Source organism: Amblyraja radiata, chromosome 6 (genome assembly GCF_010909765.2).
Source record: "Amblyraja radiata isolate CabotCenter1 chromosome 6, sAmbRad1.1.pri, whole genome shotgun sequence".
NCBI lineage: Eukaryota > Metazoa > Chordata > Chondrichthyes > Rajiformes > Rajidae > Amblyraja > Amblyraja radiata.
Window position 1 is genome coordinate 96,549,534 of NC_045961.1, and position 58,849 is coordinate 96,608,382.

General features: G+C 43.6%; 2 protein-coding genes across 3 annotated transcripts; both read right to left on the reverse strand.

Annotated features, from left to right (window-relative positions):
• Positions 1–315: 315 nt before the first annotated feature.
• LOC116974607 lies at positions 316–41,153 on the reverse strand. 2 transcript variants are annotated; one of them, XM_033023267.1, is made up of 9 exons: positions 41,013–41,153; positions 29,109–29,480; positions 26,865–27,140; positions 22,597–23,016; positions 20,821–20,851; positions 20,606–20,646; positions 19,635–19,697; positions 16,062–16,120; positions 316–758 (listed from the first exon to the last, which is right to left on the reverse strand). In XM_033023267.1, exons 1-9 carry the CDS (start codon positions 41,053–41,055, stop codon positions 678–680), a joined length of 1,386 nt encoding a protein of 461 aa, XP_032879158.1. In that variant the 5' UTR covers positions 41,056–41,153; the 3' UTR covers positions 316–677. The 2 variants fall into 2 exon arrangements, with proteins under 2 accessions (XP_032879158.1, XP_032879157.1); XM_033023266.1 differs by having other exon boundaries at positions 22,597–23,031; positions 41,013–41,150.
• A 6,956-nt stretch (positions 41,154–48,109) lies between these two features.
• mpeg1 (macrophage expressed 1) lies at positions 48,110–50,541 on the reverse strand. Its single transcript, XM_033023269.1, has one exon. The coding sequence runs from the start codon at positions 50,339–50,341 to the stop codon at positions 48,155–48,157; it is 2,187 nt and encodes a 728-aa protein (XP_032879160.1). The 5' UTR covers positions 50,342–50,541; the 3' UTR covers positions 48,110–48,154.
• Between the last annotated feature and the right edge of the window lie 8,308 nt (positions 50,542–58,849).

The window sequence follows — 58,849 nt, forward strand, 5'->3', positions numbered from 1 at the left end:
TGTCTCTCTCTCTGCCTCTGCCCCTTCTCTCTCTGCCCTCACTCTCTACCCCTGCCCCCCCCCCCCCTCTCTAGATGTGACTGCAAGTTGGGGGCTATGCGTCAGTAGATAGGGTGGTTATCGGGTAAAAGGAGCAAATTAATAATATTAATATAATATCAAGGGGGTAATTAGAATGAGTGCGGGGGGGGGGGAATAGTTAGTGTGTGTGACGCTGCGTGCCGCCTCCCCCCCCCCCACAGCCGCACGTTGGGGGAACAGACCCAACGGGTCTGCACTTGGTCTAGTAAGAAATAAAATCCAAAGCTTTTCTAATCTTGGGCCAAAAAAAAGTTTATTATAAGGAAGCATGAATAAAGAATTTCTAATATTGCATCACATTCAAACAAGCAAGGAACAAATAATCAAGTCAAGTTGTTATCTGTAGTATTGTAAAATACTGATAGTTTTATTGGTCCTGTTCCTATGCAACTAAAATTCTTCAAGGAGCCAATAGATTTCATTGAAAGTTAGAATGGTTAAAGATTACAGAAAGTACAGTATACATTTAGTTAACATGGTCTCAGGAATGACGTTCATTTCTATGTCAGCAAGCAAAGCACTGGCACTGAATTAACACAGACTGCTATTGTGTAAACTGGGAAACAATTAATTTGTGCCTTCGACAGATCATTCATTTATTGCTGTTCCTCCTCTTCCGACTTTTCGATTTCTGATTTTTTTGCCTGGTTAGGGTCTTCCACATCAACTTCTTTAATCTGATGATGACAAGAGAATTTGAATATTAATATAATTTGCATTCCATGCAAAGGCAGACTTTACATCCAACCTTTAAACTCATAATAGATCTCAGCATTCTGTGCAGGAACTTGAGCAGGTTTGGGGGTGAAAATGATTATGCAATTCAGTCTCGACCACTGTGTCTAGTTGAGTGAACACTGCAATTAAAAGAGATGGAATTATTTGTCCATTGTTCCCATGGAAGCTGCCAAACTAGAGATTTGGAGGTTTTGCTTGAATCGCTGGCTTCCTATCAGTAGGTTATGCCAGTATTTTTTGTAGGCATATCCAACAATATGCCTTTAACTATGCCAATCCTCAAGTTTCCCGTGTTGTAAAGACAAATAATTGCTGCCAAGGAACCGACTGACCTTCTCACTTCCAATTTCTTAGCTGACCATTAATATCAAAGTCAGAGTACAACCATGGTTGTTGAAAGAATACAATTGTTTTGAAATAGAATCTTGAGCAAAATACAAAGTGCTGGAGTAAGTGGCCTGTCCCACTTAGGCAATTTTTTCAGCGACTGCCAGTGACTGTCATAGTCATAGCAGGTCGCTGAAAATACAGCAACTGGACCCCCCTACAACACTGTCTATGACGATGTCTACAACAATCTACCACCTAGTCGACGTCAAGCTACGGCAAGCTACCGACAACCGGCGACCATTAGGACGTCCACCTACGACCACACCTACGACAACCTAAGTCCACCCGAGACAAGCTACGACAAGGTAATAATAATTATAATGGATGGGATTTATATAGCGCCTTTCTAATACTCAAAGCGCTTTACATCGCATTATTCATTCACTCCTCAGTCACACTCGGTGGTGGTAAGCTACTTCTGTAGCCACAGCTGCCCTGGGGCAGACTGACGGAAGCGTGGCTGCCAATCTGCGCCTACGGCCCCTCCGACCACCACCAATCACTCACACACATTCACACACATTCACACACAGGCAAAGGTGGGTGAAGTGTCTTGCCCAAGGACACAACGACAGTATGCACTCCAAGCGGGATTCGAACCAGCTACCTTCCGGTTGCCAGCCGAACACTTAGCCCATTGTGCCATCTGTCGTCAAGGTAAGACAATCCAGTCGCCGGTACCTGTCGCCGGTTGACGTAGGTAGTCGCCAATGGAATTCACCGAAGTCAGCACCGGCGACAACCTACATCATCCTGGCGACAACCTACGTCAGGCTACGATCGTTGTCGTCAAGCACACAGGCGCCGACTGTCGCTGAAAAGTTTTGAACATTTCAAAATCCAGCAGCGACCAGAAAAATGGTACGACACTTTGGGCGACTGAGGAGACCATACAGGCGACACCCCGGCGACCATGTGGCGACAGCCTAGTCGCCTGTAGTCACCTAAAAAATCGCCTAAGTGGGACAGGGGTATTACTAAGTGAGTCAGGCAGCACCTGTGGAGGGAATGGATAGGCAACGTTTTGGGTCTGAAGAAGGGTCCCGACCGTAATCTCACCCTAATTATTCCATCCACAAATGCCGCCTGACCAGTGCGTTACTCCAGCACTTAGCGTTTTCATCAAGATTCCAGCATCTCTACCCCAGCAGCATAGGAAAGAGGCTTCAATATAATGCTGACGGCGGCATATTCTGCATGGTGGAGGTTCCGCTCCGTTGAGTACTGCACGTCAGTCCATTGGATTTTGCAGGAGTGGCCTATTTCTACGATATTTGGTCCTGACCTCCGTCAAAGTTTTTTTAAACATTTAAATATCTTTTTGGTTTTGGAAAATTCCCACCCAAATCAGTGGGGGTATCTAATCCCTGTGTTGAAAAATCTTCATGAGACTTCCCGAGCTTACCGCGTTTCCCGAGTACCTGCCGTTAGCGTTACGCGCTGCTAAGAGACGTCCCGAGCTCCGACGTATCATCTACGTACATTCTACGTGCTTACCACGAGTTTGATTTTTTTTAAACTCGGGAGAGCTCTTGAATTAGCTCGTACAGTGGGACAGCCCCTTTACATATTCATTCCAATATCAAGACTGTTCCAGAGATAGAAATAAGGGCCTGTCCCACGGGTGATTTATTTATTTATTTAGTTATTTCCGGCGACTGTCACAGTCGTAGCAGGTCGCTGAAAAAGCGGCGACTGGACCCCCCCACGACAATGTCTACGACATGCTACGACAATAGGCAATATGTGCAGGAGTAGGCCATTCGGCCCTTCGCGTCAGCACCGCCATTCAATCTGATTATGGCTGATCATCCCCAATCTACCCCGTTCCTGCCTTCTCCCCATATCCCCTGACTCTGTTATCTTTAAGAGCCCCATCTAGCTCTCTCTTGAAAGTATCCAGAGAACCAGCCTCCACCACCCTCTGAGGCAGAGAATTCCACAGACTCACAACTCTCTGTGAGAAAAAGTTTTTCCTCGTCTCCGTTTTAAATGGCTTACCTCTTATTCCTAAGCTGTGGCCCCTGGTTCTGGACTCCCCCAACATTGGGAACATGTTTCCTGCCTCTACTGTGTCCAAACCCTTAATAATCCTATATGTTTCAATAAGATACCCTCTCATCCTTCTAAGCTCCAGAGTATACAAGCCTAGCCGCTCCATTCTCTCAGCATATGACAATCCTGCCACCCCGGGAATTAATCTTGTAAACCTACGCTGCACTCCCTCAATAGCAAGAATGTCCCTCCTCAAATTAGGGGACCAAGACAACCTACCACATAGTCGACGTCAAGCTACGGCAAGCTACCGACAACCGGCGACCATTAGGACGTCCACCTACGACCACACCTACGACAACCTAAGTCCACCCGAGACAAGCTACGACAAGGTAATAATAATAATAATGGATGGGATTTATATAGCGCCTTTCTAATACTCAAGGCGCTTTACATCGCATTATTCATTCACTCCTCAGTCACACTCGGTGGTGGTAAGCTACTTCTGTAGCCACAGCTGCCCTGGGGCAGACTGACGGAAGCGTGGCTGCCAATCTGCGCCTACGGCCCCTCCGACCACCACCAATCACTCACACACATTCACACACATTCACACACAGGCAAAGGTGGGTGAAGTGTCTTGCCCAAGGACACAACGACAGTATGCACTCCAAGCGGGATTCGAACCAGCTACCTTCCGGTTGCCAGCCGAACACTTAGCCCATTGTGCCATCTGTCGTCAAGGTAAGACAATCCAGTCGCCGGTACCTGTCGCCGGTTGACGTAGGTAGTCGCCAATGGAATTCACCGAAGTCAGCACCGGCGACAACCTACATCATCCTGGCGACAACCTACGTCAGGCTACGATCATTGTCGTCAAGCACACAGGCGCCGACTGTCGCTGAAAAGTTTTGAACATTTCAAAATCCAGCAGCGACCAGAAAAATGGTACGACTCTTTGGGCGACTGAGAAGACCATACAGGCGACACCCCGGCGACCATGTGGCGACAGCCTAGTCGCCTGTAGTCACCTAAAGAATCGCCTAAGTGGGACAGGGATATTACTAAGTGAGTCAGGCAGCACCTGTGGAGGGAATGGATAGGCAACGTTTTGGGTCTGAAGAAGGGTCCCGACCGTAATCTCACCCTAATTATTCCATCCACAAATGCCGCCTGACCAGTGCGTTACTCCAGCACTTAGCGTTTTCATCAAGATTCCAGCATCTCTACCCCAGCAGCATAGGAAAGAGGCTTCAATATAATGCTGACGGCGGCATATTCTGCATATTGAGTGGCAAATCTGCACCTGCCATCCCTGCAGACGAATAAGTCCGTTCTCTTTTAACTCTCCAATACATAAGCGATCCATATTATCTCTGCACTTGTTTATATCTGGAACCAGGTATTGGAGGCAAGGTACTAGCATGGATAGAAGATTGGCCGACTGGCAGAGGGCAAAGGGTGGGAATAAAGGGGACCTTTTGTGGTTGGTTGCCGGTGACGACTGGTGTTCAGCAGGGGGTCGGTGTTGGGTCCACAACTTTTCACATTGTATGTTAATGATCCGGATGATGGAATTGATGGCTTTGTGGCCAACTTTGCAGATGATACGAAGTTAGGTGGAGGGGCAGGCAGTGTAGACGAAACAGGGAGTCTGCAGAAGGACGTGGACAGGTTGGGAGGGTGAGTAAAGAGTGTGTCAAAAGTGTGCGATGATCATGCACTTTGGTAGTAGGAATAAAGGCAAAGACTATTTTCAAAATGGGCAGAGAATTCAGAAATAGGAGGTGCAAAGGAACTTGGAAGTGCTGGCGCAGGATTCCCAAAACTTTAATTTGTAAGTTGAGTCGGCAGTAAGGAAGGCAAATGCAATGTTAGCATTCATTTCGCGAGGAATCTATATTACTAAAAGTCTGATCTTGACCACTTCCTGTTGTTCTGTATATTGATTTTAGAAAAAACGCTGCCACTTACGGCTGTGATTTTTGGCTATCTTACTCAGAGTCCCTCACCGCTGCGCAGGACAAGAGGATTTTTCCCATCGATGAAAAATAAAAGAGTTATTAGTGTTTAAAAAATGTTGAGATTCTCTCTCTCCTGAAGGCCACGCCCCTTCCAGAGGGACTATAAAACCCAGAAGTGTTGAGTGCCTCAGTCAGTCTCTGCAAGATGGGGGAGCAAGAGGGTCACGCCTCTCAGTCTGAGCTGTGAATAACACTGAACACATGTCAACTAAACTGTGAGTGGTTTTACTGACCTGTCAATGTCCTTAATGTGGTTTGAAAATATAGTTTGGAAATGCTAAAGCTGTGTTGCCTAATTAAAGTTGCCTTGCCTAATTAAAGGTACACAAACTTGCTGGAGGAACTCAGCGGGTGCAGCAGCATCTATGGAGCGAAGGAAATAGGCGACGTTTCGGGCCGAAACCCTTCTTAAACCCACTGACTCACATGGCTATCTGGACTACACGTCTTCCCACCCTGCCCCCTGTAAAGACTCCATCCCCTACTCCCAATTCCTCCGCCTACGCCGCATCTGTTCCCAGGATGAGACATTTCATACCAGGGCATCGGAAATGTCCTCGTTCTTCAGGGAACGGGGATTCCCCTCCGCCACCATAGATGAGGCTCACACCAGGGTCTCATCCATACCCCGCAACACTGCTCTCTCTCCCCATCCCCGCACACGCAACAAGGGCAGAGTCCCTCTGGTCCTCACCTTTCACCCCACCAGCCGGCAAAAAAAAAAAAAAAAAAAAAAAGAACACTTTGCCTAATTAAAGTTGCCTTGCCTAATTAAAATTGCCTTGCCTAATTAAAATTGTCTTGCCTAATTAAAGTTGCCTTGCCTAATTAAAGTTGCCTTGCCTTCTATATAATTAACAGTCTAATCTTGACCACTTCCTGTTTGCGCTTTATATTGATTTTAGAAATAACGCTACCATGTACGGCTGTGATTTTAGGCCGTCTTACTCAGAGTCCCCCTCCGCTCATCAGGTGCTGAGGATTTTTCCCATCGATGAAAAATAAAAGTCATTAGTGTTTAAAAATTGTTGAGATTCTCTCTCCTGTCAATCATACCATGAACGCCATGCCCCTTCTGGTAGGAGGGGGAGGAACTATAAAACCCAGAAGTGTGGGCGTGGCTCAGTCTCTGCAAGATGGAGGAGTGAGAGGTCACGACTCGCTGTCTTTAGTGGCCTTGCACCCTGCTTGAAATGGGATGCTGTGTGATGCTGGGACCCAACGGGTACCACTTAGTCTCGTAGAATATAAAAGCAAGGATGTAATGCTTAGGTTTCAAAATGCACTGGTCTGACCACATTTGGATATTCTGCGCAGTTTTGGGCTCCATATTATAGGAAGGATGTGCTGGTGTTCGAGAGGGTCCAGAGGAGGTTTACGGAAATGATCCCAGGGATGATTGTGTTGATATATGAGGAGCATTTGATGACTCTGGACCTGATTGGATGGTTATTGGAGTTTAGAAGGATGAGGGGGTGGTTCATTGCAACCTACCAAATAATGAAAAGCCTAGATAGATAGTGTGGATGTGGAGCGGATGTATTGCCAGTAGTGGGAAAGTCGAGGACCTGAGGATACAACCTCAGATTAAAAGGATGTATCTTTAGGATGAGGAGGTATTTCTTTAGCCAGAGGGTGGTAAATCTGTGGTATTCATTGTCACAGGTAGCTGTTGAGCCGAGGCCTTTGGGTGTAAAGCAGAGATTGATGGAATCTTGATTAGTAAGAGTGTCAAAGATTATGGAGCGAAAGCAGGAGAATGGGTTGATTGGGAAAAATAGATCAGCCATGATCAAATGGTGGAGCAGACTCCATGGTCTGAATGGGCTAAATCTGCTCCTCTGTCTTATGATCTTAGGAAAAACTCAACAACCTAACCACATCCCACATGGAGATAAGTAGGGTCAAAGTTTCAGGTCAAAGACTCTTCACCAGAATGAAAAATGGTATTTGTGTAATAAATTATTATGGAATAGAGTATCTCAGATTCAGATTCAACTTTAATTGTCATTGTCCGTGTACAGTACAGAGACAACAAAATGCATTTAGCATCTCCCTGGAAGAGCGACATAGCATATGATTTGAATAAATATTTACATTAGCATATATACAGACATAGTGTTTTTCCTGTGGGAGGAGTGTCCGGGGGGGGGGGGGTGATTGGCAGTCACCGAGGTACATTGTTGAGTAGAGTGACAGCCGCCGGGAAGAAGCTGTTCCTGGACCTGCTGGTCCGGCAACGGAGAGACCTGTAGCGCCTCCCGGATGGTAGGAGGGTAAACAGTCCATGGTTGGGGTGAGAGCAGTCCTTGGCGATGCTGAGCGCCCTCCGCAGACAACGCTTGCTTTGGAAAGACTCAATGGAGGGGAGCGAGGAACCGGTGATGCGTTGGGCAATTTTCACCACCCTCTGCAATGCCTTCCGGTCGGAGACAGAGCAGTTGCCATACCATACTGTGATACAGTTGGTAAGGATGCTCTCGATGGTGCAGCGGTAGAAGTTCACCAGGATCTGAGGAGACAGATGGACCTTCTTCAGTCTCCTCAGGAAGAAGAGACGCTGGTGAGCCTTCTTGATCAGAGTTGAGGTATTGTGGGTCCAAGAGAGGTCATCGGAGATGTTAACACCCAGGAACCTGAAGCTAGAAACACGTTCCACCTCCGTCCCGTTAATGTGGATGGGGGTGTGCGTGCCGCCCCTGGGCTTCCTGAAGTCTACAATGAGCTCCTTGGTCTTCTTGGAGTTAAGGGCCAGGTTGTTGTCAGCGCACCATGCTGCTAAGTGCTGGACCTCCTCCCTGTAGGCCGACTCATCGTTGTTGCTGATGAGGCCAATCACCGTTGTATCATCTGCATACTTGATGATGGTGTTAGTACAGGTGCACAACCTTTTATCCGAAAGCCTTGGGACCAGACACTTTTCGTAATTCAGAATTTGTCGGTCTTCGGAATGGAAATTTTTTAGCGTAGATTTTAATGGCTGGCTCAGTGGTAGAATGCTCGGCTCATATCCGCAAGGTCGCGAGTTTGCGCCTTGATCCCGGCAGTTACTCGGTCGCGAGTTTGAGTCTTCAATGTAGTTTTTTCTTGCAGAATAAATGTTTGTATGAAATGCAGTGTAGGAGAGGTGTACTGACTGTGTGGGCAGAACTTTGGAAGTGATTGCCCACCAGTCTAAAAAGCCGCTGTGTCTCCCTGTCCCTGGGATAGCAGGGGGCGATCAAACAGCACAATACCCCCTCCAACTCCAGAGGAATCCACTCCCCGATGGGCCGCTACGGCGACAAGTGGCAGTTCGCCCACAGCCCAAGCTGCGCCCCCTCATCCGTCACCCCAAGAACAAGACGTACCTTGCACACCATCAGCTTCTGCCCCTACGTGTTCCTCTGGAGTTGGAGCGGGGCTGGGCTGGAGTTGCTGCTGGCTGTGGGTCTCTGGGATCTCCATGCTTGCAGTGGGCCTGGGGGTCGGTGTCCCGTTGGTCCTGACGTTTCCGGCCACCCCCCCTGGACTGGAGCTGAGACTGGGAACTGTACCGCCCTTGCCCCCTTCCTCTGCAACTGCAAACAACCCCACTCTCCTGCAAGGGCGGTACAGTTCCCGGAGGATGGCAGGTGGCCGGAGACGTCAGGATCAACAGGAACCCGCTCCCCGATGGGCCCCTACGACGCTCCGAGCTGCGCCCCGTCATCCGCAACCCAGGTTCCTCTGTAGTTGGAGCGGGGCTGGGCTGGGCTGCTGTTGGCTGTGGGTCTCTGGGATCTCCGTGCTTGCAGTGGGCCTGGGGGTCGGTGTACCGATGAGGGGGCGCAGCTCGGGCCAGTTTGCAGTTTTCCTCTGGAGTTGGAACGGGGCTGGGCTGCTGCTGGCTGTGGGTCTCTGGGATCTCCGTGCTTGCAGTGGGCCTGGTGGTCGATGTCCAATTGGTCCTGACGTCTCCGGTGACTGGCACGGTCCTGCTAGCATCGCCGACGTGAAGACAGTGCAAAGCCCCCGCGCCGGTGCAATGGGCGGGGAGCTGGAGAGTGGAGGGAAGGGGTCACACACATGGCCAAGAAGCAGAGGGGTGTAGGTGGGGTGAAACTGACTCACGATACACTGTGTATCGTGACCGTGGGAACTTTTTAACTCAGCGGGCAGGCAGCAGCATATTGTCAATTATTAACCCTCCCGCGCTATATACCCTCACCTTCTCTTTTATGAATGGGGATTTAGTTCCCCTTTCTTCGAGGACCGACCGGAGGTTCCGCTGTCACCTCTGCAGGCCGCCCTCGGTGAACGTTTTCAAGGACCTTTCTTCAAGGACCGAAAAAATGGCCGCTATTCGGAGGTTTTCGTTATTTGGATGTTCGGATAAAAGGTTGTGCACCTGTACCATGTACAGGTGTGCAGTCATAGGTGAAGGTGAAGAGGGAGTAGAGGAGGGGGCTCAGCACACAGCCCTGTGGAATGCCGGTGTTCAGGGTGAGGGTTGAAGAGGTGTGCTTGTCTAACCTAACAGACTATGGCATTTCTAAGAATCATAAATCTGTTCCTTATAAATAAATTTATCAGGATTGGGTAAAAAGCAGTGGCATATATTTGTAATTATGATGGAAAGGAATACAGATCAATTATTTATGATGAAGAAATACTATGGAGCAGTAGTAATAGAAATTTGTGTTGAAAATAGCGGGGGTACATTTTCCAACGAATTAAGACCATCAGGGTGCTCAAGGTTAATGACATCACTCCATCCAAACAGGTACATTATTTATAGTACAGCTTAAGTCATGACATTTAACTCTAGTATACTATTATTAGGTTACATAGAACTGTTGTAGACTACCTGCTGTTTTTAGTATTTTAATTTTAACCATGTTATCTCACTGAAGACTATTTCACACTCATGTTTGTTCTCCTTTATTCCATTTCAAGCAACCCTGAGTCTTTCATTATGTTTCTGCACGGAATTGCTGTCGTTATATTTGGGTGCATAATAGCGTACAAGAAAAGAACGCAAAGTTGCTTTCCCTCTCTCTCCATCCCTCCCCCTTCCCAGTTCACCGACCAGTCTGACTGTCCCACTGATTACATTTTATCTCTGTTTGCTTGTTGTCACCTTCTCCGAGCTAGCAATGTAGGTATGTTACAAAACTTACCTTCAGCGGCGCTGCAGTTCTGCCACTGGCTGTGTGCGCGACTTTGGAGCCTTTGAGAGGGGGGCGGGATTAAAATGCCGTTTTCTCCTGCCTGTCGGAGTCGATCTTTCTCAGGCTGGTCAGCTGCTGCAGAGAAATCGCTCCGACATCCGTTCTATGAAGTTTTTTAAAAACATTGCTGGATAATTTAATTGCTGGAGTAAAATAAAAGTCGACTTCTAATGCTGTCAACGCCGACAACGGGACGGATCTCCCGTACGGGACAAATAAAGGTAAGCCGTTTATTTTACATATAAACTTGCTTCTTAGGATTACTTTAATCCAAATTTTACTTTGCGAAAAGGTGATTTTGGCCCCATACGAACCGGCAGTGTTTTTCCTGCCGATATGTGGTTCAAATTCACCGCAAACCGCAAATTTCCAAACGATCGTGTTCCACAAAATCTCATTCGCAAGATGATTTAAATGGCCATTAATTTACGGGAATTAAACACTAAATTCCTTCCATTTGGCCTATAAATTCATGACAACGAGATTTTAAAATCATGTTATATTGTGAATTCTTGTGTGAATGTTATTTGGACACTTAGGCTATTTAAAAATGTTAACCTTTTCTTAAGAAATGGATAGATGTTTAGATCAAGTAATTGAATTTTGTAATTAGCTACAATTAGGTAACTAACTAATTATATGCTTTAAATTCATCATCTAAGTAAGATTGTTTCATATTTGTTTCAGAATGCTTCAATCTATAATAACTGAAAATTTCATTCAGTTCTCTTAATTTTAATAAAGTTATGGGCTTTTGACTGTCCTCGATCACAGCTTTTGAGTTAACTCAATGGAAAAGCAATAGGGAACAAGATGCTAATTTCAGAGTATGAAAATTGCCATAACCTTTTTAATACTGAAGATATGAAAGTGAATTAGGTGTCAAATTAAACTTCTTTTTATGCTTTATCTGATGGGATAAATTGCAGACTTGATTTTTTAAATGTTGTAACATTGCTAAACATTGGTCAATTCTACATTTTCCTTGATCATCTCTCTTGATGTCTTGTTTTCACACCTTACCCTTCCTTATCTCTGTGTCTCCCTCTCCCAGTCTATCTTTAGTGATTGAATGGATTGTGCTCTGAATTACAAGACTCTGGTTTTCAAGAATTTTAGAACCTCACTTGGTCACCATTTTAACTGCAGGACATTGACAGATCCAATGTCAGATACACAAGAGACAGCAAATGTTGTAATCTGGAGCAACAATAGATCTGCTGGTGGAACTTAGCCGGTTAGGCAGCATCTGAGGAGGGATAGTCGATGTTTCATGTCCAGACCCTTCATCTGGATCCAATCTCAATGCAGCCTTGTGTCATAGAAACATAAAAACATAGAAAATAGGTGCAGGAGTAGGACATTCGGCCCCTCGAGCCTGCACCGCCATTCAATATGATCATGGCTGATCATCAGTATCCTGTACCTGCCTTCTCTCCATACCCCCTGATCCCTTTAGCCACAAGGGCCACATCTAACTCCCTCTTAAATATAGCCAATGAACTGGCCTCAACTACCTTCTGTGGCAGAGAATTCCACAGATTCACCACTCTCTGTGTGAAAAATGTTTTTCTCATCTCGGTCCTAAAAGACTTCCCCCTTATCCTTAAACTGTGACCCCTTGTTCTGGACTTCCCCAACATCGGGAACAATCTTCCTGCATCTAGCCTGTCCAACCCCTTAAGAATTTTGTAAGTTTCTATAAGATCCCCCCTCAATCTTCTAAATTTTAGGGAGTACAAGCCGAGTCTATCCAGTCTTTCTTCATATGAAAGTCCTGACATCTCAGGAATCAGTCTGGTGAACCTTCTCTGTACTCCCTCTATGGCAAGAATGGCTTTCCTCAGATTAGGAGACCAAAACTGTACGCTTCGAGGGATATGGATCAAACATGGGCAAATGGAGTGAGCTTAGGTTGGCAATGAGAATCATAGTCATACAGCATGGAATTAGGCCCTTTGGCCCAATTCATCCATGCTGACCAATTTGCCTCATCTAGGCTAGTCCTATTTGTTCATGTTTGGCTCTGATCAGCCATGATCACAGTGAATGGTGGTGCTGGCTCGAAGGGCTGAATGGCCTACTCCTGCACCTATTGTCTATTGTCTATTGGCCCATGTCTTCCTAAACCTTTCCATCCATAAACAAGGTTAGCATGGACAAGTTGGACCAAAGTGTCTGTTTCAATGCTGTACAACTCCATGACTCCAGTGCAAGAGACTATACTTAAAAAATCAAGCAGATCTTGACAAAATTTCAACATTTGCTCTCATAACTGCCACCACTTTCCAGTGTAGCAGTGCTCAAACTTGAGCCTTAAGCATTGATGGCAAAATCAGAGTTTCATAGCATTTTATCAGGATGCATCACAACTTGGTTTGGGAACAGCTCCATCCAAGACCGCAAGAAATTGCAGCGAATTGTGGACGCAGCCCAGACCATCGCACAAACCAACTTCCCTTCTATTTATTCCATTTATATCTCACACTGCCTTGGCAAGGCCAGCAGCATAATCAAGGATGGGTCGCCCTGTGGCAACAGTTTCTTCCCAGCTGTTATCAGGCAACTGAATCATCCTACCACAACCAGAGACCAGTGCTGAACTACTATCTACCTCATTGGTGACCCTCAGACTATCCTTGACAGACTTTGCTGGCTTAATCTTGAACTAAACGTGATGGCACGATTGTAATCATGTATTGTCTTTCTGCTGACTTGATAGCATGCAACAAAAGCTTTTCACTGTACCTCTGTACACGTGACAATAAACTACACTGAAACTGAACTGGTCTCAGGGAAGGCAGACGACAATGGTGAAATTAACAATCACTTTCAGTGCACTAACACTGTCTTTGGCTGCCCGAGGAAAAGTAATTGAATATCAAGACTTCAAAGCCGACATCTTCAAGCTTATTTCCTAAAGGGAACAGTGATCCTCATCTTTTTGTTATTGGAGACATAGATGTAACCTACCACAGGAACCTCATAGCATTAAGGAGCTGCTTACTTTCACTGTATCCATTATCTATTGCCAGGATGAGCAATCCAATATTAGCATTCTCTCCCAGGCCAACATGAAGACTCTGGTTGGTATTTGTTTATATTGTCACATGTACCAAGGTACGAGTCATTCGGCATAGAAGCAGGCCCTTCGACCCAACCAGCCCATGCTGATCAAGATACCCCATCTACGCTAGTCCCACCTGCCTGAGCTTGGCCATATCCCTCCAAACCTTTCCTATACATGGACCTTTCCAAATGTCTTGTAAATGGAGTTAAAGTACCAAATCAGTGATTAACTCCGTTTTGTGGGCTATCCAGGTGAATTATACATGTGTACAATCAAAAGCAGCAGCTTCCACAGAATATATGGTTATGAAAAATGTTTTTCTCATCTCGGTCCTAAAATTCCTGACATGCCATTCCTTCTTCTTAGCAGGGTTTAAATCCTGGTTCTTCTTTCCCAAAAGCTGAGGAAAAACTTTCACAAGAAGCAAAGCAACAGGTTAAAAACACTGCTTACTACCACCGTATTAAAGACTATTAGGGATGAAGAATTAGGGATGAAGCTGGCCATACGAGGAATACTTGGATTCCAAAACATAGTCATAGAGTGATACAGTTTGGAAACAGGCTCTTTGACTCAACTTGATCACCCCTGGCCAACATGTCCCAGCAAAACTAGTCCCACCTGCCTGCGTTTGTCCCACATCCCTCCAAACCTGTCCTATCCATGTACCTGTCTAACTGTTTCTTACATGTTGAGTTATGCCCCTGTCCCACTTAGGAAACCTGAACAGAAACCTCTGGAGACTTTGCGCCCCACCCAAGGTTTCCATGCGGTTCCCGGAGGTTGCAGGTGGTTGCCGGATGTTGCAGGTAGTGGAAGCAGGTAGGGAGACTGACAAAAACCTCCGGGAACCTCCGGGAACCGCACGAAAACCTTGGGTGGGGCGCAGTCTCCAGAGGTTTCAGTTCAGGTTTCCTAAGTGGGACAGGGGCATTAGTACCTGCATCAACTACCTCCTCTGGCAACTCGTTCCATACACCCACCACCCTTTGTGTGAAAAAGTTACTCCTCAGATTCCTATTAAATCTTTTCCCCTTCACTTTAAACCTATGTCCTCTGGTCCTAGACTCTCCTACTCTGGGCAAAACTCTTTCCTCTCATTATGCAAAATGCAAAAATCAAATGAATTCTCAAAAAAAATCCACTTGTACAGTGACAAAAAAATCTTTCCTGATTTTATTCTTACACAGCTTGAAGTTTAAGAGAGTTTTCTCCTTCTTTTGGATCATTTTGCTAAATTATTCCTCACGCTTATAAGGTCAATATCTCAGCATCCTGTCCTCACAGTCTTAACTATTTGTTCCCATATCTTTGTGCTGTGCTAATGCCAATTTCTATAATTTCTAAGTGGTTCTGTATGGTGCTCAAATGCCACTGCATTCCAGTTGAGGTCGGACATAAATTCAGTACAACTGAAGCTTAACTTCACGGAAAAAAACAAAATTCCACTTATCTCTTTGACCACCGTTGTATCTGTGTAGTACTTGATTTGCACATTCAGACATCTAAATTGCTACACTCTTGCACAAACTCTCGTCATTTTTAAATTCATTCAGGCTGGGTAGTTTTTAATCCAAAGTCCATGAGCTCACACTTCCCCACTTTGAAATCCTCTGCCATTTTGCCTCCGAACTTAATAGACGAATATGCAACTAATCTATTACGGTACCTGCTAAATATGCCATTTAAAATGTAAAATTTACATCTCACTGTCCCTTCATCCGTGTTTTTAATGAGTGAAAATCTGAAGCTCACATGCAGATTACTGAGGAAAAAATATTTCTTATTGATAAGGGACAGTATAAAGATTGGGGGAATTAGCTCATGTTTCACAAATGAGTAGCTGTTACCAAAGTTATTTCCACTTATTCGCATTCTAATATTATATTGTCAAATGCCTTATCAGAACCCATGTTGATAATTTCCACAGAAAAACATAACCACTATGTTATTACTCTCAAAAAATCGACTGATATGAAAAACCCATAAGAAATCAATATTGACACTCTTCAATCTGTACTGTTTAGTCATATACGATTATTGCACACTTCACACAGGTGAATATAATCGCATTTATAGCAATTGAAATCCCAGATGGAACAGCAACATGGATACTTATACTAAAACAAAATAAATGTGTCTGTCCTCAGGGCGCTTATATAAAATCATTTACTTTAGACTTTAGGGAAACAATGTGGAAATTAGTCTTTCGGCTCGGCGCAAACCAGCGATCACCCCGTACACTAGCACTATCCTACACACTGAGGCCAATTTACAATTTGTAGAAGCCAATTAACCTACAAAGCTGTTCTTCTTTGGCGTATGGGAGTAAACCGGAGCACCCGGAGAAAACCCACACAGTCACGGAGAAAGTACAATCTCCGTACAGACAGCACCCGTAGTCAGGATCGAACCTGGGTCTATGGCGCTGTAAGGCAGCAACTCTACTGCTGTGCCACTGTGCCACCCTAAACAATATAACAATGAGAATATTATTAATTGTAAAAGCCCTCATGGTTATCTGCTGATTTACAACTGGATTATCACACTCTATAGCCCAAAATATCTGACCTCTTTTTCACTTGTATTTTCATCTTCATCTTCATTCTTGTTGGGTTCCTGCATTTCCCCTGTAATCCAGAATTAATAAAATAGATTAATTCATCAAATAGAATTTCCCACAACATTAGCAATCAGTTAGTTTATTTTCTGATGTAAATTATGTATTTATTTTTGTTAGCATTTTCAAAGCAAACTGTGAAAAGTCCCTATAATTATGATTGAAAAACAATGACAAGATGATAGGAAATTATTATTATCCCGCATGCTGATTGAGAAGAGTTATTTGAGCTAGGAGCTGTCTACATTGCTGGCTCGACTTGCCAAGTTGGTGAAAATATCGTTTTTTTCAATATTGTCCGAAAGGCTCCCAAATAGTCAACGTGAATTAGGCAAACTAAGCCAGGAGATTGCAGACAGCTGCAAATCTGATACGGTTGTTTTAGTAGAAGATTTTAACTTTCCCAGTATAGATGTGGTGGCATTTGTCAAGTCTGTTCAGGAAAGTTTCCTCAGGCAATATGTAAAGGCCCCACAAGAGAAAGGGCAAAGCCTAACCTACTCTTAGGGAATTAGACAAGACAAGTGACTGAAGTATCAGCCTTTGGGACCAGCGACCACAGGTCTATTAGCTTTAAAATAGTTACAGATAAGGAGAGGGCTGCTACACAACTTAAAGATCAATGTGTAAATTGAGGCAAGGCCAAATTTGATGGTATAAACGTGAATTTGCATCAGTTGAATGGAGTTATTTTTGTAGGCAAAAGAATGTCCATAAAGTAGGATGCTTTTAAAAGGGCCATGGTGAGAGTTCAAGGTATGCATGTTCCTAGTTAGAATGAAGGGCAAAGCAGGTAGGAGTAAGGTTGATGAGAGAAATTGAGGCACTGGTCAGGTATAGGCAACTGGGATCAATATATCCATGGAGGAGTGTAGGGGATTGAGGAGCATAGTGAAGAAGGAAGTCAGGAGGGGGCATGAACTAGCTCGAGCAGATTAGAATGAAGAGAACCCAAAAGGGTTTTGTTGTATATTTAAGGGGAAAGGGTAATTAAAGGGAGAAAAGGGGACTTCAGAAACCAAAGTGGCCATCTATGCATGGAGTCACAGGAGATGGGCAAGGAATGAACCAATGAATACCCTCAATTAATATTTCTCTGTTTTTGCACGGAGAAAGATATAAAGACAAGGGAACTTTGAAAAGTTCAAGGTTTCAAGGGCAGTTTATTGTCACATGCACCAATTAAGGTACAGTGAAACTCGATTACCATACAGCCATAGTAAAAAAAACAACAAGACACACAACATCCACCACAGCGGATTCACCACATTCCTCACTGTGATGGAAGGTGATAAAGTTCAATCTTCCTCTTCTTTATTTTCCCGCGGTCGGGGAAGTCGAACCATCCACGGTCGGAGCGATCAAAGCTCCTGTGGCTTGGAGCTCCCAAAGTCAGTCTCTAACCAGGGACCGCGAGCTCCACGATGTTAAAGTCCGCAGGCTCCCGGGGTTGGAGCTCCAAGTCGATCCCCAACAGGATCGTGGGCTCCACGATGGTAATTCCGCAGGCTCCCGAGGTTGGATCTCCCGAAGTCGGTCTCCAACAAAGGCCGCCAGTTCCTCGATGTTAGGTCGCAGTGCGGACGGAGGTATGGTACGGAAAAAAATCACATCTCCGTCGAGGTAAGAGATTAAAAATAGTTTCCCCACCCCCCCCCACATAAAACAAGCTAAAGAACACTAAAACATACTTTTAACAACATACTATCAAACAACAAAGAAGGAAAGGACAGACAGCAATGTTGGTGGGGCAGCCATTGCTGATGCTACCCGGTGAGTTAATAGAGAAGTCTTGCGGACAGTCCTTATTACAGTCGCGGAGGTAATGGACATTCTTAGACGTATGAGGGTAGATAAATCTCCTAGGCCTGATCTAAGAACACTGTGGTAAGCTGGAGTAGAAATTGCAGGAGTCCTGGCTGAGGTATATGAATCATCATTGGATAGACTCGGCTTGTACTCGCTAGAATTTAGAAGATTGAGGGGGGATCTTATAGAAACTTACAAAATTCTTAAGGGGTTGGACAGGCTAGATGCAGGAAGATTGTTCCCGATGTTGGGGAAGTCCAGAACAAGGGGTCACAGTTTAAGGATAAGGGGGAAATCTTTTAGGACCGAGATGAGAAAAATATTTTTTACACAGAGAGTGGTGAATCTGTGGAATTCTCTGCCACAGAAGGTAGTTGAGGCCAGTTCATTGGCTATATTTAAGAGGGAGTTAGATGTGGCCCTTGTGGCTAAAGGGGTCAGGGAGTATGGAGAGAAGGCAGGTACAGGATACTGAGTTGGATGATCAGCCATGATCATATTGAATGGCGGTGCAGGCTCGAAGGGCCGAATGACCTACTCCTGCACCTATTTTCTATGTTTCTATGTTTCTATGTTTCTATCATTGGACATGGGTGAAGTGCAGAAGATTGGAGGGTGGCTGATGTTGAGCCTCTATATAAGACGGACTGCAAAGAGAAAACTGGGAACTATAAACCAATGTGCCAAACATCTGTGGTATTAAGTTATGCGAGAGGATTTTTGAGAAACATTGATTTGGAAAGACAGGGGTTACTTCGAGATTGTCAGCATGGTTTTGTGTGTGGGAGGTCATGTCTCATGAACTTGATTACGTTTTTTTGTATAAGTAGCTAAGAAAGTTGATGAGAGCTGTTGATGTAGTCAATATGGACTTCAGGGACCCCGTTTATAAGATTCCGCAGAGTAGTCTGCTCTCTGGAAGGCTTGATTGCATGCTTTATTTTCTTACTCTATCAAGGAAAGATGTGGTTACGGTAGGACATGAATCATTCTCTCTGCTCTTTTATTCATCCCTGTTTTTTTTAATAAGACCCTATCCCTTGAATGTAATAGGCTTTTTGACTATCAAGCCAAATCATTGGATATTAGTACAGAGGAAATACGATGTAAGATGAAGGAATGATATTACAATAGTTTGTACTCCCACTCTTTATATCCAACACCATAATTAATTTTCGTAACATTCAGCACATTTTGGAGAATTAAACTGTTTTCTATAAGTCTGCAAGGTGGCCCAAATAAATATTATTGAATATGACTATCACCTTACATCAGGGGTTCCCAACTTTTTTCGTCCCGTTTACCCCGGGCAACTTTAATAGCACATAACAATGTTATTTCACTTATTTATGAACAACTAATGATGAACAGATACCAGAACCAAACACAGTCAGTCAAAGAGAAAAAATATGTACAAATCCAAAATCAACAAATTTACTCCCTGGGTAGGCAAAATTTACCCCCTGGGGGTCATTTTACCCCAGGTCAGTACATGGTCTATTTCACACACAGGCAGATTATTACAGGAAATTATTGGTGTAACATTTTGGCACCATCATTGGGATGGTATAGGGAGACCTAAATAAAGCCGGAAGTATCAACTTGAAAATAGATGCCAAGGGTTACATTACATTGGAGGCCACCACATAAGTTTTGGTGAGAAAGTCACTAATAAGTCACATAATTTTCTTAATAAGACTACTAATCAATAGTACCATCTGCAGATTCCTTCGCACCATCATCATTCTCTGACTGCATCAGAATAGCGTCTTGGGTTTCTTTAGGGAGGGAAAAACACAAACAAATTACAACCTGTAAAAAAACACACTGAATAAAGTAGTAGGCAGGCTATTTATTGTGCGTACACATTGAAGTGCGGCACAGCAAGGTTGTAAAAACTGGAATGTAGATTTGGAGAATGTCGCTTTCATCCATAAATGTTATGCAGGTTGGCCTTCAAGTAATTTTCCTACTTACAAAATAAAATCAACGCCCCAACACCAACAATAAATATGTGGATTTCAAATGTCCGAAATGCTACACCTGGAAGATATGAGATTCCTTCTAGCAGGCAAACCAGACCATTTCCAAAAGATTTGGTCTCCATTTATCGACTTACTATGTATAAGGTGCAACAGAATTCTGAAAATAAATGGTTTCAGGACCTGGTGAGGGGGGAGGAAAAATATACGAAGTTGGTATATCCCTTTTATCTCTTTTTTTTACTTTTAATATATCTTCTGTTTTCTTTTTCTCTTTTTCTTTTTCTATGGCTTACTTCTTAACTTTTTTTCGATTTTTTTGTGTCTAAGGGTCTTTTTTTGATCACTCTTTCACACACTTGCTATCCTATCTCACTTTCTTTACTTTTCTTCTTTTTTAAGTTTAAAATATGAAGTGGTACAGGAAATGTATTATGTTATTTTTGGCTTATATTATTGTAATGTACACTACTTCTAATAAATAAAATTGTAAACAAAAAAATAAAAAATAAATAAAACAAAATCGCAATTGGTGTCATGTTGCCTGATTTTGAAGAAGTGTGTGGCGAGTTATAAGTATAATAACACATATGTTAAATTGAGTTCCAGCTGACAAGGAGGTTCATGGAAGGAGAATATGAAAAGTATTTATAGAAGCAAGTCAATCTTAAGCATAGAAGAAACACATTTTTTATTTTCCTTACCAGGTACATCTGAACTTGGGGTATCAGCATTATTTGGATTACTGCAACAATAAATTGCAAAGATGAGAATTTTGTCAAATACAATGCAGCATAAAAATCACAGAAGTATAGTTCCTTTCAGCTAGCATTTAACCAGCAATTAATTTTCAGTCCGCAATTCCTTGCACCAATTGTGAATATAGATGAATATGAGAAAAATCTATATAAGTTTATACCTTGCATTATGTTCCACATCATGGGTTCCAACTGTTTAAAAATAGAAATGAAACATTAAATATCAATCATTTCTTTTATACTCTTCTGTGTTACAAAATAATTGATGTGTCATAGAAGGCAATTATGGAATTGTTTACATTCTTTTACTATCTTTCCTAATGTTGAGCAGCAATATCACAGGTTAATACTGTTTTATAAACTGCTCACTTATGCCCCTGTCCCACTTAGGAAACCTGAACGTAAACCTCTGGAGACTTTGCGTCCCACCCAAGGTTTCCGTGCGGTTCCCGGAGGTTTTTGTCAGTCTCCCTACCTGCTTCCACTGCCTGCAATCTCCGGCAACCACCTGCAACCTCCGGGAACCGCACGGAAACCTTGGGTGGGGCGCAAAGTCTCCAGAGGTTTCCGTTCAGGTTTCCTAAGTGGGACAGGGGCATATTTAGAGGATAAAATTGGGCAGGAAACAAGGCGAGTGTAACACATGTGGAATTGGGCAAAAATAAAAATTGGAGCAGTCACTGCTCTATCCTAGCTTTGCATCCACATTCAAAATGTGTAAAATCATTTTTGACATCTTTTAAGAAGTTTAAGTTGACATATCATTGGAAAATCCATATTACAACACCCAGTGGTATGATATCTGATATGCATTAACCATGTTTTAAATTCCATTTGACTAAATATCTCGCAACAAAAACAAAAAATGAATCAACCATATAAATATGTTTTGAAAATAACAAAATAAATGGCATGGTGGTCATCCTGATAGTGTGTATGCATTATGTGGCAGGCACAGCCTTGTACTTCAATTTGCAATTGGAACTGCACTTGAATCCCTGTGAGGGTTCACCAGCTTATCTGTCATTTGATACAAGACCAACCTCCTTTGGGGTTCCTGTCGATATAAGGGGAGAACAATAGAAGAATTCTACTGACAGCTCTCTGTCACCTCTATTTTTATACCTCTTTCTACTCTCGCCCTCTGCCACCCTCACCCAGCCTCCAATGGAAGCCCTTTCATTTACCAAGTCTGTGCTGGCAAGCTGTTCTACCCTGGCCTGGTCTAACTTTGTTTTCACACATGTTCAGGAGGAACACTGCTTTTTATCACCAACCCTCTCCCACAACCTATTCCCAAACCAATTGGAATTATCCCCTGTATGCCTAGTTGTCACTAATAAAATCTGTATTCAGCAACAACTGAGATCATATTGGGGATGATTGGACCACATCTTAGCAGTTCTGAGTTACTATCTACCTCACTGGAGACTCGGACTATCTTTGATCGGGCCTTTCTGGACTTTATCATGTTATTCATGTTATTCCCTTTATTATGTATCTGTTACACTGCGGATGGATCGATTGTAATCATGTATTGTCTTTCTACTGACTGGTTAGCACCTAGGTACATGTGACAAAATACTAAACAATAAAAAGTTGGTAGATCTGCTGCCTCACCACGCCTGAGGCCCGGGTTTGATCCTGACTGTGTGGAGTTTGCACGCTCTCTCTCTGTGAGTTTCCTATGGGTGCTCCAGTGTCCTCCCATATCCTAAAGACGTGTGGGTTTGTATTGGCCTTGTGAATTGCTCATCGTGTGTAGGGAGTGAATCAGAAGGTGGGATAAGATAGACCTAGTGTGAACAGGTGATCAACGATCAAGGTGGATTGAAGGCCTGTTTCCATGCTGTGTGACTAAACTAAAACTAAATCCAACTGTTACACTGGCGTTCAATTAGTAGTTAAAGAAATACATCTTAAAAGGGAATAGTTACATTTACAGAATCTTCTGTATCTCTTGGTGAGGAACCCGATTAATATCAACAGGAGAATTCCAGCAAGTATGATGCACAGGTACGTTGGAAAGTCACCCCTCCTGTCATTTCCTACCACGACTGGACAGAGCTTTTCAGTGGCTCCCAGCTGACCAGGAATTACGTCCTCGTTCCATGGATCTGATGTTTCCATGGGTTTTACAGGATCCGTTACTGTGGTGGGGAAATTTTCCGGTTGCCGACTTGTAACGGAAGAGGTGTCCTGCATCCACTCTACACCATTCCACACGTTCGGTGAAGCGTTTGTGGTCTCGGGTTTTGGTGCCACAGTCGTGGTGCTTTCTTGGGTGGTTGATGTCATTGTCAATTCGGGAATTGGTGTACTCACTGGGTAATCGTAATCTCCAGCAAACGTGATGTCTAGGAAATCAAGTTCTGTAACAGTGAAACAGTATTTAATTTAAGTTGGTGAACAAGAGCAAAAACTAAATTGTTGTAATGCACTCGTGTGTGAATAGATGCCAGCATGAATGTACATAAACCAGAACCGTACAGAACAAAAGCTGGCCCTTCTGCCCACAAATTCCATGTCAAAATGATGCCAATAAACTAATCTGCCTACATGTGATCCTTGCACCTCCCTCCTTTCCCTGCAGAGTAATGTAATTATTTTAAAAAGTTTTTGATATCCCAATATTTTGTATTATTTTTATCCAAGACAACAAATCTCTCCCATCACTATCACTGCTGTCGATGTTCCTTCACCCTCGAATTAAACATAACTCCCAATTTGGGTTCATGCGATAAATTATGTTATTAATACACGTGATATGCTACCAAAGCCTTGCACACCTTCCCTTTGCTTTATCTAAAACGTAGTGAAAACTCTGCCAAAACTTTCAGTGCAACTTTCCAAAGTCAGTATACTACGAGAGGAATATATTTAATAGTAAAGATCAGGGAAGCAATTCCATGGTTCTTGAAGGAGCACAAAAGACTGAAATCTGACTGTATAGAAAATAAGACATTTTTCTCACTTGTTGTTGCTATACATTGATCCCAGAAGATACACTGCTTACTCGCAAGGACATGGCAAGGAAGAAGGTTACATAGAAACATAGAAAATAGGTGCAGGAGTAGGCCATTCGGCCTTTCGAGCCTGCACCGCCATTCAATATGATCATGGCTGATCATCCAACTCAGTATCCCATCCCTGCCTTCTCTCCATAGATCCCTTTAGCCACAAGGGCCACATCTAACTCCCTCTTAAATATAGCCAATGAACTGGCCTCAACACCCTTCTGTGGCAGAGAATTCCACAGATTCACCACTCTCTGTGTAAAAAATGATTTTCACATCTCGGTCCTAAAAGACTTCCCTCTTATCCTTAAACTGTGACCCCTAGTTCTGGACTTCCCCAACATCGGGAATAATCTTCCTGCATCTAGCCTGTCCAACCCCTTAAGAATTTTGTAAGTTTCTATAAGATAACTGTTAAGATAAGGTTCTGTTATTGAAGGCAATAGATGAGACCTATGGTAGAAGGGCATGCAGGTAGGTAATCAAGGATGAATTCAAATTCACTTTCATCACAAACTGGATACTGGAAGATCAATGGCCTAAAGAACTGAAGGGCAGGGACTGAGAGGGAAAAAATCTGCTGCAAGATATTTTATCAATGGTCACCTGGGTTACAATCCCTCCCTTACACCTGTGAGGAAAAAATAGCTTTTGCTTTCCAAAATGTGTCTCCAAAAACGCCCTACTTCTTAATGCCAAAATAAAACTGTCAGAAAGATAAACCAGTGAGGAGAGTTTACGATGTTGGCTATGGTATTAGAAAAAAAATGTCAAGAGTCAAGTGTGTTTTATTGTCATATATCCCAGATAGAACAATGAAATTCTTACTTCCACAAGGATGGGAGTTTGAAGGACAAAACAACCTAGGCCTAGCTTTTTTTTTTCTTCCCAATAGTCAGATCAAGAGGAGCAGCGTCTAAAGGAGGTCTTTGCCACCACGCGCCATTATAAAACATGGAAGTACTGGGGAAATGTTGAAGCATAGAAAAGAGGTAGAGTTCAATTTTGTGCTGTATGTGAAATGGAGACAGTTGAATGGTCAGAACAATGCACATTGTTGTCTCCACAACCTTCTGTCAACTAACTTGTTCCTCTCTATCTCAGCTCTGCATGAAAACATCTCGGACAGTAAACTGTTTCTCTTTCCACAGATGCTGCCTGTCCTGGTGAGTTTTTCCATGATTTTCTGTTTTATTTTTACTTTCTTTTTTACGTCTTTTTTGACTGGTAATAAAATGCAGTGGAGTCCAGTATTGGCCAATGGCACAACGTCAACCTAAGTTCTGCATGTTAGAAGTTATTTATGTGATACCTTAATCTAAATTTCCTGAAGCTGAATCCTTTGGCCCCATGTTACATTTAAGTGTAAAATGAAACAAGACATGCGAGAAATACTCAGCAGTAAAGACCATCATTCGGAACTTTAATCGTTTCTCTCTCCACAGATGCTATCTTACTTGCTGGATATATCTAGCAACTCTGTTTTATTTCAGATTTTCAATATCCGCAGTATTTTATTTATAGACACACGGAAGTGGCGGCGCTTCCTTACAGCTGCGGCTCGCCTGCAGTTCGTTTTGTCTTTTCCTTTTATTTGTTTTCTTTTTGTCCCGTTTCAGTTTATTCTGGTTTGTTGGGTTGTGTATGTGTGGGGGGGGGGGGGGGGGGTGAGAAGCTTGTTTTTGGTCTCTTCCTTCGGGGGATGCGACCATTTCTTGTCGTATCCCCCGTCTCCATCTGCGCTGAGGCCTAATGGCGGAGCTGGCGTCGTCCGATGGAGACCGACCTCGAGGCTCCGGAGGCATAGCCAGGACTTACTTACCTTCGCGAAGCTGGCCGACTTCGGGGCTGTGGTGGCGTTGCGGTGGCCCAACTTCGGGGCTGTGGTGGCGTTGCGGTGGCGGCGGCCCGACTTTGGGGCTGTGGTGGCTTTCCGGCGGCGGCAACCCGACTTCGGAGTCTCGGAGGTTCGGCCGCGGGCCCAGTGGACGATAGCGTCGGGAGCTCGCAGGTCATAGGTTGGTGACCTGTTTTTCCAGGGCTCCCGCAACAACAGCTTCGTCCGCTGGACTGGAGGGCGGCAGCTTCGACCACCCCGGGCCGCGGAGTTTGAACCGGCCCGTTCGCTGAGATCGGATTCAGCCGCAGGACTTGCTTACCATCGCCCGGCGGGGTCACAACATCGGAGGCCAGGATCGCCTCAGCGCAGAGGGAGAACAAGGAGGGAAGAGACAAGGACTTTGGGACTTTTGCCTTCCATCACAGTGAGGAGGTGCCTGCTGGACTCACTGTGGTGGATGTTAAACTGTGTTGAGTGTGTGTTTTGTTATTTATTCTATGTTATGACTGCAAGGTTAAACCATTTTGTTGTACTGTAAATGTGCAATGACAATAAAGTTGAATCTAATCTAATCTAATCTAATATGCTGGTTTACCAAAAAAAGACAAAAAATGCTGATGTAACTCAAAGCATCAGGCAGCAACTCTGGAGAGCATAAAAAGACAACGTGTCGGGTCAGGACCCTTTGTCAGTCTTTGGACTCCGAAGAAGCATCCTGACCTGAAACATCACCTGTCCATGTTCTCCAGAGATGCAGCCTCTCCTGAGATACTCCAGCAGTTTGTGTCTTATTTAGTTTGTACATTATATTGCAGGGTACGTTTGCAGGCACAAATAATGAGATGCAAACATGATTCAGTTCCTTTGGTTGATGAAGAGTTGAGAACAACCCCAGGACTTGTGTTTTTTCACAGGAAGCAGGAACTTGGAATACATGGGATATTTAGTTTAGATAACACGAGATTCATGTGGAACTTTAGAAGAGCGTTTAATGCAATGATAACTCTCGATGGGTTGAGCACAATATGCAGTGAACACTTTGCCATATTTTCCAGTTCCTTCACACTTAACATGCATTCACAGATTCCTTTGTTCAATAGACAATCGACAATAGGTGCAGGAGTAGGCCAATCGGCTCTTCGAGCCAGCGCCGCCATTCACTGTGATCATGGCTGATCATCCACAATCCATACCCCGGTCCTGCCTTCTCACCATATCCCCTGACTCCGATATCTTTAAGCGCTCTATCTAACTCTCTCTTGAAAGCATCCAGAGATTTGGCCTTCACTGCCTTCTGAGGCAGAAAATTCCACAGATTCACAACTCTCTGGGCATTTTTTTTTCTTACCTATGTTCAGGCATATTTCAGTCACAATTGAATCTTTTTTGGCCATGCTACATCCATACTTCTTCAGGTGCTCCTGATCCACACGAGAAATAACAAGAGATTGTCCGCTGTTGATTATGCTGACAACCCCAGTGTCTGATATTGCTAATCCATCGTACTGCCATTTGATTCGGGGTGTTATCGTTTTCGTTCCACAATAGGTGCAGGTTAATGTAACTTTGTCTCCAACTGACACAATTGGTGGATCCACGGACAGATGTAGATTAGACCAGCACCCTGAAGAAGAAAACATCTTTATTACATATGTGGTTAGGTTGACTCCAAATAGCTTATCCAACCAAGTAGGCATGGAGTTATACAGTGTGGAAAAGAGCTCTATCTAACACTCTCTTGAAAACATCCAGTGAATTGACCCCCAATTTCTTCTGTGGGGGAGAATTCCACAAATTCACAACTCTCTGTGTGAAAATGTTTTTCCTCATCTCAGTCCTAAATGGCCCACACCTAATTCTTAAATTGTGACCCCTGGTTCTGGGCTCACCCAACATCAGGAACATTTTTCCTGCATCTAACCTGACCAATCCCTTAAGAATTGTACATGTTTCTATAAGATGCCCTCTCATCCTTCTAAATTCCAGTGAATACAAGCCCAGTCGACCCATTCTTTCATCATATGTCAGTCCTGCCAGACCAGAAATTAACCTCATGAACCTACGCTTGCACTCCTTCAACAGCAAGAATGTCCTTCCTCAAATTAGGAGACCAAAACTGCACACAATACTCCAGGTGTGGTCTCACCAGGGCCCTGTACAACTGCAGTGGGACGTCCTTGCTCCTATACTCAACTCCTCTCGCTCTGAAGGCCAACATGCCATTAGCTTTCTTCACTGTCTGCTGTCCCTGCATGCTTACTTTCAGTGACTGATATACTAGCACACCCAAGTCTTGTTGAACCTCCCCTTTTCCTCATCCGACACCATTCAGATAATAATCTGCCTTCTTGTTCTTGAAACCATGGTGGATAACCTCACATTTATCCACATTATACTGCAGCTGCCTTTCATCTGCCCACTCACCCAACCTATCCAAGTCACCCTGCAGCCTCATAGCATCCTCCTCGCAGCTCACACTGCCACCCAGCTTTGTTTTAGCTGCATACTTGATGTTACATTTAATTCCCTTGTATAAATCGTTAAATTGATGTTCTTTCCTTTGCGCTGCTTTTTCAACTAAGTATTGACTGTTCAAGCACATCTTTTATGGACTCTTATTCAACTTTGATGCATCTCTTTTATCTTCTCAGTATGTTATTCTGTACTTCACATTGATTTTCCCATTTCTTTCCTTTCTACATTAAACAATATCATCGAATACTCTGACTGGCTCAAACCTATCCATCACTGATCGGATAAAAAACAGAATTAACATTTCAAGCTGATAACTTTTCATCAGTGTTCAAGAAGGAACTGCAGATGCTGGAAGATCGAAGGTACACAAAAATGCTGGAGAAACTCAGCGGGTGCAGCAGCATCTATGGAGCGAAGGAAATAGGTGACGTTTCGGGCCGAAACCCTTCTTCAGACTGATGGAGTCTGATGGAACTTTTCATCAGAATGTTTTCACTTGAATAAATGCCACAAAGAGTATAAAACAACAGAAAAATCCATTAATGCGTACACTAGACCATGCATCCCCAGCGAACAATTCTGCTAATCCATAGCATAGATCAAGAAGCAGAAAAGGTTAAATTTCTGAAAGATGTTTGAGAATTTACCTTTGACTGAATAGTCATCGCTGGAATGTTTGGCTTAGTTTATTGTCATATGTACCGAGATATTGTGAAACACTCATGTTGCATGATATCCAGTCAGCGGAAAGAAAAGACATGATTACAATCGAGCCATTGCAATGTATAGATACATGATAAGGGAATCACGTTTAGTGCAAGGTTAAACCAGCAAAGTCCTTTCAAGGATAATCCAAGGGTATGGACAAATCTGAGAGGAATTTAAGAAGATCATAATTAAAGTAAAAAACGTTGTTGTCGGACTAGAGGTTTAAGAGTGTGGTGCAATTGTAATATGTGATTGTAGATCGACTTCTGTGGCTAGCATGCAAATAGTTGCCTGGGTTGGGTGCCATCTTGGAATCTTGGAAGATATGTCACCTCTGCTTCTCTGTCCATGGAAGCTGCTCAACCTGATGAGTATTTCTGCCAACTTCTACTACTTTAATCTCACGTACCTTGTTGCACGATTAGTCTCACTTTCTTCTCCTCAGGTAAGTCTTCATGGGCACAGATGAACTCCCCTGAATCAGGTATCATCACTCCCCTGATGGTGATCGAATAGTCACCCTTTTTGATTTTTGATCGGTGCACCAGCACTCGCCCTTTGAACTCCTCGTCAAATACTGTTCTTCCATCAGGATAAATGTCCAGAATCTTGCCGCCATCGGAACCACTGCATTCTGGATACATCGGTGACCAGTACCAACCCACAGGACGGTCATATGGAAGCTGCTGTGAGATTATGCAGCTAAGTGGAGCAACATTTCCAATGGTCACTGACAACTCCTGTTCCTCTCCAACAGCCAATTCAACGAAAGCAAATAGAGCTGAAAGAGCAACACAAAGTTATGTACCATCATTTCAACATCAACATTTCTTCAAATTTCTTTTGAGTATAGGAGCAGGGAGGTTCTACTGCAGTTGTACAGGGTCTTGGTGAGACCACATCTGGAGTATTGCGTACAGTTTTGGTCTCCTAATCTGAGGAAGGACATTCTTGCCATAGAGGGAGTACAGAGAAGGTTCACCAGACTGATTCCTGGGATGTCAGGACTTTCATATGAAGAAAGACTGGATAGACTCGGCTTGTACTCGCTAGAATTTAGAAGATTGAGGGGGGATCTAATAGAAACGTACAAAATTCTTAAGGTGTTGGACAGGCTAGATGCAGGAAGATTGTTCCCGATGTTGGGGAAGTCCAGAATAAGGGGTCACAGTTTAAGGATAAGGGGGAAATCTTTTAGGACCGATATGAGAAAAACATTTTTCACACGGAGAGTGGTGAATCTCTGGAATTCTCTGCCACAGAAGGTAGTTGAGGCCAGTTCATTGGCTATATTTAAGAGGGAGTTAGATGTGGCCCTTGTGGCTAAAGGGATCAGGGGGTATGGAGAAAAGGCAGGTACAGGATACTGAGTTGGATGATCAGCCATGATCATATTGAATGGCGGTGCAGGCTCGAAGGGCCGAATGGCCTACTCCTGCACCTATTTTCTATGTTTATATGAAGTTCATTAATTACCAATAACAGTAGGAGTTCCTTTGATCAATTAAAATGATTTGTTTAGAGTAATTCTATACAATTTGACCAATGTTGAGCAGACTTTGAGGGATATGAGACAAATGCAGGCAAATGAGACTACCTCCGTCAACTTGAGCAGATAACCTGAAGAATATAAGAAGATAAGATGAAGATTGGGAGGCGGGAGATATTGATGGGGATGATCATTAGCTGTCACTTTTGGAGAACAAGTCTTATTTGTTACATCAGCTGAATGTAGTTTAGGTCTAGCTACATACGGGTAGAATTGCTTTATTCATTGAGGAACTACGGATGAAATTGAACAATAAACAGTTCCACCTGAACTTATAATGGAATAGACATTGTTGAAGCAGCTGAAGATGGTTGGGTCTAGAATCCATCCCGAGGAACATCTACAGGGAAGTCCTGGGACTGGAATGATTGGCTTCCAACAACCACAAACATGTTCCTTTGTACAGGTATTACTCCAACAATTGGAATTCTTTCACCTTTATGCCCATTAAGGTTTATTAGAGCACGATGCCATGAGCTGTCTAATGTTCTTTTCATGTCAAGGGCAGTAACTCTCACTTCATCTCTGGACTTCATGTCTTTGGGCCATGTGGTCTTGATGAAACCAAATCTAAGCATTGGTGAGCAGATTATTGGTGAGTAAATTATCCTTGGTAACACTATCAAGCACAATTTCCTTCACTTTACCAATGATTCAGATTAATGGTGAGTAAGTTATCCTTGTTAGCACTGTGAAGGCAGTTTCCTTCACTTTACCTATGATTAAGATTCGACTGAATGAGGATGTTAGCTGGATTGGATTCGCCTTGCTTTCTGCAAACCTTAGCAATTTTCTACTTGTACGTAACCATTGAAACAGCTTGGTCTTTGTTGATTCTGAGGTGCAGGTTTTCAGTGTTAAAGCCAGAGAGTTGTCTGACCCCATAGCCTTTGTTGTATCCAGTACTCTCAGCTATTGATGTAATTTGGCTATAGATCTGCTGTTGTAAAGATCTCAAGAGGTAGCCTAGATGGATTATCCAGGCAGCGTTTCTGGCTGAGCACACTGTCAATGCATCAGTTTATCTTTATCTTTAGCTCTCACGGGATGAGCTGAACATAGTTGCAAATGGAGATATTAAAATCTCTTTCTCCTCACATTACCTGCTCACATTGATGAGTGGATGTGTCAGGACTAAAGAGGTTTAGTGGTGTTGGTTTATTATTGTCACGTACATCAAGGTTCAGTTTTATGTGCAATATTTAAAAAATCATACCATACATAAGTACAATCAAAGCATAGAACAGGTACTGCAAAAACAAAGTAAACAGTGTGAGGTATAACGTTATGGCTACAGATAAAGTGCAGATTAAAAAGTGCAAGGGTCGCAACAAGGCAGACTGGGAGATTGGCATATGTTGTTAGTTTATGAGAGGCCCATTGAAAAGTCTGATAACAGCAAGGAAGAAGCTGTTGTTGAATTTTGGGGGACATGCTTTCAAGCTTTTGTATTTTCTGGCCAAGGGGTGAGGGGAGAAGAAAGAATGATTGGGATGTGAGTGGTGTATTGATTGCTTTTTCCAGGGAGTGTTGGGATATGAGATGACAGGTTGATAGCACACATTTTTGCTGCTGCTGATGGCCCACAGATCTTCATGCATGTTTATGTTTAAGCTAGCAATTTTTTTCTGAGTTCATCGTTTTTGGTACATTTATAGTGCCAGGCAATATGAAGGAGGTGTCTTCACAGTGAAGAATTGTCATGATTTCCCAAACTGCTGTGCAGTGGTTTCTTCTCCTTCACCTCTGTAACCAATCCAAGTTTCAGAAGCACATAGGTTAAGTCAAGTTTATTCTTATATGCACAAATAATCATGCTACCAAGCCACTCTTGGACATGGACAATGACAGCCCACAGCCAACAGGCTATTAAACTCGGCTCGGACTAAACTCTGAACATTAATAGCCCATTATCTGTTTATTTGCACTTTATCAGTTTATTTATTCATGTGTGTATATATTTATATAATGGTATACGGCCACACTGATCTGTTCTGTAGTCATGCCTAATATTTTCAGTTGTGCTGAAGCAAAGCAAAAATGTCATTGTCCTATCAGGGACACATGACAATAAACTCTCTTGAATCTTGAATCTTGATTTTGTGTCCTGGTTACTCCCAATGCTTCTTCCTCTATTGTTAAACAGATATTAACTAGGGATTAAACCCTGACTTTCCTTGATTCTGTGACTTGTTTTTACACTATCTAGCGCGATACCATGAAAAAGCTTTTTATTTGTAATACTAGTAATAAAAGAGTTTGGTTTAAAACTGAATGTTGAGAAACATAAAACATCGAGTTCCCTATTCAATGTTAACGTATTTCTTTTATTCAGTATTTTCAGTGTGCCGGGAGGAAACAGGACTTTTCAGATATAGATATTTAGGAAATAAACACATTGTAAGAAACAGAAAATCAAAAAGCATGAAGATTCTACAAATCTGAAACAAGAACAGCTCATGTTGAAAATACACTGTCGGTCAGGCAGCATTTATCAAAGATACTTTCTCACTTTCCCAGTTGCAAAGAAGATCATTCACCTGGAAACATTTGGACCTGAGAGCTCCAAAGAATGCAGGAAAGAGAAGAGAGAGTGCTTGCTGTATTTGAGCAGAAAGTCAGAAAATAAATGTCCCTGAGAGATAAGTTAAACTAAAGATAGACACTAAAAGCTGGAGTAACTCAGCGGGTCAAACAGCATCTCTGGAGAAAAGGAATATATGATGTTTTGGGTCGAGACCCCTCTTCAGACTGACAGTCAGGGGAAAGGTGAAATGAAATATATATTATAGATGGTGATGTAGAGAGATATAGAACAAATTAATGAAAGATATGCAAAAAGGTAACGATGATATCATCGTCTTGCATCACTGTCTATTTCTCTCCTTTCCCTTTCCCCTGACTCTCAGTCTGAAGAAAGGTCTTGACCCGAAACATCACCTATTCCTTTTCTCCGGAGATGCTGTCTGACGCGATGAGTTACTCCAGCTTTTTGTGTCTATCTTCAGTTTAAACCAGCATCTGCAGTTCCTTCCTACACAGATCATTTAAACGAGTTGTGTTCAATTGTGGCAGCAGGGGTCAGTATTGTAGGCTTTGGTTTTTGTACCTGGGAAATGGGAAACAAATCTATTGGGCCTTTAAGATGCAACCAGACTTGGGTAGGTTTGGTAAACAAACAATCCTGTGATAAAACAATTATATTAGGACTAGATGAAAATTGTTTAATGAATATACAATCCAATTGATTGTAATGCCGTGACATTAAAAGAACCTTTAAAAGCAAAAATGTAACAAAATTCATATGGTCTCGTTTCTGTTAACAAAGTCCGCTTTGTAACTGAGGATCAGCTTGTTTTAATTCTATGTGTTCACTATTGCCCCAGTGGCTAAATCATGAGATTTCATTCTGTGCTAATAACAGTGCTAATGATAGGGAGAGACCTATATTCATAATTTTCCCTAACTAAATTCCCCCAGTTTGACGACCTCGAAAAGATCATCCACACATTTATCTCCTCCCGCCTCGATTACTGCAACACCCTTTACACTGGCATCAGCCAATCTTCCCTGTCCCGCCTGCAACTGGCCCAAAACGCCGCAGCGAGACTCCTGACGGGCACCCGAAAAAGGGACCGCATCACCCCGATCCTGGCCTCTCTCCACTGGCTCCCTATGCAGTTCCAAATAAATTTCAAGATCCTTCTCTATGTCTACAAAGCCCTTAACGGGCTTGCCCCCACCTACATCAAAAGTCTGCTTACCCACCACACCACCTCCAGGTCCCTCAGATCGGTCGACTTGGGGTTACTGAACATCCCGCGGTCTAGGCATAAGCTCAGGGGCGACCGGGCCTTTGCAGTTGCAGCTCCTAGACTGTGGAACAGCATCCCCCTTCCCATCAGAACTGCCCCCTCCATCGACTCTTTTAAGTTGAGACTTAAAACTCATCTTTACTCTCAAGCCTTTCTTGACGTCCTCTGAGTGAGGGCTATATGTATGTATTTATGTATGTACTTAATCTATGAACCAATGTTGTATAACGTTAGTACCTCCACCAATGTAAAGCACTTTGGTCAACGAGAGTTGTTTTTTAAATGTGCTATAGAAATAAAAGTGACTTGACTTGAACTAGCGTCACTATGTTATTACACAGCACAGAACATAGAATATAGAAAAGTATAGGACAGGAACGGTTCCTTCAACCCCCAATGTCTGTGCCGAACATAATTCCAAGATAAACTAATCTCATCTGCCTGTATGTGTGTCCATATCCTTCCATTCTCTGCATATCATGTGCCTCACTAGAGCCTCTTAAATACTACCATCATATCTGCTTTCAGCACTCCCCCGACAGTGCATTCCAGGTACTTACCACCTGTGTAAAAAACTTGCCCCCCGCATCTCCTTTGAACCTCGCCCCTTTCACCTTAAAACCATACCATTGAATCTTTGACAGCTCAATCCTGGGGAAAAGACACTGATTGTCTACCCTATCTGTGCCTCTCATACGTTTGTATATTTACATCAGGTCTCCTCTCATCCTTCGGCATTCCAGAGAAAACAATCCAAGTCTATCCAACCTCTCCTTATAGATTATACCTTATAATCCATGCAGCATTCTGGTAGTTCCCTTCTGCACCCTCTCAAAAACCTCCACACCTGCAATGGGGTGACCAGAACCACACCCAATATGCCAAATGCGGTCTAACCAAAGTGCCATAAAGCCCCATCATGACTTCCTGACTCTTTTAAGCCCCTGTCCCACTTAGGATACCTAAACAGCAACCTCTGGTGACCTTGCCCGCCACCCAAAAAAAAATCGACCTGCAACCTCCTACCACCTCCCACGCACATGTTGAAAACCTTTCTCGACTATGCAGAATGAATGAATGAATGAATGAATGAATGAATGAATGAATGAATGAATCTCTTTATTGTCATTGCACATGGTACAACGAAATTTAAAAGTCAATCCCACGGTGCGATTCACAAGAGCAATTTTAAATATATAAGAAAAGGTAAAAATAGATACATATAAAAAAAATTACAGATAAATAATAATAGCAGCTGAGGTAGAACCATTCAGTTAAATGTGAGTGTTATTTCTTATTTTGCATTGTTAAGTTCACGTATGGCTATGGGGTAGAAGCTGTCTCTGAGTCTGTTTGTGCGAGTTTTGAAAGACCTGTACCGTCTGCCAGAGGGCAGCGGGTGGAACAGGTTGTGTCCAGGGTGGGAAGGGTCCTTCAGGATGTTGGCTGCCCTGCCAAGGCAGCGAGAGCTGAAGATGTCCTTCAGGGAGGGCAGTGGGCAGCCAGTGATTTTTTGTGCGGTGTTGATGACCCTTTGAAGGGCTCTCCTGTCCGCTGCAGAGCAGCTGGCATACCATGTGGTTATACAGTACGCCGGCTTCGACTAGACCTGCGACTAAAAAATGATCAATTTTTAAAACGGCAACCTCTTTTTAGTCAAGGCCGGTTTTAATCATGATGAAAAAATAGCAGCAACCTAGATGAAGCCTCGACCACGCGGAAACCACTTTTGACCATTAGGGGGAGTGACCAAAACCTCCGGTGACCTCATGGAAACCTTGGGTGGCGTGTATAGGTCTCCTAAGTGGGACAGGGGTTTTATGCTCAATGCCCCAACCAATGAATGCAAGCAAATCATACGCCTTCTTTACTTGTGTTACCACTTGCAGAGAACTAAGGTCTTGGATCTCAAGAACCCTTTGTATATCAATGCTGTTAAAGGTCTCACCGTTAACTGTATGCTTTTCCCTTACATTCGACCTCCCACATTCGACCTCCCACGCCTCACACATTCTTGGAATGTTCCATCTGCCATTTCTCTGTCCATTTCCGTAGCTGATCTGTATCACACTGTACACTTTAACAGCTCACAGTCTGCAACTCCAGCAATCTTGATCTCGTCCGCAAACTTACTAACCAACTAATCTACATTTTTGTCCATTTAAATTCTCACCATAGATCCCTGGTCACAGACACAGGAAGGGTCTCGACCCGAAACGTCTCCCATTCCTTCTCTCCAGAGATGCTGCCTGTCCCGCTGAGTTACAATAGACAATAGGTGCAGGAGTAGGCCATTCAGCCCTTCAAACCAGCACCGCCTTTCAATGTGATCATGGCTGATCATCCACAATCAGTAGCCCGTTCCTGCCTTCTCCCCATATCCCCTGACTCCGCTATCTTCAAAAGCCCTTTGTGTCCATCCTGGTCTCAGACATCAAGCCTAAAGAATGACCTTCCACCACTGGTCCAGCTAATCTAGAAGTTTCGAAGAGAAGGATTAAAGAAACATAGAAACATAGAAAATAGGTGCAGGAGTAGTCCATTCAGCCCTCCGAACCGGCACCACCATTCAATATGATCATAGCTGATCATCCAACTCAGTATCCTGTACCTGCCTTCTCTCCATACCCCCTGATCCCTTTAGCCACAAGGGCCACATCTAACTCCCTCTTAAATACAGCCAATGAACTGGCCTCAACTACCTTCTGTGGCAGAGAATTCCAGAGATTCACCACTCTCTGTGTGAAAAATGTTCTTCTCATCTCAGTCCTAAAAGACTTCCCCCTTATCTTTAAACTGTGACCCCTTGTTCTGGACTTCCCCAACATCGGGAACAATCTTCCTGCACCTAGCCTGTCCAACCCCTTAAGAATTTTGTAAGTTTCTATAAGATCCTCCCTCAATCTTCTAAATTCTAGCGAGTACAAGCCGAGTCTACCCAGTCTTTCTTCATATGAAAGTCCTGACATCCCAGGAATCAGTTTGGTAGAATTTCTGAATGATCTGAGTGGTAAAAGAAGATCTGAGTGGTAAATTTGTCAGGGAAAAAACTCCATCTGCGTTTTCTCCTCCCATATTTCCAACGATCTATATCCTGCTGTATCCTTTGACAATCCTGTTCAGTGTCCACAACTCCAACAATGTTTGTGTCATCTGCAAAACTTACTGATCAGCCCGTCTACATTTTCATGCAAATGAAATCTAACGATACGATAGAACTTTTAAAAAAAAAGTTTAATAAAGTTCTATCGTATCGTATCGTAAATCATTCAAATATATCACAAACGGCGGCACTTATCCTTGCGGAACACCACTGGTCAGAAACATGCAATCAGAAAAACACCCATCCTTCTGCACCCAAGCCCATTTCGAATCCAATCTACCAGGTCATCGTGGATCCCATGCATCCTAATCTTCTGGATCAGTCTACCGTGGAGGACTTTGTAAAATATCGTACTAACGTTCATGTGGACAACATCTGCTACCCTACCCTCATCAACTGGGCGGCACAGAGGGAGAGTTGCTGACTTACAGCGCTTGCAGCACCGGTGACCCAGGTTCGATCCCGACTATGGGTGCTGTCTGTACGGAGTTTGTACGTTCTCCCCGTGACCTGCGTGGGTTTTCTCCGAGATATTCGTTTTCCCCCCACGAGCCAAAGACGTACAGGTATGAAGGTAAATTGGCTTGGTGTATATGTAAATTGTCCCTAGCGTGTGTCGGATTGTGTTAATGTGTGGGGATCGCTGGTCGGTGCAGACTCGGTGGGCTGAAGGGCCTGTTTCCGCGCTGTATCTCTAGACTAAAACTAAAATAAACTAAACTAAACTAAATCATCTCTGTCATCTCAAAACACTCAGTCAAGTTTATGAAACATGACCTCCCTAGCACAAAGCTCTACTCACCAGCCCTAATAAACTGTTGCTTTTCCAAATGCAAATAAATACTATCCCTAATGATCCTCTCCAAAGCTTCCCTGACACCATCACCAAGCTCACCAATGTATGATTTGCTGTATAATCCTAACTGCCTTATTTAAACAAAAGAATAAGATTGGTAAGAATATTGACTTCTGTGACTTGACCTGTGACATGAGATGATACAAAGATCTCCTTCAAGATCCCAGCAATATCCTATATTGTCTCTCTCAATGACCTGGGATAGATACCATCAGGTGCATGAATCTCTGCATTGAACTCTCCGGCTCTAAGATATACCTTAAAATCGGGTCCCTAGTTTACCACAGGGTTATGGCGAAAGAACTGCTCTCATTATTTCATACCTTTCACCAACTCAAGACGTCCCAACATAGTTTACAACTAATGAGACATATACATGCAAACAACTCCATTAGGAGCAGTACGCCGTGTGGTCTTTCTAGCCTGCTCCACCATTCGATAAGATGATGGGTAAGATGCCTGGAACCTCAGCTCCACATTCTTACCTAGCCACAGTGTCTTTACCGCTTTGCTTATTAAGACTCCATCTACCTCTAATCTTAAAATATTCAGACTCTGCTTCCACTGTCCTTTGAGGAAGCGAGTTCCAATGAAGAGAGTTCCCCATTTATTTTCACACAGAGAGTGGTGCGGATATGGAATGAGATGTCAACCGAAGTAATAGAAGCAGCACAATTAAGAGACTTGAAAGACACTTGGAAAGGAGCACGGAAAGGTTTAACTCTGCTCTTGTAATCTGGTCAACCACACCCACAGAAGATTTAATGGACTCATTTTTTAGAATTAATGAGAGAAATGTTATATATATACTGTATATATATAGTCTGAAGAAGGGTCTTGACCCGAAGCGTCACCCATTCCTTCTCTTTGAGATGCTGCCTGTCCCGCTGAGTTACTCCATATATAAATTCAAGTGACAGCAGCAAAATGTAAATCTCCTTAAGGACAAAACCTGATTACAATTCTCTTCATTGGACAATTCAAATTATATCTCATGCACATTTTCACAATGAAAGTGAAAAGTTCTTTATATTGGATTAATATAACTTTTTAAAGGCTTGAGTTGGCATTTTTAAATACATTGAGAAGTAGATTCTAACGTCACCTAATAAAAAATGTCTAAACAATTTAAAGCATTATTTGTTAAGTCTCCAAATTATATTTATTGCACAATCGACTGGCTTATTCTACATAAAATAATGAAACGATAAAAATATAGATAGAATTAACTTGGTTTAAAGAATGTCTTGTATTTCTCAAAAACTCAATCCGCGGAGGGAGATAAAATGAAATCTATGTACTGTATGTCTGACATCTCCATATTCTTATTTAAACTTGAACCAATTATTGTGGATGAGAAAGTGTAAAAATATGTGGTTATAATAGTAATGAATAATACCTATATTTCCTTTTGTTCATTATCTCACTGATATAACACAGCACTTCACTTTCCACTCAACATAAGTGGATAGATACATGTCTCTTCAAGCTCTGCATGTTGTAATATAACCATATAACCATATAACAATTACAGCACGGAAACAGGCCATCTCGACCCTTCTAGTCCGTGCCGAACACATAATCTCCCCTAGTCCCATATACCTGCGCTCAGACCATAACCCTCCATTCCTTTCCCATCCATATAACTATCCAATTTATTTTTAAATGATAAAAACGAACCTGCCTCCACCACCTTCACTGGAAGCTCATTCCACACAGCTACCACTCTCTGAGTAAAGAAGTTCCCCCTCATGTTACCCTTAAACTTCAGTCCCTTAATTCTCAAGTCATGTCCCCTTGTTTGAATCTTCCCTACTCTCAGTGGGAAAAGCTTTTCCACGTCAACTCTGTCTATCCCGCTCATCATTTTAAAAACCTCTATCAAGTCCCCCCTTAACCTTCTGCGCTCCAAAGAATAAAGCCCTAACTTGTTCAACCTTTCTCTGTAACTTAGTTGCTGAAACCCAGGCAACATTCTAGTAAATCTCCTCTGTACTCGCTCTATTTTGTTGACATCCTTCCTATAATTAGGCGACCAAAATTGTACCCCATACTCCAGAATTGGCCTCACCAATGCCTTGTACAATTTTAACATTACATCCCAACTTCTATACTCAATGCTCTGATTTATAAAGGCCAGCACACCAAAAGCTTTCTTTACCACCCTATCTACATGAGATTCCACTTTCAGGGAACTGTGCACAGTTATTCCCAGATCCCTCTGTTCTTCCATCTTCCTTAAAAATCTTGAAGGTTGTTTAGAGACAGTAATCTTCCTTAAAAATCTTTTTTTTTTTAGACACAGTCTTCGTATCACATACTTGTTAAATTTTCATTTACCAAAAGATCTGTTCTTTCTTGTTTCTTGCTTAAATTTCCACGTTTTTTTCACCGAATCACACTGAAAAGGACTATTTTGTCCATTTTGCTTGTGGCAATACTGAAGGGCTACCAATTATCACATCTTCCTCCTTACACTTTCCAAGTATTTATATAATTTTCTTTTGAAAATCACGACCCTGTTTCCATCACTGTTTTCGCTAGTACATTGCAGAGCACAATAACTCTGTAAATATTTTAACTAAACTCTCACTGGGTTTCTTGCCAATACCATGAACCTATGTCTTCTAGTCATACACTCCTTTCAGTGCAAATAGTTTCCTATTACCCATCTTATCAAAACCAATAGTGTTTCAGTTTACTGAAAATTTCTAAAAATTCAACTAACATCATCTTTTTGAAAATTATCTTCTCCAGTTTTTCTTCCTGAACAAAGCTACTTCGTCACTGAGATTCAAATGCCCTCCGCATCTGATCCTCAGGAAAATAGGAAACAATAAGACAAATAATGATACTAGTCTGCCATGGCTTTGCGATATAGTTGGCCTTATAAAAATATCACTGCCATTCTACTGAACTGCTCTATTCCTCCCAATAATATTATTCTCAAGCATATTGTGTTCAGAACTGCTGATGGTGCCTCTACTCACCCAGGCTGAATTGGAAGGGCCAATGGGCTTTGTATGGTTTCATTGTTTCAGCTCCGAGTAGAACCACAGTCAGACGACAAGAGCATGATTTTTCCTCATTGCACCAGAATTAAACCTTCCCTCACAGCACGAAGACACGGAGTGCTAATTTAGGTCCATAAATGGTCATGCAAAATGCCAAAGACACACACAGGTTCGATCCAGTTCAGCGTGTATCCTGAACCACTGATGTGAGCATCAGCAATCATGACCCTTGTCAAAATTCTCAGAAATCTGGTGCTCTGTCTCACGGAACAGAAGGAAGGGAAAAGTAGTAAGAGACTGGGCATTTTAATTTAGTCAGTAAAAAAATTAGGCAAAAGGAAGTGCAGGTTATGGTGACCTTACCGTAGCCAAAAGGAATATTTTGCCATTTATGCATCAAGCATTAACAATAAGATTGCCCAGAATAATGAAAGGCACGGATAGAGTGGATGTGGAAAGGATGTTTCCACTGTTTTGAGAGTCTAGGAAAAGAGGTCATAGCCTCATAATTAAAGGGCGCTCTTTTAGAAAGGAGGTGAGGAGGAACTTCTTTAGTCAGAGGGTAGTAACCATCTGTGGAACTCATTTGTGGAACTCATTGCCACAGAGGGCTGTGGAAGTCAAATCAGTGGATATTTTTTAAGGCATAGAGAGGAATTGTAAATGCTTGAATCTTGAGCAAAACACAAAACGCTGCACTAACACAATGGATCGATCAGGCGGCATCTGTAGAGGTAATGGATAGACGATGTTTTGTGTCAGGACCCTTCTTCAGATTTTGTGTTTTGCTCAAGATTCAAGCATTTACAATACCATTGTATTTATTGTCCACAATAACTGTTCTTCTGATTAGTCGAAATAGAGTTGATTGATTCTTCTTCTTATCGAGCCCACACACAAGATTAGTTGTACAGCCAGAGCTGAACACACTTCTCGGCATCTGCATACAATGATGTCTGTCTTGAGCTTCTTGTGTGTGGTGGTGGAAAGATTGGTGAAAACAGGGCCGCAACGTGAACGCTCTTTCCTAGACCCCAGTTGACTGATTGAAACCCATAAATGTTGTGCTTTGATCAACTGGAAAACACGGGAAGAATAAGAAAAATTAGATAAAGCTATGCATTTTGCTATAAGATTAAAATCATTATGTAAGAAACAGATTAACATGAACCCAGGCACAAATAAAATTAAAAACAGAGGAAAATATACTAACTTGCATTTCAAGTCAGCTTGAAAGAGAAATTACCACTTATTCTACCAATTATACCAAGGGCTCAACAGCAAATCTAACCTAGCCAAGAATGTGCTGGTGAAATAAAACAGAAGGATCGAAACTAGTTGTTGTGGGGAAAGTTATTACAAACGTTATTACAAAATAACGATTTAATTTATCACTTGAAATGTTTTTAATCCGTTTACTATTGATATTGGTCTTTTTGTGGTGCTTATCCATTATCTGAAGCTGGACATTTAAAAAAAGAAATGTAGGTTTTAAAAGGGCCCTTCTTAACCTCTGGACATGCCAAAGTGTTTTACAGCTAGCAAAGCTATTACTGTTTCTTGTAGCAGCTAAATTGAACACAATGCCCCATCTATATTTCTCTTTTGTCCAGAACTGTGTGTTGGTTAGATTTGGACAGACAGACTCTGACTACACTGATTGTCCCCAAGGAATTGTAACATTTGACCGGCTGAAGTCATACAGCATGGAAACAGGCTAGTCCCACCTGCCGATGTCTGGCCCATATCTCTCAAAACATTTCCTATCCATGTACCTGTCCAAATGTCTTTTAAATGTTGTTATAACACTTGCCTTAGCTACTGTATCTCCTCTAGCAGCTTGTTCCATAGACCCACCATCTTCTGTGTAAAGAAAACTGAACCTCAGTTTCCTATTAAATGTTTGCCCTCCCACCTTAAACTTATGTCCTATGGTTCTTGATTCCCCAACTGGGTAAAATACCATGCTTTCAACCCATCTATCCCCCTCATGTCTTAGTATGTTTTTCTCTTAAGTTTTCACAGTCATTTTTTTGATAAACAAAACTAGAGTTTAATTTTCAAAAACTTTATTTGGATAAAAACATGTTTTTAAAAGCACCATGGAGACATTTTGTGCCTTGCACATCTCCAAGAGTGTGAGTTAGAAAGGCAGACTACGGATTGCACATTTACACTAGCATTAAACTGAGAGATGGTGTAATTCAACTTCCTCAGTTGAATGTATTAAAAAAAATAATAATTTTGAACCAAGTATCCTTTAATTATAATTTATGTTGCATTAACTAAATATGCTGACAAGGCAGATTCTAAAATAGATCTCATAATCGCTGGTGAATTTCCAATTTCACTGCTTCTAATTAATCATTGTGCATTTTATTTTGGCATACATAACAACCTCAGCCTGTTCAACTGAATGAATAGATAATAAAAGGCAGGGAACAGTGCATCACCATTAATATTCAGAGGGTCAATATAAAAAGATGTAATATGTAATCAAAGCCAAGAAACTTTGAAGAATTAATGGCTGTGATGTGAGTGTAGATGGTAAGGTTGGCATTTATTGCCAGTCCCTTGACGACATTTTATTCTGTTCACCAAATCACAGGAAGGATCTGATTATAATTGAGAAGATGCACAGATGGGTTACAATATTACTTTCCACTGGAAATTCTTATTTTTGAGGAAAGATTGGATTAGTTGGGGTTGTTTCCTTTGGAACCAAGGAGGCTGATGTTTGACTTATTTCCTGCACAATTATGCGAGGCCTCCATAATGTAAAGTGGAAAAGACATAGACTATTATTGTTATTATTGCACTATTATTTTTAGTATTTTATGTGTGTGTGTGTGTATAGAAACATAGAAAATATGCCATTCAATATGATCATGGCTGATCATCAGTATCCTGTACCTGCCTTCTCTCCATACCCCCTGATCCCTTTAGTCACAAGGGCCACATCTAACTCCCTCTTAAATATAGCCAATGAACTGGCCTCAACTACCTTCTGTGGCAGAGAATTCCACAGATTTACCACTCTCTGTGTGAAAAATGTTTTTCTCATCTCGGTCCTAAAAGATATATATATATGCATATAATATGTATAAAATAATGAGAGGAATAGATGGGTAGATGCACAAAGTCTCTTGCCCAGAGTAGGTGAATCGAGGATCAGAGGACATAGGTTTAACGTTGAAGGGGAAAATATGTATTGATGTATTAAAATCATGTTTTAGTGCATTGTAGAAGTATGATTTCAATGTTTTTTTGTTTTAAATATTTTTAAGAGGTAACTTTTTATGGGGTAATTTTTTTTCACACAAAGGGTGGTGGGTGTATGGAGTACGCTGCCAGAGGAGGTAGTTGAGGCTGGGAATATCCCGACATTTAAGAAACAGTTAGATACATGGATAGGACAGGTTTGGAGGAATATGGACCAAACTCAGGCAGGTGGGACTAGTGGAGGTGGGATATGTTGGCCGGTATGAGCAAGTTGGGCCGAAGGGCCTATTTTCACACTGTATCACTCTATGACTATGTATGTATAATATATATGTATATGTATATATGTTTTTCTGCACTATTATTGTTTGTTTATTTTTATATGTGTGGGTATTATAGAAAACACACACTGAACTTTTTTTTCTCATTTCTTATATTGTTTACAGTGTACTGTGTTGACATATTCTGTTGTGCTGCTGCAAGTAAGAATTTCATTGTTCTATCTGGGACATATAACAATAAAACACTCTTGATTCTTGACTCGGTGCTTGGAGCTTACTGCCTGAAAGGCTGGGAGAAGCAGAAGCCCTAAACACATTTCGAATGGACGTGTATATGAACTTGAAGAACCATGAACTGCAGGGCACTCGTCCAAGCAAAGGAAGACGGTAGATAGGGCAGATCTTTCACAATGGCATAAATGTGATGGGCTTCCTTCTGTGTCACAATCTTCAATGTTTTCTGTGATCCCTTGAAATGGAGATTGTTGGTTTTCATCAGGATTTGCTGAAGATTGTGTGGTGAAAGTATGCCATTAGGTAGTCAATTCCAGAAAATTATTCCAGCAGTAATGAAGGCAATATAGTTCAAAACCACAAGTCACTATTCAATGTGAGATGGTATTATCCCCATTTGTCTGCTATCCTTCTCAGTGTAATACAGCGCTGAAACAAGCCCTTGGGCCCAACCCATTCATGCCGACCAACATGCCGTATCTAAGCTCGTCCCATTTGCCATCGCTTTGTCCATATTCCTCCTAACCATTCCTACCCATGTACAATTCCAAATATCTCTTAAATGTTGTTATTGTCTCTGCCTCAACTTCCTCCAGCAACTTATTCCATATACCCAGCACCATCTGTGAAAAAGGTGCCCCTCAGGTTCCCATTAAATCTTTCCCTTTTCACCATAAATCTATGCCCTCTATCTCTTGATTCCCCTACCATGGGAAAAACATTCTTGGCATATCCCATCTATTCCCCGTGTGAATTTATACACTTCTTATGATAACCCCTCAACACAACTTTACACCATAACCCTCTGCTTCCTACCAGGAAGCCAACTGTGTAAGCAGTTAGCTACCTCTCCCTGGATGCCATCCCATGCGATCTAACCTTCCAGACCAGATTAGTGCGTGGACTCTTATCAAAGGCCTTGCTGAAGTCCATTTAGACTATCTCTACAACCTGCCCTACTCAACCTTCTTGGGTTACTTCTTCCAAAGCCTCAATCAAATTAATGAGACGCCATCTCCCTCACACTAAACATGCAGAATATCCGTAATCAACCCTTCCCAAATGTATGCATATCTCACCCTTCATATCCTCTCCACTAATTTTTGTACCACAACTCATAGGCTTTTTGATCCATAGATCATTGGGTTATTTTGAAGCCCTTCTTGTCCTTCTAGGAATTGGAGGCTGCAGTATTGTGAGCCCCTGTCAAAGAAGCCTTATCAAGTTGTTGCTGTGAATCCTACAGATGACCCATAGTATTCAGGTGGTGGGAAGGACAGGCATTTGGCAAATCATCACCAATAGACACAATGGAGCAATTTTTAGTTTTGTTTAAAGATACACAGAAACAGGCCTTTCGGCCAACAGAGTCCGCGCTGACCAGCGATCCCATCGCACTAACGCTATCCTACATACACTTGGGACAACTTAATTATACCAAGCCAATTAACCTGCACTTCTCTGGAGTGCGGTAGGAAACCGGAGATCCCGGAGAAAACCTATGCAGGTCACGGGGAGAATGTACAAACTCCGTACAGACAGCACCCGTAGTTAGGATCGAACCCAGGTCTCTAGCACTGTAAGGCAGCAACTCGTGCTGCCCAATTCTGAGCTATGCACCTGGCGTACGGAATTAAAGTTAAGCCAGGATTTTTCTAAAGTCAATAAAGACAGAACTGGTCAAGCAGCTTCTGTGAGTAAAATGTGTTTCACTTGTTTTCTGAACTGATGTTCTGCTTCTTACTGACATTTTAAGGTTAAAACTTCATCCTTTCACCTCCAAACCCAAGACCTGAAACACCCTCTCTAAACTTCTGACCCTCGGAAAGATAAAAATTTGTTACTATTTTTTATTCACCATTCAAGGCCTTATCCATCACAACTTTGAAGTGTGGTGGATACTGTATGTACAAAGTAGGTTGTCGTAAAATGCTAACAATTAAATCCGGCTCAATTTTATTTAGCAAAAAACACAACTGGATTTTAATATTTTATTGTTTTTATAGCTCAATGTTACAGTTGTATTCTACATGGCTACATTTACAGTTTGTAGCACCAGTTCAGGTAAGTTACTCTAATTAATAAAATTACTGGTAATGTTAGTCACAATGATAGTTAATGCATCATGTTCTGTGTTAGGTTCAAAAGGGTACAAAGGAACAGCAAAATTGTCAATAAGTCAAAGTCAGGTTTGCAAACAGGCAGTTCAAATCACATAAACCTTTCAGTCAGAAACAGGTCACAGTGCCTGTGTTGATCAGAACCAATATGACTTATTTCAACCCCCATGCCCAAGTTTCCCCATTATTAGCTATGCTCTATCCTGCCCCTCCTCTCTCAGCTTTCTTTCCCGCCTCCCTACAATCAGTCTGATGAAGGGTCCCGACCCGAAACATCACCTATCCATGCTCTGCAGGGATACTGCCTGACCCGCTGATTCACTCCAGCATTGTGTCTTTCTTTGGCTTCTTCAATATCCCCATCCGTCTAATTCCACTCTTCTGTTTATGTTCCAATACGTGAATTTCAAATTCAATCTACCCCTGAAGAAGGGTCTCGACCCAAAACGTCACCCATTCCTTCTCTCCAGAGATGCTGCCTGTCGCGCTGCCTTACTCCAGCATTTAGAAGCATAGAAAAATGGGTGCAGGGGTAGGCCATTCAGCCCTTCGAGCCAACACAGCCATTCAATATGATCACGGCTGATCATCTAAAATCATTACCCCGTTCCTGCTTGTCCCGTGATTCCTTTAGCCATAAGAGCTAAATCTAACTCTTTTTGTGCCTATTTTGTATGCATCTCATTTATACCAGCATCTGCAGTTCTTTCCCACACATTTTACTCTCTCTTTCTGTTCCTCCTTAAATAACCAATACAGTCTAAAGATTACCCCTGTTCATTCAATTAATATAGACAATAGACAATAGGTGCAGGATTAGGCAATTCGGCCCTTCGAGCCAGCACCGTCATTCAATGTGATCATGGCTGATCATCCCCAATCAGTAGAGCAGTCTGAAGAAGGGTTTCGGCCCGAAACGTCACCTATTTCCTTCGCTCCATAGATGCTGCTGCACCCGCTGAGTTCCTCCAGCAATTTTGTGTATCCCCAATCAGTACCCTGTTCCTGCCTTCTCCCCATATCCCCTGCAATCCTCTCCCCATATTCTGTACTCCGTATCTTTCCCTTCACTGTGCCTGTTGTACTAGAGTTTGGCTTGATTATATTTAGGTATAGTATTATGATTTGATTGGAAAACATGATCCAAACATTGGAAAACAAAGCTTCTCACTGTACCTCGGTACACGTGACAATAATAAAGGTGAAAAAATGGGGATGATCAGCCATGATTTGCAGTTGTGGATCAAGGAGGGAGTGGGACTCAGGCATCCGCGTGGGGATCAGGAGAGCAAAGTGTGTTGCTCTCAGAGTCAGAGCTGGTTGTGGATATCACCTGATGTTCTACAGCCAGAGCTTGGTATCCGCGCTGCCTCCGTCGCTTCTTGATAAAGAAGACAAGGCAGAGAATGCCAACCAGGGCCAGGATGATGGCAATGGAGATGCCAGCTGCCGCCCCAGCCCCAGCCTCTCTGGAGGGATTCTCCCCGTCAAATACGCGGCGGGCGTCCAAGATGGGGACCACCTTCCACTGGTTGGTGACCGTGTCCTTCACCCAAGGCTCCTGGTACGCGGACATGACCATCACCGTGTTTGTGGAGCCCTTGGTGAGCAGGGGGGGCTGAGCGAACGGCGGCAGGTGGATGGGGGCCAGTTTGAGGTCGTTGAAGGAGCCTGACTTGACGCAGTAGAGGACTTGGCAGCTATCGCTAATGGCAGCCAGGTGCTGGCTGTAGCCGCCGGGACACCGCTTGGGGTCGGCGCCTGGGCCTGGGCCTGGTGCTGGGCCTGAGTCTACGCCTGGGGCCCGGGCAGCCATCGGGTTGCCCGCCTCGCAGCTGAAGAAGCCGCCGAAGGGCACCGAGTAGCGGAAGCCCATCTCGTAGTCTTGGCTGACGCAGACCCGCAGGTGCTGGAGGAGGCGCAGCGGGTAGAAGGCCGCGGGGCAGGAGCGGCCTTGGGTCAGCTCGTTGCTGGACACTCGGCCGTACAGGCCGCCGAAGAGGTAGCCCGAGTTCTGGGGCAGGACAAGGCCGGGCGTCGCCGCACACCAGTAGGCCTCAAAGCGGGCCTTGCTCACGTAGTAGCCGTCGCCGCACACGTCGTCGCAACATGTCGCCACCAGCCAACACGAGTGGCAATGGCGGTGACACTCGTAATGGCTCCTACCCTCCTCCTGGACGCCCGAGTGCAGGTGTATGGCCGAGTATCCAACGGGACAGCTGTGGGCCCCGGTCAGGGGGTTGCTCTGGTCCAGGCCCGCACACAGGGACTGGGCGTCCGGCCCCGACACCGGGGCGCACTCCTGGTAAACGCCGCCGAAGGTGAAATTCGTGCCGTCCTCCTTGCAGGAGCCGTCGTCGAGGTTGGCCTGGAAGTTGAAGTTGGGCGAGTTGATGTCCACGCAGCCCGGGTGAGTGTTGACGGTGTAGTAGAGAGCGATGGCCCTCTCGATGGCCAGGGTGAGCTTGGCCACCGTGGGCCCGGGCAGCTCGGGCACGTTGAGTGGGTGGATAAAGAAGTTGAGGGGCCGCCCGCTCCTGTCGATGGCCACCAGCTGGTTGGAGATCTCCTGCTGCCACTTCTGCAGGGTGATTCCAGGGTAAAAGGGAACCCCGCCGTGGCTCTCGATGCTCGAGTGCGTCCTGTTGTTCATGTAATGGCGGGTGAACTGGTCGGTGCTCTGCTCCTGGGTGCTCAGGCCCACGTTCACCGTGTGGAAGAAGGTGACTCCGGCCGACGCTCCGATGCTGGATTTTCGACTCCAGCTTTCGGACACAAAGCTAGAACTGATCTGGTCCTCTTGCACCAGGCTCGCCCCGGCATCGATACCCGTCAACACGTGAGTCCCGTAGTTGAGGACCAGCAACTGAGCGAAATATTCGGCAGCTTTAGTCTGGTTGTTCTCAATGTAATTGGCAATCTCAATCAGCTGCTGTTTGAAGTCTTGGTCCAGCTGGAAATCGGGCACGGATTTGACCTTGTATATCAAGTTCCTCACCTGGATTCTAGTGGTCGTGCTGCTGTCCTGCACTTGTCGGGTCTTGACCCTCTCAACGCTGGCGGAGAACCTTGCATTCAGGATAGAGAGGTAGGATACATCAGCGTTGACCGAGGCACTGGTGGAGCTTTTGTAGTTCATCCAGCTGGTGATGATTTCCGACACGATATCCATGTTAGTCTGCTTCTGGGGCACCACGTAGACTTGGTCTGGGATGATGTATTTCCCATCCTCGGTGAGTTTGCACAGAGAGTAGCTGATGTTCATCACTCGACCTCGGTCGAGGTTCCTCAAGTTGTCCCAGCCGCCTCCCGGCACGACCTCGAGAGCAGTCAAACTTTGAGCTTTTCTGCACTCAGTCAAGCCATCCCCCCTTGGCTCTCGAAGCCCGTAGTCCGTCGCCCTTACCGAGAAAACGTAGAGAAAGACGGGGATCAAAGCCAGGGACATCCTCAAAGGTCCGGTGCTCTCAGCTCCTCACCCGACGAAGTCCCCCGGCTAGTAAACTCCTGCTGTTAAACTTGTTTCTGTTAATTGGTGGATGTTCCTCTTTCAATCCTGTGACAGTGTTTCACAAGATAGAAAATGAAACTACAAAATGGAAATTCCAAACCTTTGAGTCACTTCTCGTTTCCCACTGCTTCTTACAGTATCAGTGATTTTACTTCAATTTCAAGCATTACTAATTGTGCAGTTAGAATAGGTAGGAGTAGGGGTCGTAAATCAACCGCTCAAACCAGCTGCACATGAGATGCCTTCTGTTTCCGAAACATAGAAAACATAGAGAATAGGTGCAGGAGTAGGCCATTCGGCCCTTCGAGCCTGCACCACCATTCAATACGATCATGGCTGATATCCAACTCCGTATCCTGTACCTGCCTTCTCTCCATACCCCCTGATCTCTTTAGCCACAAGGGCCACATCTAACTCCATCTTAAATATAGCCAATGAACTGGCCTCAACTACCTTCTGTGGCAGAGAGTTCCAGAGATTCACCACTCTCTGTATGAAAAATTATTTTCTCATCTCGGTCCTAAAAGATTTCCCCCTTATCCTTAAACTGTGACCCCTTGTTCTGGACTTCCCCAACATTGGGAACAATCTTCCTGCATCTAGCCTGTCAAACCCCTTAAGAATTTTGTAAGTTTCTATAAGATCCCCCCTCAAACTTCTAAATTCTAGCGAGTACAAGCCGAGTCTATCCAGTCTTTCTTCATATGAAAGTCCTGACATCCCAGGAATCAGTCTGGTGAACCTTCTCTGTACTCCCTCTACGGCAAGAATGTCTTTCCTCAGATTGGGAGACCAAAACTGTACGCAATACTCCAGGTGTGGTCTCACCAAGACCCTGTACAACTGCAGTAGAACCTCCATGCTCCTTTTGCTATGAATGCTAACATATCATTCGCTTTCTTCACTACCTGCATGCCTATTTTCAATGACTGGTGTACCATGACACCCAGGTCTCGTTGCATCTCCCCTTTTCCTAATTGGCCACCATTCAGATAATAGTCTACTTTCCTATTTTTGCCACCAAAGTGGATAACCTCACATTTATCCACATTGTACTGCATCTGCCATGCATTTGCCCACTCACCCAGCCGATCCAAGTCACCTTGCAGCCTCCTAGCATCCTCCTCACATCTAACACTGCCCCCCAGCTTCGTGTCATCCGCAAACTTGGCGATGTTGCATTTAATTCCCTCGTCCAAATCATTAATATATATTGTAAGTAGCTGGGGTCCCAGCACTGAGCCTTGCGGTACCCCACTAGTCACTGCCTGCCATTGTGAAAAGGACCCGTTTACTCCTACTCTTTGCTTCCTGTCTGCCAGCCAGTTCTCTATCCACATCAATACAGAACCCCCAATACCGTGTGCTTTAAGTTTGTATACTAATCTCTTATGTGGGACCTTGTCGAAAGCCTTTTGAAAGTCCAGATATAACACATCCACTGGTTCTCACTTATCCACTCTACTAGTTACATCCTCGAAAATTCTATAAGATTCGTCAGACATGATTTACCTTTCATAAATCCATGCTGACTTTGTCCAATGATTTCACCACTTTCCAAATGTGCTGCTATCCCATCTTTAATAACTGACTCTAGCAGTTTCCCTATTACCGATGTTAGACTAACTAGTCTGTAATTCCCCGTTTTCTCTCTCCCTCCCTTTTTAAAAAGTGGGGTTACATTAGCTACCCTCCAATCCTCAGGGACTACTCCAGAATCTAAAGAGTTTTGAAAAATTATCACTAATGCATCCACTATTTCTGGGGCTACTTCCTTAAGTACTCTGGGATGGAGCCTATCTGGCTCTGGGGATTTATCGGCCTTTAATCCATTCAATTTACCTAACACCACTTCCCGGCTAACCTGGATTTCACTCAGTTCCTCCATCTCATTTGAACCCCGGTCCCCTGCTATTTCTGGCAGATTATTTAAGTCTTCCTTTGTAAAGGCAGAACCAAAGTAGTTATTCAATTGGTCTGCCATGTCCTTGTTCCCCATGACCAATTCACCTGTTTCTGACTGAAAGGGACCTACATTTGTTTTAACTAATCTTTTTCTCTTCACATATCTATAAAAACTTATGCAATCAGTATTTATGTTCCCTGCCAGTTTTCTTTCATAATCTATTTTCCCTTTCCTAATTAAGCCCTTTGTCCTCCTCTGCTGGACTCTGAATTTCTCCCAGTCCTCTGGTAGGCTGCTTTTTCTGGCTAATTTGTATGCTTCATCTTTTGTTTTGATACTATCCCTGATTTCCCTTGTTATCCACGGATGCACTACCTTCCCTGATTTATTGTTTTGCCAAACTGGGATGAACAGTTTGAACAGAAGGTAGTTGAGGCCAGTTCATTGACTATATTTAAGAGGAATTTAGATGTGGCCCTTGTGGCTAAGTGGATCAGGGGGTATGGAGAGAAGGCAGGATGGGATACTGAGTTGGATGATCAGCCATGATCATATTGAATGGCGGTGCAGGCTCGAAGGGCCGAATGGCCTACTCCTGCACCTATTTTCTATGTTTCTATGTTTCCTTTACAGTATATAAGAAACAGAAGTGAATTTAATCTCATGGGCCTGTTATGTTGGAAAGTGGAACATCATTTCAGCCTCTTCCAATATTGTTAGATATGAAGAGAGTTATTCTATCCTTGAAAATTAGGTTAAGGTTTAATATTATCACATGTAGTAAGGTACAATGAAAAGTTTTATTTTTGCATGCTATCTAAATAGATCAGATTTGGATCTCATACAATACATAAATTGGATCTGATACAATACATACATAAGTACAAGTCACACTCATGTACAATAGATACAAGATACAAGATACATTTATTTGTCACATGTGCCAGTGGCACAGTGAAATGTAATCACCATACAGCCATACAGTAAAAATAAAGAACACAACAGAGTTGATAGAATTCAACATAAAACATCCCCACACAGCAGAATCAAAGTTTCCCATTGTGAGAGAAGGTACCAAAGTCAATCCTCTTCCTCTAATGTTCCCGATGTTCACTCGTGGTCGGGGCCTTCAAAGCTCCCATTGCTTTGATGTAGCAAAGGGGAAGACACAGAGTGCAGAATATAGTTCTCCGCACTATAGTGCATCAGTTCATAGACACTGTCCAATGTGCTCAGTGGGACAGAGGTGATCTATCTTATGGAAGGATCATTCAGAAGCCTGATAGCAAAGGGGAAGAAACTGCCCCTCAGTCTGGCAATGTGTACTTTCAAATTTCTGTACCATCTGCTGGATGGGTGCGGAGAGAAGAAGGAATGACCGGGGTGGCACAAGAACTTGATTATATTGGTTTCTTTTCTTCGGGAGCATGATGTGCAGATGGAATCAATGGTGAGAAGTTTGATCTGGGTGACATCTACAAAGCTCTGTAATTTCTTGCCGTGTTGCATTTAACGCAGAGTGTTGGCATTCTCTTCTATGATAAATACAGACTTTTGGATGGAATATCAAATCAAGAGTAAAGAATGTTTGTTTGTCATGTGCACCAGTATGACCTGGAACAATGAAAGTCTTACTTACTGAAGTTTTACATCCATATTAATGCAATTTGGAATGGAAATCAATGCCCTGTTTGCCTTCTCCGATGAAAATAAAAGAAGCCATTGGAAGAAATGTAAGGATATTCTTTTGAACACATTCTTAGGCCCTCTTTGGTCATGGCTGACCATGGGTGTCTCCAGGGTTGGAGGACGCCTGTGCGTGACTTTGTTTAACATGGGACGACTGGTGCACAGACAGCCACCACAAGGCCATTGACAGATCTTGGTCAGGATCCAGTGGCATGGAGTCCAAGACGACCGGAGACCCTTTTCTGCTGCAGCCTTCATCCGCCTTCCCAGCCGTTGTGACCCTCCACTAAGTTCAGCCATCATCCTCCGCCCGTTCCACCGTGGAGGTCTTGGTTGGATTGCTCTTTGTCAGAGTCCTCCCCCTCGACTTTATCTCCATGAGTGGCCCTACCAGGAATATAGCTCCAAACGGCATCGCTCTCAGGATCTCAGGACCACACAAGCTTCTCCACCACGACAAGGTGACAATCCACGGAGAAGTCTGAACTAATATTTATAATTCAAAAGGGATGTATATAAATAATAGGAGCCATAGGGCAAGGAAAGCATAGAAACAGCACCCCTTTGTCCATGCTGACCAAGATGGCAATCTGGGCTTTTCCCTGTACTTTGCCCCCCCACCCCCCCCCCCCCCCCCCCCCCCCCCCCCCGTGTGAGCGCATTAAACCTTGGCATTGCCAGTTTGGCCAAAGTTCTGTATCCCCTCCTTAAGTGCAGGGTAATAGTCCAGTGATCCTAAATCCAAGTCCGATTCCCTTGGAAATATTGCCAAAGTTATTAAAAGTGTGCTTAACTTTTATCTGCTCCTAACTCTTCTTGTAAATGTGTTTAGTTGTATCTTAAACTGCATTGAAATCTTGCATTTCCTCACTCTCCCCCTCCCTAATCATCCTACTAGTTCTGCTGTTCATGCCCTTGTATCCACCTTGATGTCACCTCTTCCCCAGCCAACAATGGGTCATTATGGGCTCCACTCTTGGTCATCTGCTGCCATCCCTGCTCTGTTCTGGCCTGTTCTTATTTCCGATTCCCTCCCCAATACTTTCAGTCTGAAGAAGGGTCTCAACCTCAAACGTCATCCATCCTTTTTCTGCACGAGATGCTGCCTGACCCGCTGAGTTACACCAGCACTTTGTGCCTATCTTTGAAATCTCTCGTATCCATTTTACCCAGTGTAGTGGAGTCAAGAAGCAAAGGACATAGGTTTTTGGTGAGGGGGGGAGGGGGGGGGGGGGGTGAAGATATAATTGGATTCTGGGGCAATCTTTTTACCCAGAGGGTAGTGGGTATATGGAATGAGCTGCCAAAGGAGGTAGGTTAGGCTGGTACAATAATAACAGTTAAAAGACACTTGGATGGGTCGATGGATAGGAAAGGTTTAGATGGATATCAACAGACAGCTCCAGCGCAGCAGAATGTGTGGGTTCAATGCCCACACACTGTGGCTGTTGGCCTGTTCGGAAGTCTGCACGATCAGTCTGGAGTGACTGATTTTCCTGCCATTCTCATGGTTTCTGTTCAGCAGTTCCTCACAGGTTGTCATGCAGAAAACGGAAGTTTCAAGCCAATTCTGAGAGACAGCGAATTTGGATAACATTATGCTGTGAAGATGTTTCATTAAGCATTTCGAAATGAGAGAACTATAAACAGGACCACCTCCACCAGAATGCTTTCAATAGAAATTGTCAATTTTAGAAAAAACTGGACTGTGGGATCTGTTGGGTCTCAGTCACATGGGAGGCCTGGTCCCCCAAAGCAACCCATTCCCCAACTCAATATTCCATCAATCACCTGGGTACACAAAATTGCTGGAGGAACTCAGCGGGTGCAGCAGCATCTATGGAGCGAAGGAAATATCCGGAGAGAGGAGGAGAACTTCTTCAAAGTAGGCATACCTTGAAGTGGTTCCATCAATCACCTGTTCCCCCAATGCAACCCGTTCCCCCAAAGCAATATTCCACCACTCACCCATAGTCCCTAACTGCGCAGGCTCGGCTCATTTCCCCTCATCCGCCAGCACTTCCCTCCCCCCCCCCCCCCTCCTCTTCATGTGTGGGAGGAGAGGAGGGGAGATGCATGTGCGGTGGGAGGAGGGGAGTGGGGGCGGGTGGGGTGGGAGAATGTGTGGGGTGGGGTGTGGGAGGGTGTGAAGGGGGTGGAAGGGGTGTGTGTGGGGGGGTATGTGGGGGAGAGGGGCGTGGGGAGGAGGGGCGTGCGGGAGGAGGCATGTGGGGAAGGTGACGTGTGGGGGAAGGGGGGTGTTCGCCGCAGATGCTGCTCGCATTCTGCTCATCCTGCACCTTCAGCTTTAGCCCTTACCCAGCGGCTCCCGGTTCCACTCAGCAGCTCCCAGCTGGTCGCCGCAGTCGCAGCTCGCATTCTGCTCATCCTGCACCTACAGCTTTCGCCCTTACCCAACGGCTCCCGGTTCCATTCAGCGGCTCCCGGCTCGTCGTGCTGATCTCATGATTTTTAAACCATAGAAACATAGAAAATAGGTGCAGGAGGAGGTCATTCAGCCCTTTGAGCCAGCACCGCCATTCATTGCGATCATGGCTGATAGTCCCCAATCAATAACCCGTGCCTGCCTTCTCCCCATATCCCTTGATTCCACTAGCCCCTAGAGCTTTATCTAACTCTCTCTTAAATCCATCCAGTGATTTGGCCTCCACTGCCCTCTGTGGCAGGGAATTTCACAAATTCACAACTCTCTGGGTGAAGAAGTTTTTTCTCACCTCAGTCTTAAATAGCCTCCCCTTTATAAACCTTCATAACTTTTGTAACATTCCACCGATCGTAACAAAACTTGGTGCGCTTGGAGCAGACGAGAACGGTGAGTAAGGTGGCGAAAAAATCCTAGTGATATAGGGTACAGTTTTTGCGCAAATTTATAAACAACGCAAACCGGAAGAGGACAAGATGAGAATTTTAGTAATAGTATAGATGTAGATATAGAAGATAGATAGAAATAGATGTGTCAGGAGGAACTGCAGATGGTGGTTTAAACTGAAGACAGTAACAGAAAACATGAGTAACTCAACGGGTCAGGCAGCATCTCGTCCCAAAACGTCACCTATTCCTTTTCTCCAGAGATGTGCCTGACCTGCTGAGTTACTCCAGTTTTCTGTGTTGGTCTTTGGCAATCTTATACTCAGTTTAGTTTAAAGATACAGTGTGGAAACGAGCCCTTCTACCCACTGAGTCCACGCTGACCATCGATCCCCCATTCACACTACTTCCATGTTATCCCACTTTCGCAAACCACTGCCAAAACACCAGGGGCAATTTACAGAGGTCAATTAACCTACAAACCTACACGACTTTGGTATGCAGGAGGAAACCGGAGCACTCAGTGGAACCCACGCAGTCACAGGTAGAACGTGCAAACTCCACACAGACAGCACCAGACATCAGGATCAAACCCGGGTCTCTGACGCTGTGAGGCAGCAGCTCTGCCATCTGCGTGACTGTGCAACCCCCAATTTAAAATTGTTTTGTTTGTATGATGTACTTCAACAGTATTCCGCTAATATAAATAGTAAGTATGTGATACAGCAGGTGGCATAATCATAAATGAGTTGGAATACTAATTCCGATGTTTTATATAATTTTTAATCTGCATGTTTTGCCTCACCATACTGCCTTTCCATCACAAAGTGCTTCCCTGACACATCAAAAGGCCACGACATACAAGCAAGCGTTGTGGCATCTGGAAAGGAACTGAGCACGAATACGCAATATATTTAACAGAAAGGAAGCATCGGTCATAGCTTTCACATCCTTAATTTACCACTCATGTTTTTTGATTGTTGATGCTGTCATTTACAGTCGGAGATTAATGCAGGCCAGATATTTGCAACATTGCCAAATATTGTATGTTTACAGCACAGCAATAGGTCTTTTAGACCACAGACAATAGGTACAGGAGTAGGCCATTCGGCCCTTCGAGCCAGCACCGCCATTCACTGTGATCATGGCTGATCATCCACAATCTGTACCCCATTCCTGCCTTCTCCTCATATCCCTTGACTCTGCTATCTTTAAGACCTCTATCTAACTCGCTCTTGAAAGCATCCAGAGAATCGGCCTCCACAGCCTTATGAGGCAGAGAAATCCACAGATTCAAAACTCTCTGGATGAAAAGGTTTTTCCTCATCTCCGTTCTAAATGGCCTGCCCCTTATTCTTAAACTGTGGCACCTGGTTCTAGATTCCCCCAACATCGGGAACATGTTTCCTGCCTCTAGCGTGTCCAATCCCTTAATAATCTTATATGTTTCAATAAGATATCCTCTCATCCTTCTAAATTCCAGTGTAAACAAGCCCAGTCACTCCATTCTTTCAACATATGACAGTCCGGCCATCCCGTGAATTAACCTCGTGAACCTACGCTGCACTCCCTCAATAGCAAGAATGTCCTTCCTCAAATTTGGAGACTAAAACTGCACACAATACTCCAAGTGTGTCTCACAAGCCCTGTACAACTACAGAAGGACCTCTTTGCTCCTATACTCAACTCCTCTTGTTATGAGTTGCCTGAACTGATCCATCTCAGTCTTCATTCACATTATGAGCCTCTTGATTCCTTGTCCATCCAAACCCATTAATACAAGAAGAAGACACCTCTATTTTGTGAGAAGTTTAAAGACATTTGGTATATCTCCAAATACTCTTACAAACTTTTACAGATGTACATGCCGAAAGTATCCTGACTGGTGGCATCAATGCATGGTATGGCAATTCCAATACACAGGTAAGCAAGGGACTGTAGAGAGTGGTGAACTCAGCCTGGTCCATCATGGGCACAGCCCTCCCCACAATCGAAAGCATCTACATGAGGCACTGCCTCAA

Excerpts from the sequence above, each read along its gene's own strand:
- LOC116974607 (XM_033023266.1), bottom strand. The coding sequence starts at position 41,055 with ATGAAACCATACAAAGCCCATTGGCCCTTCCAATTCAGCCTGG. Across the intron at positions 19,698-20,605 it reads CCCAAGTTCAGATGTACCTG|AAACCCAAGACGCTATTCTG; the intron begins GTAAGGAAAATA and ends CCCTCCCTAAAG. Across the intron at positions 16,121-19,634 it reads TGCGAAGGAATCTGCAGATG|GGGAAATGCAGGAACCCAAC; the intron begins GTACTATTGATT and ends TCTGGATTACAG.
- mpeg1 (XM_033023269.1), bottom strand. The coding sequence starts at position 50,341 with ATGTCCCTGGCTTTGATCCCCGTCTTTCTCTACGTTTTCTCGGTAAGG.